This window comes from Salvia miltiorrhiza, chromosome 2 (genome assembly GCF_028751815.1).
Source record: "Salvia miltiorrhiza cultivar Shanhuang (shh) chromosome 2, IMPLAD_Smil_shh, whole genome shotgun sequence".
In the NCBI taxonomy this organism is placed as follows: domain Eukaryota; kingdom Viridiplantae; phylum Streptophyta; class Magnoliopsida; order Lamiales; family Lamiaceae; genus Salvia; species Salvia miltiorrhiza.
In genome coordinates, this window is record NC_080388.1 from 56,281,632 (window position 1) to 56,353,720 (window position 72,089).

Consider the following 72,089-nt stretch of genomic DNA (forward strand, 5'->3'; position numbering starts at 1 on the left):
CATCGCTAGCAAAGGCATTGTTATGTCTTAGCATGCTAAGAGTGTTTGAGAAATCCAATCCAGTGTGTTGGTACTGAAAATTTGATTTTCAGTTGTAAGGTTTGCTGTGCATCTGTAAGCACAAGCCCAGAGTGTTTGTCAGTGTGATCAACTGACCATGGATGTAGGAATTTGTTCCGAACCACGTAAAAATTCCTTTGTCTTTTATCGCTTTCAGTTATTTACTTTCTTATCTGCGCACAAACTCTTTGTTAACTGAAACTGATTAATTGCAAAGTGAAATCAAAATCATGACAACGTCTTAATCACAAAGGTTATTTCAAGAGAAAGGTTTTCTGCTGCCAGTGTTATTAGTCTAACTGATCAATCTTCGGATAGTCCGTAAGATTTATAACACTCCTCTGTTTTACAACAAGACTGAAGCCTCACACATATCAGTTAAAGCCTTGCGCTTAACTGATATCTCTTTACTGAAGAGAGATTCAGTATCAATCTTCAACTTTTGCAACTAAAGTTTTCTTTAACTCTTTCATCAGTCAAAAGGTTGTGTTTGTTTTAAAAATAGCCTATAGGTGTATTCCCCCCTTGTAAACCTATCTTGACCTTCTGGGACCTAACACTTTTAATTGATAAGATTAATTGTTGACTTAAAAAATGGTTAATTATTAAAAAATTAGTAACTTTTATCCAATTTTATTTTCTATAATAATAACACCACTTTTGAATTGATTGCAAACACGTTACTATTAAAAAATACGGCTTTAAAGATAAAAAAAATTGGTCGTTAAAACTAAAAAAACAATCGTTAAAACGATTAATGATTAAATAAACAACCGATTTGATTGATTGTTATTTGCATGGAAGTTCTGAAAATTAACGATCAAAAATTCGCTTGTTATAATTAACTACCAAAAATTCTATCGTTATAAATATTGATTTTGGTCGTACTTTTTTGCCATTTTATTTTTATTTTTAACGCTCAAAATTTTATTTTTTTAGACCGAAAATTCAGTCGTTAAAAAAAATTAAAAATCATTAAAAATGGTAACAACCTAACTTTTTGCCCCACGAGTATATTTTCAACTTATTTTGAACTCGCAGTTGGTCACCATTCCTGGAAGTAGGGCTATAAATGAACAGAGCTACTCGCAAGCTATTATAGATTCGGCTCGAAAAAAGCTCATTCAGAGCTCGATTCTATAATAAACGAGCCGAGCTCGAGCCTGATTTCGAGCTCAAAATTTTTATCGAGCTCAGTGCTCGGCTCGTTGTGCTAGCGAACATATTCGAATTCGATTGTTTGCGAGCCTGTTCATGAACCTTCAGCCGAGCCTTCAATCGAGTTAGTACACGAGCCTTAAACGAGTCGAACTCGAGCTCGACTAACATATTAATTAAGAAGATTTTCTTAAATTTATAACAAATTCGAACTTGAACATCATATATACGAACATCTAACGAGCCGAGCTCAAGCTCGAATTCGACATTATCGAGCATCACCTGAGCCGAACTCGAGCTTGGTAAGTGGGTAACGAGCCAAGCTCGATCATCAAGATAAAAGCTCGAATCGAACTCGAACACCGGAATATTTAAACGAGCCGAGCTCGAGCCTTCTAGTATTCGGCTCGTTTACAGCCCTACCTGAAAGTTCTCTAAGTCAAGCACAATTAACCTTAGAGTTTCTTTTAATTAGTCACCAGTATAGAGGATGCATATTATGATATAATTAGCACTTATTGATTCATTTAAACTCTCCTTCAATATACAGTCTCATTCATGCATACCCTTAGAATATGTCGAGAAAGATATCTAAGATTTACAGTGTCGACGAAAGATAAATGACATAAACAACGATCAATTTTAAAATAAAAAAATAATATTATCGTTCAAAAAAATTTAAGAAATTCTTATAGATTTTAAAATAAGAAATAAAAAATTAAAAATTAAAAATTTAAAAATTTCTTATAGATTTTAATATAAGAAAAAATAATTTAAAATAAAAAATTAAATTACTAAAAAATAATATTAACGATCGATTTAAAAAATATTAAAAAAATTAATATTAACTATCGAATAAAATAATAATATTAACGATCGAATTTCCAATCGTTAGGGCCGTTAATTTAACGATTGAAATTTTCGGTAGTTAATTCCAGTCATGTGTTTTTTTACTTAGTGTGTTCAGTCCATTAATTTAACGATATGACATTATTTTGAGCTCAACAGTCAATGCTTATATGACAAAAGTATTTTATTAATTATTACATCTCAATTATTGTTGGTTAACTTAAGGAAATCAATAAGTTGGAGGCAAGATTAAAGAAAATTCTGGTCAAAGGTCGTGTCCCTGTCCTAATTAATCTCGAAATCAAACAGTGACTTTGGTATATATACCAAAATCAAAGGAACAACTGCGAAAGACGAAGACGACTCCAATTAAAATCCAAAGCCGCCAATCATTCAACGCGTATATCCCTGCATGCATGTCAATTGACACTTATTTTCTTTTATTTCATTTGATCTTGCGTAGACGTTATAATAGTACTTAATTTTAATATTTAATATGTTTATATTGCAAGACTACAATTAATCTCTCATGCATGAACGGGAGTTATAATGACTACTAGTAAATAATTATGGATAATAGCAATTTTAAGGGAAATTAAAAAAATTTGTGTGCGTGTGTTAGTCTAGTGATAGGAGGTTAATGTTCAAGACCTCAGGTCTTGGATTCGAGTTTTCAGCCGCGCGATCTTTAAATTTATTTATTTATTTATGTAATTTATAAAAAAAAAATCAACTTAATGGTGCATTCTCTTTGATGGGAAATGGTGGAGAAATATATTTTCTCCAATGTTTCATTCTTTTAACATATTCTGTATATATGACGAATAATTTTTTCGGACAAGATTGAAAAAAAATTCGAGCAGCCTATTTTCATTTCAATTCATGATAATATTATCATCGGCAATGGTGTGATAATATTTTCCTGTGTTTTCCTCCTAAAAGAACATAAAATAAAAAAAGATGAATGCGATGAAGATTTCTCATTTTTTTTCTTATTTTCTCACACTAAATTTACAATAAAAAAAAGACACCCAAACTCATTAACTAGGTCATCTTCCTGACATAAGAGCATCCGCAGCGCTGGGTGCGATGGCCGGATCGAACCCGGCCTATCGCACCCAGCGCCGTTGCCGCACCCGGGAGCGAAGGGAGGGGGCGTTCGAACGCACTCGGCAATAGTGGGAGCGAAGGAGGGGCGTGTTTTACACGTGCCCCATTTCCGAAAAAAAAAAAATTTAAACGGTCATTTGACCGTTGAAGGCAACGGTCTTCTCGGCCGATTTTTTTTTTTCCTTTTTCACCCATATATATCCCCTTCCCTCAATCACAAACACTACATCCACCAATTCTCTTCAACTCCTAAAAAAAATGTCTTCATCCACCAATTCTTCCAACAATAATTCTTCCTCAAATTCTTCATCCGACGAAGAAGTTCATGTTGATCCCGCACAATTTCCTCCTCTTCCCGATCCTACTCAAGCCCCCGATTTATTTTTTATGAGATGTGCTGTGAATTTTATGACAGTGGCAAGTTCATATCGTTTCGATCCACCTCCACCACGCCCGACGAAAAAGCGGGCAGTGGTTCGTCGTGACCGTGAAGGTGGAGCCGAGCGCCTCCATCGCGATTATTTCGCCGTCGAGCCTGTTTATGGGCCACAATTCTTTCGCCGTCGATTTCGCATGAGCCGGGAGTTGTTTCTACGCATTGTCAATGCGCTAGAAGTCGATCCTTACTTCCAACAACGTTCGGATGCTGTTGGCCGCTTAAGCTTCTCTCCGATCCAGAAGTGCACTGCCGCTGTTCGACAATTGGCATACGGAACTTCTGCTGATTGTTGTGACGAATATCTCCGTATAGGAGAGTCGACGGAGTTGGAATGCTTGAAGAAATTCTGCAAGGCCGTCGTTCGTATCTTTGGCGGCACGTATTTGAGGCGGCCAACAACTGCCGATGTGCAACGCATCACTGCAATGCACGAAGCCCGCCATGGGTTCCCGGGAATGTTGGGGAGCCTAGACTGCATGCATTGGGGATGGAAGAATTTCCCCGTGGCTTGGCACGGCGCCTACACTCGAGGGGATCAAGGCGAGCCAACAATTATATTAGAGGCCGTTGCTTCACAAGATTTGTGGATCTGGCATGCATTCTTTGGAGTCGCTGGGTCCAACAACGACATCAACGTGCTCCACCAGTCCACGCTATTCAACGATGTTTTAGCGGGGCATGAAGTGGCTGTGCACTTCCTCGCCAACAATTCTCACCACACTCGAGGATACTACTTAACAGACGGCATCTATCCGGACTGGCCGGTGTTCGTGAAGAGCTTCCAATTTCCGAACGATGAGAAGAAGCGGAGGTTCAAGGTGATGCAAGAAGCTGCAAGGAAGGATGTGGAACGAGCTTTCGGTGTTCTTCAGGCTCGGTGGGGTATAATTAAAGGACCGTCGCGTTTGTGGAAGGCGGAGCAAATGAGTTCGATCATGTTTGCATGCATCATATTGCACAACATGATCATTGAGGAAGAAGGTGGAAATGCAAGTAATTTTGACGGTGACGACGGCGAGGGACCAAGTTCTACTCTTCAAACACAATTCAATTCCGGAGCACCACCGGAGTTCACCGCCTATTTGGCACGGAATGCAAGCTTGAAGGATGCACGATTGCATGCTCGCATCCGCGACGATTTGGTTGAGCATATATGGGCACGCTTTGGTCCGGTTGACCCGTAGTTCGACGGCTTTAAATGCAAGTAAATATTTGTTGTTTTTTTAATTTTATTTGTAATGTTTCGATTTTTAGTTGAATGAATTTTATGTTGTTAAAATTGAAGTTGTTTAATTTAAATTGAAAAAAGAATAAAAGTAAAAAGAAAATGAAATTAAAATCTATTGGACCCGGGTGGGTGCAATACCATTGTTGGAGTGGGTGCAATAGAAGTGGGACCCATTCTATTGCACCCACTATGGATGCAAGCATTGTGGATGCTCTAAGTATATATACACGTAGTGAAAACGGAGAAGGAACTCGAGAAACTCGGTTTCTTCATCTCTCAACCAAAGCTACTGTGAGAAAGGCGCATGTCATTTACAATTGCGTGTAACCTTGATTCAAGATCCTCATAGTTTAATTTCTATTCCATCTGGAGACCTTTTTTTGGGCATATATTAGTATTAAGAACATAATATTTTGTGGGCATATATTAGTATTAAGAAAATAATATTTTGTGTGTAGGTGAAAAAATAAAGAGGTGAATAAAGGATAAAACTTTAGTTGTATAAGAAAATGTCTCAAGATAGGTATAATAATCATAATTATAAAGTTGAGAATTATATATTTTCTATAGCAAATTAGAAATGAATTTAATTACTTTGATTATTGAAATCATGATGTAACGAGCCGAACTCATGAGTAACAATTGAGTTTGGATTGTGCTCAACTCGTTAAAGTTTGTTAACATAAACGAGCTTCTATTTGCAAACATGTACACAATATTTGTTAACATGTTCGTGAGTGTTTTAAACGAGTTTATATGAAAATGTTCGTGAAAACTTATGAGATAATAAAGTGTATAAGAGCACCCACTGTAGGGGTGCGCAACGCGGTGCGCACCAGCCCCTCATTGCCGCACCCTCTCATCCCACACCCACCCCTCGTCCGTTCACCCTGTGCAGACCAATTTTTAGTTGGGCGCGTGTATAACACGGCCCAATCAAGAATTTTGTGCCAATTAAAAAAAAATTGAAAACTTACCGCCTGGGCCAAGCAGCAAATGCCATTTTTTTTTGAAATTATTTGTAATGTTTATTTTTGTTTTATTATAATGTTTATTTTCATTTTTTTATTAATATAATGTTTAATTTTTATTTTGATGAAATTTAAGTTAAGTTTAATGTTAATTTTAATTAAAAAAGACATTAAAATTAAATACAAAATAAAAATAAAAAATTAAGAGTTGTGTTGGCTCTTCTATAGAGGATAGGCTCTTAGATGGTGGGGACCACATTTAAGAGCCCACCTTGACTCTCTATAATGAATGCCCTAAGTTACTTTTAATAATTAAAATTAATGATATTTATCAACATTACGTTATACTATATATATGATAACAATAACACACAATTATAATACCTACGAGATATACATGTACAAACTTCACCTTAGTCATATTCCTTTTTATGAAAATAACGGCTAGTTTATAATAATAGATATTTTTGTTTTGACAATTATAGCTATGAAACATTATAAATAATAGTCCCTCCGTCCTACGAAACTTGAGCAACCGCGAAGTTTGAGCAATTTTTTTGTATGACAAAAATTTTTCTCTTTATTCACATTTTCACTTTTTACCTATCATATTTAACATGTATAAAATACTAACTCCTTACAACTCGTGTCGAAAAGAAATTGCTCCACTTTCACGGAACGGAGGGAGTAAAAAAAAAGAAAAAAAAAATGAAATAGGTATAGTCTAACCGTGTACTAAAGCTAAGATTAGAATGTATAGACGGCACATAGTAATAGAAAAGTCGGCATAATAAGATAACGACATAAATATTGAATCTTCAACTTTTTGTTGGGCATTTTTCAATAATTTCGAGCCAACACATGCACAAATCGACATAACAAGAGGGTCCTAATTTAAAATTTTCCTATGTGATGGGGACATTTTAGAAAGATTTTAGTGGTTGACTGGGTCTCCTACACTCAATAATTGCTAGTTTTTATGGAAACCGTTCAATACAGATCACATCTTTGATTCACACTTAACCTACTAATACTAGCTTTTCAAATAGCAACTTCCCTTTTACACATCACATGATTTTTATATTATATGATCAAAAATGTTTTTTATTTTAATTTTATGTTTTGGCATAATTCCGTGTTATTTTATTCAATTTAAAGAATATGTACATAAATAATATCCAAAGTCTTGTCTGTTTGGAGGCTTTTGAGATACTTAGGATCTAGTTGTTGCTTATGTCTGTATAAGTCTAATTGGATGATTATTGTTTCTATGATTAATTATCACTTACGAATGTCTGCATTGCTAGGTATATAAGTTTTGGTTTTCAAATCTTTCTCACAATAGGACTTTTTATAGTCTTGGAGATTGGATGTGCAATCCATCTCACTGTCTTAAGCTCTTGTGATCCTATCTTTTGTATGTTTGTGGTGAACTTTGTTTTTTCTGTTGGGTTGCACCCCTCGTGCTTTTTTAATATATTTTATTTACCTAAAAAAAACTCATGAATAGCTTCCTAGCCTTAGTAGTTTGACACTATATTACTATTACAAGCATTTTTAAGTGCAGAAAGTGTTGATTTAGAATTAAGCTCATGCAAATAGTTTGAGTTCAAGTCAGTTGATAAAAAAAATATGTTGATGTGCTAGCTTATGTGTTTGTGTGCTAATGATGACAGTTCAATAATACAATATTAAAAGTGATGAGGAGTGATATGTGCAGAGTAGGGAAATGATGCAAATCAGAGGAATCGGCCCCACCAGCGGAACGAGTATGGCAGAAGAAGCGCATTCGTCAGAGGAATCATCCTCACCAGAGGAATCATTCTCACCAGAGGGATCCTATTCACCAGAGACATCTCACCCACCAGAGGAATGGCTCTTGCCAGAGGAATCATGTTCGCCAGAGGAGTCACCCTCACTAGAGAAGTCATCTCCACCAGAGAAACTACATCCGGCAGAGAAGCTGTTCTCGCCAGAGGAATGCTCTTCAACAGCGGAGTCACTGGAAAGCGCGGGGAAGTCTCCCGCGTGAAGGCAAAGTTACCATTCTACCCTCAAATACGCAAGGCGCATGCACCACAGACGAATTTACCGTTTTACCCTTCATTTGTAATCTATAAATAGGACATACGTGCTCTCTTGTACTCTACGTTATCTTTCATTTTCGAATACAGCAGCAAATTCTCTCTTGTGTCATAACATTCCAGTTGTTTTCTTCGTCTTCTTCAGCTAATCAAACTAGGTATAACTTACAATTATCGTTTTAGCTTAGGTGTTGGTCCTTGATTCACAAAAAAGAATAGAGACTGAAAGCACACAAAATTTAATGCATTTCATAATAAAGCCTCCTAGACTTGATTAACAAGTGAATCCATTTAACTTCTGGATTGTTTGTTTTATAGCTGCAAGCTAGTTTGTTCAGTTGTAACCTTAATAGTACCACAGGTTTATGGTTGTGACCGGTTTCTATCTTACTTTCAGATAGCTAAACACTTCGTTGCTTACTTTCTTTTTATTTCTAACACCAACTTCTGAATATCTTGGAGAGGGGGTAAGTGTATGAAGAGTTTTTCAAATAAGAAGTAAACTGTTACATGAACACTTCTACAAACACTTTGCTTTGTAGTGGTTATTCAGTTTCTCCTTCAAATCTGAGTTGTCTTACATGAACCTTGGCTTAAAGGTTCCCCCTTAGCTGAATACAATAGAAAAATAAGCTCTCTAACAATTGAGCTATAGACTATACAACAATTAGGTCATAATCATTTCAAGGAGTTTTGATATCAAAACAAAATAGAATTTTTTGAACAAATTCATATTCTAATCTTGTAGCACCATAATAAATGCAATCAGACACATTTTTAATTAATATAGCAACGAACCTAAATAAATAAACAATATATTTAAATCAAATGTTTGTGGTTTATATGCTTTAAATATATATTTATTTTGAAAGAATGTATTATTAATTTACTGTTCAAATCACTTGTATTTCGTTTACGTTTTTTTGCTCATTAGATATAATATATAAACATAAACATATTATTAATAATACTTGTATAATTAATTAAAACATTACTTGAAGATGAGTTTGATTTGCACAATGCATCGCTATACTCATAGCCTATATCCAAATTGTTAAATCCTGAAAATAAATATATATTTAAACTTGAAAATTTAAACAATACACACACAACAAATCTACAATATTAAATTATAATTGATGATAATTGTGCTTAAAATTTAGGGTGAAGATTGAATTAAACGATAATAGTATATAAATAGAAAGCAAAGTCATCGGGCAAGAAATAATTTTTGGCATCAACACTAGTAATTCATTTGTAAGGATCGATGTCATATACAATGGAAAGACAATATAATACATAGTTATATTTTATTTGGTTATGAACAAAAAATTACTTGACTTTTCGAAGAGAAACAGGAAATTGTGCGTCAGATCAGGTCAGCTCAACTGCATCTGCATTACAAGTAGAAAAGTAGTTTCTTTGAAATGCCTCAAAATTAATCATCAAATAAAGAACACCTTTTTTTTGGTCGACATGTTTTCTCTCTTTTTCCCTCGAAAAGATGTAGTCTCATATTCCATTTTTATTTGTGACGAAAATTCATAGTACTCATTTTTCTTGTTAAATGTGTATTAATGTCTATCTTCCTTTCCCTAAAAAATGTCTATCTTCCTTAATAATCCTGTATTTAATGTTTCCGAAATCATAGTCACTTTTCTTGTTAGACCTATATTAATGTTTATTATCTTTAATTTATGAATCTCGATCTTTTTTTTAGTCAATTAATAAAGGTATAGTAGAAAAGTTTAAGGGGTTATTGCCGGAAAATTCATGTAGTTTGTCAATTTTCTGGCTTATAACATGACTTTATAATTTGACCAGAAAATACATCAATTTTCAATTTAATCGCAATTATAACATGACTTTATAGTCTGACAAGAAAATTCACAAAGTTTCAATTTATTGTCAATTATAACATGACCTTATTTAGATTATTTTTCATCATAGATGTATTAATATTTATTGTTTTTATATTAAATTGTTATGTATAAAATATTGTTAATTAATTGATTAATTTTTATAAAAATAAAGTTAGATGATTAATTATTTCATAATATATATATATATATATCAAGATATTATATTTATGGTTTAAAAATACATACACACACATATATATATATATCTACATTTTCAACACACAAATGCACATATATATATATATATATTTGATTTTAATATTCTATTAATATATTACATATATAATAAGTATTTATTTATTTAAATTATGAAATTATAAAATATTAGGACCAATAAATAATTTAGGCACATATATAATAGAAACTATGTTAAAAAGTAAATAATATTATATATTATTTACATATAGATGTATATTTATCAAATATATATGTATGTATATATATATATAGTATATTGTGAGATGAAAAGAAAATTAAAAATATTTGATGTATTAAACTTTGATATTATTATACTAAATTAATTACAAGGTCATGTTATAATTGAGAATAAATTGAAACTTGGTGTATTTTGTTGTCAGACTATAAAGTCATGTTATAATTGCGATTAAATTGAAAATTGATGTATTTTCTAGTCAAATTATAAAGTCATGTTATAAACCATAAAATTGACAAACTACATATATTTTCCGGCAATAACCCCAAAGTTTAATGTGATTTTAGTTTTCCGTGTACATTCACTTTATTTTCTTTAATATGTGTGAATTAATCCAACTCAAAGAAAAAATGTGTGAATTAGTTGATCATTTTAACAAGGATTAGTTAATAACTATTTTATGTATGTTTCATGATTTATTTTTGGATTTCGATTAATAATTTAAATTAGAGTTCAGTATTATACAACTATATTTTATGTAATATTTGATTTTTAGTGGAAAAAAAGAACATGTTGCGTTAAAATGGAATTGATATGGATATATCTATTCAGTCCATAATAGATTGGGCTTATCAGTAAATAAATTGAGTTGTTGGGCCTAAAGATGTATATTGGCTCGAAAGATTTAATGGACCATAGCCGAAATGAATTTGTTATGGTTAAAATCCGCCATAGCAGGACTAATTTGGAATAGCCACCTCCAAAATTACTTGTAGTTCCTTGCCTGGTGCAACAATTTTCAAATATAAATTAGATATTGGAATAGTTGTAGTTAGGGATGTTAATCGGGCCAGCCCACCAGATTTTCGGGCTAGCTCTATCGGGTTCCGGGTTAATCGGGGTGCGGGCTAATCGGGTTGAAGATTTTTTAGGGTTGTAAATCTTCAACCCTAACCCTAAACGTTCGGGTTTCGGGCTAGCCCATTGGGCTAATCAAGTTAAAGGTATAAAAATAAAATTATCATTTGTATTCTATTATTTTTAATGATCTAATGTATAATGTATAAAATATACATAGATATTAAAGATATAAATTATAGCAAAGCATGAAATGCAAAAATATAATATATTCAAGATTACATAACATATAAAATAAGTTTTTTAGACTATATAAAATAAGTTAATAACAATAAAATGTTCAACTTTGTTAAAAAAATAAAAATAGAATATTCAACAATAATTTGAAATTAAAGAAAAAAAGCATCTAAAAAAATCTCAAACCCTAAAAGCCTAAACTCTAATATATTTTAAAATTCAATTAAAAAAAAAAAAACCTGTAGCCCAACGGGCTGGCCCGCTTCAACCCGCCAGCCCAAACGGGCTACCCCAATTAGCCCGATTTATAATCGGGTTGTGATTTTTCAACCCCAACCCTCTAATTTTGTCGGATTATTCGGGTCGGCCCACGGATTTCGGGCTGGATTGACATCCCTAGTTGTAGTACTAAGAAATATTATAATTTGGTTCCAATGTTCCATTATCAAGATAATTTTACATATAAAGTTAGTACAGAAGACCAACTATTACAAGATAATAAGAGTTTTACGTATATATCAGGGTAAGATAGTCTAATTAACTAATATATTTTTATAATATTTTAATAGTATCTAATAAATTAATATATTCTTCTAAAGATATGATATATAATTTACATAATTATCCTTAAAAATAAATATAGAGATATAATAGGCGATCTATATTTTGTACTCAAGACACATTTTATATTAGTACTAGTATTTTCCCTCGTGCGATGCACGAAAATAATTTTGTATATATATTATAAATAGTAAATCAATTATAATAGTTATAAATATTTGAAAAATTACAAGTGCAAATACTTTTTATAATTAAAATATTTGTAGAATATATGTAGAGTATTTTCATATAAATGTTAAACCAAACATTAAAATAATAAAAATTAATTGTAAGCTAATAAACATACCACCTAGATTTTGCATACCGGAAAAGTTTATTTCCCCATCGACTGTTATACAAAAATTACATTTAATTGCATGTTAGAAAAAAAGTGCAACTGATTTCGATATTTATGTCGAAGAACAAATTACTCTCCTACGAATCCTCCAATGTTGAATCAACATTTCCGTCGATATAATTTATTTCTTTAAAATTGAGTGGACAAATTGTGCATCTAACATTACTATGTATAGTGTATCCAACTAACCATCATTACATTTTTTTGAATATAATATGTATATCAGTTAATGCACCAGTTAGCGTCTAAAACTTGCAAATTAATTACTCATTTCCCATTAATTTTCAAGATTAGTGTTAAAAATGGATTAATTTTCAGTTAATGTTCTAAATTAGATCGTCAATTTCTAATATGAATTATGTGATAGTTTTCACCATAAAAAATATTATATCTAAAGCATTTTCATTGAATATACATTATATATATATATATATATATATATCAATATATAAGTGAATTACGGTAATACAAGTGCCCATCTTTTTTATAGTAAAATACTTCTTCGAATATACCATCTAATTTTTCTACCTAATTATCTATAGCATGTGCATTATTTAGAGTATCAATTTGAATTTATAATTTGTGAATATGGATATACATATAAAATCAAATAAAAGACCATTCAAATTTAGTTTTGATAATTGCTCGTTAGTTAATTTGTTTAGTGGTAGTTTATTTGTTCAGTGGATAAAACGTGGATTGTATAATTATATTTGAATAGTGTTTTCTAATTAATTAATATATTTTGTTGAATTAGTGTGAACGTGTGAGATGAATTAGTGGGTGTTAATAATTTCTTTTTAACCTTCATATTAATAGTATTATCAAAATTGCCATTCAAATCAATTTCAAATTGATTTGAAATTAATTTCTAATTGAAAACTGCTGTTTTAATATAGTATAGATATATGGATGGATCAATTGCTATATTGTTAAAATGTGATAATAAGACATTTAGGGTAAAATTATTTATTTTAATGTATAATAATAGCATTATATTATTACTTATATTTGGATTTTTTCTAAAAATATTTAATGATTGTTTTTCAAACGATACATAAATATTACTCCAAATCTATATAATACTATATAAGAACGCTTACGGATTGTCGAAAATAGTAACTTCATTTTTCCTGTTTTTTCACCTTTTCATTTTTAAATATTAATTATAGTAGGTAATATATTAAATATTCAATCATTAATTGCCTCTAAAAAAACTATATTATTGCTTGATTATTTTATCTTTGATTGCATTTTTAATGATATTATTAGTATCTCCATAAATTAAGTTAATTAGATGGCATGATTAGTTCAATTGACAAATTTCTAAAAATAATACCTTTAACTTTCCTAGTGTCCACTATTCCTTTATTAGAAATTAAATATGAAAATGCTACAATTTATTTTTTGGTATTTTTACATTCAATAATAGTTAATAACATAAGTTAGAATAACATAAATCACTACATCAAATTAATTTTAACAATGTAGGGGTGGCACCGAACCGGTTAACCGGAACCGGTTAAGGACTATCTTCCTAACCGGTAACCGAATCGGTTTTAATCGGTTAATCGGTCAGAACCGATTAATTCATTGTTTCTCAATTTGGTCGAATTAACCGAATTTAACCGATTTTTATTTAAAAAAATTCAACTTTGTAGAATGTGTGCAATAAGATTTGAACTTTTGACCTTTGAAAGAAAGAATGAGGTCTTATCCATTGCACCAATTCATAATTTGTGATAATTTAGAACCAAATTTTTTTTACAGACACATGTAATTTATATTTAAAAAAAAAGAACAATGATAATAAATTAATTCCCAACCTAGGCAACAATTAACGACACTTAAAGTAAACTACTAACTCACATTATAGCCAAAAACAACAATAACAAGTCAATTACTTTCAATCCATAAAAAAATCTAATAAAATTAGTCTGAACTCCACCAACAAGGCAACAAACATAACATAATATAAACTAACAAGTTTAAAGTTCAACACCAACAACAAAAAAATTGATTCACGGTAAGACACTTCGACTTGTCTGACTAGAAACATCTCCACTACTTTCTCCACGAACTCCATGTCCTCCACTCATTCCAAGTTGTGTCAAAACTGTTAATTTTTTAAAATAAAAATAAAAAGAATAATTAGCATATTTGTAAATTGTAATGATTTGAATTTTATAGTTTATAAGACATTAAAGTACTCAACCGATTCAAACTCCTTCTCTAACTCAGTCTCAGACACATCTTCTTCATTTTGGAGAAATTTATCCGACGAACTAGATTTGAGCCAATCCTCAGCGCATATCAAAGCCTCCACCATTTTAACAGTCAACGAGCTTCTAGATTTAGATAAAACACGACTACCCGTGCTAAATGCAGCCTCAGAAGCAACGCTCGATATAGGGATAGCCATGATGTCCCTCACCATCTCGGATAGAATAGGGAAGCGCGGGCTATTTTTGGACCATCACTGTAGGATATCAAACTGATCACCCTCAATAGCTTTGTGCTTGTATTTCTTTTCAGCAAAGTACACAGTAATCTCTGACATCTTCACTATCATAAGAAATAACATCAACATGACTTCGAGCACCACTAACTTGAGGTTCAATTTGAACTGAAGTAGGTGTATTCGCAAGTGCTTCATCAGTTGAAGCAAGTTGTTTCTTGTAATACTCAAACAACTCATTCAATGAGTTGCGCACCCTCCCCCAACAATTCAATTGCTCGTTGCGGAGCATAAACTTTCTTCAAGCACTTTTCCACATGTGTTATCTTCTGTCTCGGATCCAACAATGCAGCAATGTAGAACAACTTGTTCATTCTTGGGTTCATCTCATCAGTTTCCAACCAATACTTTCCTTGAACCAATGTGACTCTTCAGTCTGAAGAGGTGCACCCTTCTGGTTCGAAGAGGTGTCTCTTCAATCCGAAGTGGTGCACTAGTTCAGTTCGGAACAGTCGCCACGCTGTCACCTCCATTCCATGTCACTGCCACGAGTCCTCCTAGTCACTGTCCACATCACCCGAGCCACCGTTTCATTTACCAAAACTAAAGGCTCCTCAAGGCTCTTCGCGACGATGCGAACGAGCAAAGTGCGACGTGCACGTGCTCGGCCTCGGCCTCGGTCGTAGGAATTTGAGCTTTAGGCTAAGTCCAAACCCACTTGGGTACACCATAAGGTCTACCATAGAGGAGCACACTTAATTGCTTTTTCATGGTAGAGAATACTTTATAAATAGCTTACAACTCTCTTGGTTTTTCAATGTGGGATAGCAATTAGCACACCACATTTCCATTTACAAATGGCTATCTTTGGGCATTAATTACTCATTCAATTCTTACACTACAAGAAAACACGCAATTAACGACCGAAATTTTCGGTCGTTAATTTTGCGGCCTTAACGACCGATTTACGACCGTCTCACGACCGATTTTATTTTTTATTATTTTTTTATTTTTTAATGACCGAAAATTCGGTCGCTAATTATTTTTTTAATATTTTAATATTTTATTTTTCTTTACGACCGAATTTTCGGTCGTAAAAATTGTTTTTTTATATTTTAATTATTTTTTAAAGTTTAACGACCGAAAATTCGGTCATTAATATATATATTTTTTTAAAAAATAATGTTTTTTAATATTTTTTAAATAAAAAAATATATTTTTTAATTAATTTTTTTAAAGACCGAATTTTTCGGTCGTTAAAATTAATTTTATTTATTTTTTATTTTTTATTTTTTATTTATTTTTATTTATATTAATTTATTTATTTTATTTATTAACGACCGAATAATCGGTCGTTAATATTAATTTTTCAATTTTTAAAATTTTAAAATTTAGTTTTTATTTTTATTTATTTTTATTTTTATTTTTTTGATTATATATATATATAAATATTTAATTATTTTTTATTAATTTTCTATTTAATTATTATTTTTAAATTATAGAGAATATTTTAAAAATAATTGTTATTTTCATAATATTATTCTAAAAAAATAGATAATATTGATTATTAATAAAAATGTGATATTATTTGCAAATAATAATAAATTATTAGATTTATTATATTTATATTATAATAAATTATTAGACTTATTAGATTTTCTAAATTATTAGATTCATTATTTTTCAAAATATTAACAATTTTATTATTTTTCAAATATATTAATTTTATTAATATTGATTATTTGATTTAATATTGATTTTGTTGTATATTTAATTGTTATTTTTCATACTCATATTTTCTTTTCTTTTTTTTAATTACGATAATATTAATTTTTTATTATTTTAAATTCGATCGTATATTTACCTTCAATGTTTCGCCGGCACCACAAATCTTAGTTATTATCTCGACATATTATAAGGTTATAAATGATTAATGATATTTTATATTGAATTAGAGTTTAAATGAATTAATAGGTACTATATATATCAATAATACGAGTGTTCTGTACTGGTAACTACTCGAAAGGAACTTGAAGGTTAAGCTCTCTTGACTTAGAGCACAAGTAAGATGGGTGACCTATTGGGAAGTTCGTCAAATGGTATGCAATTAAGGTCAAAATACATTAGAAATACACTAAAAATACTTGTGGGATACAAAGATTTAAAAAAATATATATTTATATTTTTTATTTTATTTTTCTCTTTTTAACGACCGAAATTTCGGTCGTTAAATTTAACGACCGAAAAAACGGTCGTTAAAACTCGGACGACGATGCGAACAACGACCGAAAAAAACGGTCGTTAAATCGGTCGTTAAAAATATTAACGACCAATTTTTGGGTTTTAACGACCGAAATTTCGGTCGTTAGAGCCGCATTTTCTTGTAGTGTTAATAGATTTGAACAAGTAAATATACCAAATTAATCTACTTAACATGTAGATTCCAAAAATATCATTTAATTCCATTAATTATCAAAGTAATTATGGCATTAATTAGCCAATTATTCCAACAAAAACTTAAAAAAATACCCATACTTACCATTTTACCCTTCAAACACCTCCCTTTAAAAAAAATCTTTTACCCCCTGCCCTGCCCACTCCCCAACCCCCCACCCCCAAGCCAAAAAAAATAAAATTGGTGGGTGATCGGGGGGAGGGGGGGGTCGAGGGTCTGGGGGTGGGCAGAGGGGAGAGTAAAAGAAATTTTTTTTTTGGCTTGGGGGTGGGTGGGGGGGTCGGGGAGGGGAGAGTAAAAAAAATTGGGCTTGGGGTTCGGGGGTGAACAGGGCAAGTGGGAGTAAAAGAAAAAAAAGTAATTTTTTTTAAATTTTAGTCTTGGAGGTAGTTTAGTCATTTAATATAAAAAATGAGTAATTTTTAAAAATTTATTTGAGTGAGTAAATTTTAAGTTTATTAAAAGAAAATAACTACTTTCATATATTGACACTTTTTTTAGGGGAATTTAAGTGATACTCCTCGTAAATGAGCCTTGTTTTTTGAGTGAGGAGGTATAATAATAGGAAGAAAGTAGCAATTAATAATATTTTGTTATGCTTTATAAAAAAAAAATGTTATGTAAAGGCATATATGTAACGTACGGACTTATCTGGCCAGCTATATATATAAACAGCTGAGCTGTGAGAGGCAACATTTGAATCGAAAAACAAGGCTCCTTTTTATCCCCATGCACAGAAGAGCAGCATGAGATGAGAATGAGAAAACAGAAATTCTTTTGTTTTGCCCGTGAACTACCTACTGGATTTTGACCATCTTCTTATACGTACGTACCACATCCTATAAATTAATTCTATATAATGTTTTTGCAAACTCACATATTAATTGTAAAATACATTTAGGGGGACTTTTCGTTGTGTCATAAATTAGCTTGATAAATCAAATAATTGAGTATTTGATACTCCACAGATTGGATATATTATTAGCTAGATAAATTTTAAATTAAACAACTTCAATTCCTTCCATTAAATGCATGATAGGTCTTTTTAGGGAATTAAAACACACTAGTTTTGCATGATATATAATATGATTTTATGACAATTTTAGCCCAATAAATTATTTATACGTTATTCAACCACAATAAATCAAATTAATTTGGGATAATCCGAAAGTGAAATGCATATATATAATCACTTTTAGGCTAATATACAAATTCAGACTATTGAGTATATATGACTGTGATAGTTTTTGCAAATAAATTTAAAATTAATCTCATCATTTTCAAGTTATAACTTTCTAAATTTTCATGGATATTTTAATCTTTTCAAGGTTTTCTTATACTCCCTCCGTCCCACGAAGCTTGACACGTAATATTTCTTTTTGGGTCGTCCCACAAATCTTGACACATTTCTAAATAAGATAATAATTATTACCTTCTCTCTCCTACTTTATCACTTTTATACTTTATTAACTACACACTTAAAACACAAATCTACAACTCCTTAATTTTCGTGCCGAAACCAAACGTTATATTATCACTTTTATATTTTATTAACTACACACTTAAAACACTAATCTACAACTCCTTAATTCTCGTATCGAAACCAAACGTGTCAAGATTCGTGGGACGGAGGGAGTAGTACTTTGCATGCATGTCTATTCATTAAAAGAAAATATACGTATATATATTTTGTCACACCATTACTAAATCCTTGATGATAAAATTATATCTATATACATTTGAGCCCTAACATAAAACATGAGACGCAATATTGTTTGTAGAGGCATATGGATACAATTTTCACGTTTGAGGATATCTTGGGATCAACTTTCCTTGGATAAAAAAGCAACCTGTCTAGAAATCAAGCTGTACTTTTTCTTAAATTTTTTCCTTATACCAGCTGTTTTAATCTTATCTGCATCGATATCGCATTTTCTTACCAAACTGCAATCACAGCAAAACTATGTCACCACCTTCTTATAAATAGGAGTAACTATTATGTCACAATCCATCACATAAACATTAAAATGGGGTCTAAGACGACTTGGACTGCTGAGGAAAACAAGCGGTTTGAAAATGCAGTGGCCGAGTACGACAAGGAGACGTCGCCGGGAAAGTGGCAGAATATCGCGGCGGCCGTTGGTGGCGGGAAGACGGTGGAGGATATCAAGTGCCACTACCAGAAGCTTGTCGAAGACATCCAACAGATAGAGGCTGGGAATGTGCCGCTGCCTAACTATAAGGAATATTAGGAAAATTCAATAAATATTTATCAGGAACAAAGGTGCCTAAAAGATAATGTTGTTTTCTTTTTCTTCATAAAATCTTCATATACTGAAATTATTTGTTGATTTTGTTTGCAGGATGAAATTTCTTAATTAGCAATCAATTTCAAGTATCTATGGAAAATAATGTTGCTCGCGGCCGGTTATTAACTTTTATGTAATTTCCTGTTTTTAGATTATTCTCAATGAAAGATACTCCTATGATTTACTTTTTGTTTGAGACTAAGCTGTTTTATTTTTCGTTTGATGGTTTGTTTATTATAACTAGATAACGGATTCACTGAAAATGGCGGTCAGAAATGAATAAATTTGAAATGATAGATATTTAAATTTTATGGCTGATATGAAGTTATTCAAATTTATCGTGTAAAAGAAAAATAACGAATAAGTCAGTATAAATTTAAGAATAATTTAATATAAATATACAAATAAACCGTTTATAATGCATGAGTACCCATTTAAACTCGAATTCGAATCCTCGAATGAGCGAAAATTTTCACCATATTAAATGAATATGCGAGCCCAAAGTTTTTTTAGGCCCATAACTTTGACTGTTTTGCAAATGTAGTACAAATTTTTTCGGGCTTATAACTGTACGACAAATTTTCAAAAATTGAACATAAGTAGGACAAATTGAGCCCGAAAAATCAATTTGTCCTGCAATTGCAAGGCCAAAATTTTTTATCCTACATTTGCAAAATGACCAAAGTTACGGTCCTAAAAAAGAGAGAGAGAATAAAGAATTTTTTAAAAAATTTAATCTTTAAATAAATATAATTTTAATTTTTTTCAAGGTTTATTTATAAACTATATTTTTTATTTTTTTTATCTTTTAATTATTTTATTTTATTTCTTTCTAAAATTGTAAAATTCGACTAATTATAAAATATGTAATATGCATATCAAATTAAATATCACAATAAGAGCTTTAATTTGACATATTTTATGTAAATATTTGATTTGAATTGTAAAAGTTATATTTATTTAAAGATTAAAAATTTTAAAAAATTCTATATTCTCTCTCGTTTTTTAGGGCCGTAACTTTTGTCATTTTGCAAATGTAGGACAAAAATTTTTGGGCTTGCAATTGCAGGATAAATTGATTTTTCGGGCTCAATTTGTCCTAGTTATGCTCAATTTTTGAAAATTTGTCCTACAATTGCAAGCCCAAAAAAATTTGTCCTACATTTGCAAAACAGTCAAAGTTATGGTCCTAAAAAAACATTGGTCTCTGAATATGCTATATATAAGAAACTTATTCATAAATTTATACTCCCTCCGTCTCACAAAAACATGAACATTTTACTATTTTGGGGTCTCACAAAAACATGAAGATTTTGCCATTTTAGGGTGACTCACAAAAACATGAAACATAAATCAAAACATGAACATGAACAATAGGCTTCAAAAGTCCTTAGCCAGTTTTCGAGTTTCGATGTTAGATGGATGTAAATCTCAACTTTAAACTTGTTCAAAAAAATCAAAAGATTGAAACATTATTTGTAAGACCTGAGTTGAAATTGACGACGATTTTAGGTGGACAACTTCACAAGAATGGATCGAACGTGCCTTGGCGTTTGGAAGATCTTTGAGCTGTAGTAAGGTGATGTGCAAAACTGGCCTAGAAGAGTACGTAGGGTTTTCAAGGAGAAAAATAGAGAGAAATGTGAGTGAGTTATGCATGAATATGAGTGGTGTATTTATAGAGTGAGATTAATATTGATGCACGAGGCTCTAAATATTTCATCCATCCATTGTAAGGTAAGGATAATTTAGTGTTTTTAAGTGGGACACTACAAAAAAACGCGTTTTTACCGGCGAAAACTACCGGCGGCTATTTTGCCGTCGGTAGCTAACGGCGGCACGGCGGCGGCAGTCCAGGCGACCCGAACTTTCGAATTTACCGGCCATCTAACGACGGCAAATTCCCCGCCGTTAGCTAGCGGCGGCGACGCCGCCGTTAATATTAAAATACGCATTAAATAATTTATTTTATAGAATTAACGGCGGCAAAGTTGCCGCCGCTAGCTAGCGGCGGCATTTGCCGTCGGTAACCGTTTAAATATAGGGCAGCGGGTTCCTTCTTTTTTCAGTTTCTGCGCCGCACACACACACGAAAATCCACCCCCCCTCCCCTGCCTGCTGCTGCTTCCGCTGCTGCTTCGCCGCCGCCGCCGACCGCCGCCGCCCTAGCAGGTATCTCTCTCTCTCTCTCTCTCTCTCTAGATCTCTATATATATATATATATATATATATATATATATATATCTCATTAATTTTAATTATATATATATAATTATATAATTTTCACTTATATTATTTATTGTAGTTCGACGACCTCGTTTCACCGCCTTCTTCACGACACCCACCGGAAACCACCACCGTACGCTCTCTTATTTATTTATTTATTTATTTAATTATGAATTTATTTATGTATTTAATTATATATTAATTAAATAGATTTATTTGATATATATAGTTAATTAATTTATAATTGATTTTGTTTATAACTAAATTATATGAAGCATGATTAATTTTAAATTATATTAATCTATTTAATATATGTTGTTAGTTTAATTTTAAATTATGAAGCATGATTAATTTTAAATTATGAAGCATGATTAATTTTAAATTATGAAGCATGATTAATTTTAAATTATATTAATTTTAATCAATTAGTTTAAGAATTGTTTGTTAGAATAATTTATATATGTTGGATAATTTTGTTAAATTAAATGTTATGTGCTATGTGTTTATGAAATGTTTTATATTATTATATATATATATATATATATATATATATATATATTGTGGGATAGATTTAATCAATTTCTTAAGGATCTTCTCCCTTTGGGATAGAAATTGATTATTTCTTAAGGATCTTCTCCCTACAAATGATTGTTTTTAATTTAATTACCATGATTTTTATTGCTTTTATTTGTATTGTATTATTGCTTCGACATTGGGGGGCCGGGTAGACCTAGTATAGGCTTAGTAAATTAGGACCACTATGGTCACTATAGTTGCTGGTAGAGTCGAGCACTTGGTAGTTAGGATAGTGGGGTTATGCTGTCGAAATTTTGTTAGATTTCAAGTAATTTATTATATTTTATTTGTTTTTTTCAATTAGAATTTGCAAGAATGAGTGATAATCGTACGTGGATGTACGCGAGATACAATGATCGTACCGCATTTGAAACGGGGCTTGAGTTTTTCCTTGAGTGGGCGTTCAATCAAACGGCGTACACAGATGGACAAGGTAACATTAGGTGCCCGTGTAAGAAGTGCAAGAATCAAGCGTATTTAGATGTACCTACGGTCAGAGAACATGTTAGTAGGCGTGGATTTGTCCTGAATTACAAAGTTTGGGTTTGTCACGGGGAAGCACCGCTGTCTATGCCGAGAGAACATGCTATAATGAATGAGGATGATGGATTATACAATAACTACGAAAGGATGGTGCATGACCATGCTGGACCTAGTAATTATCAAGATCCTCCAAATCTGGAGCAGCCGCCCAATAATGACGCTCAACAGATTTATAACATGTTGGATGCAGCGGATACTCCATTGTACGCAGGATGTGACACGTACACACAATTAAGTTGGATGACTCAATTCATGAGCATAAAGACTGAAAGCCACATGTCAGAGAGGACTTACAATCAGATGTCTTCGATGATGAAAGCTGCTTTACCAGAGGGTAACAATTGTCCAGAAGACTTCTATAGCACGAAAAGAAATCTACGTGGTTTGGGTTTGCCAGTAGAGAAGATCGATTGCTGTGTTAATAACTGCATGTTGTATTGGGGGGAAACTAGTGAGCTACATAGTTGTATGTTCTGTGACCAATCACGATATAAGGACAGCTTGCGTGCATCTGGGAGTCGCAGAAAGAAACAAGTGCCCGCCAAACAGATGCACTATTTTCCCTTGACGCCCCGATTGCAGAGATTGTTTGCATCTCCTGCAACTGCTGAACATATGCGGTGGCATGCGACCTCCACAGACGATGGGACAATGCGCCACCCGGCCGACTCTCCGGCATGGAAACATTTGAATTCAGTCTTTCCTGGATTCGCCGATGAGATCAGAAATGTGAGATTGGGCCTCTCTACAGATGGTTTTGCCCCATTTGCACAATCAGGGCGTCAATATTCTTCTTGGCCAGTTATTGTCACGCCGTATAACCTGCCTCCGTGGTTGTGCATGAAAGAACAATTCATGTTCCTCACAGTCCTCGTGCCTGGCCCATCAAACCCAAAGATGAAGTTGGACGTATTCTTACAGCCATTGATACACGAGTTAAAATCTCTGTGGGAGGTTGGTGTGAACACTTACGACATATCGTTGAAGCAAAATTTCCAGATGCGAGCAGCTCTGATATGGACTATCAGTGATTTTCCAGCGTACGCTATGTTGTCTGGGTGGGGTACAGCTGGGAAATTGGCATGTCCACATTGCATGGAGAATACAGAAGCATTCACTTTGCCGATGAGTGGAAAACAATCGTGGTTTGATAATCATCGGAAGTTCTTACCTCCTAACCATGTGTTTAGGAGAAACAAAACTTCATTCTTGAGGAATAAGACATGCAATGTTGGTCCACCAGAACAAAGATCAGGAATACAAATCTTGAATCAAATCGAGGGGTTAGGCTTCGTGAAGGTTACCGAAGACTTCGATGGCAGGAACGCTCAACTCGCCAAATATCAAGATGTAGGGTGGAAAAAGAAAAGCATATTTTGGGATCTACCCTATTGGAGACATCTTTTGATTCGACATAATCTGGATGTCATGCACATTGAGAAAAATGTGTTTGATAACGTGTTTAATACTGTCCTGAATGTGAAGGGGAAGACAAAAGATACAGAAAAATCTAGAGAAGAATTGAACACCTTCTGCAAGCGGAAAGAGTTGAAGAAAGTGGATGGAACTCGAGGGTATCCGAAAGCATGTTATACGCTTGACAGGGAAGAGAAGAAGATCTTACTTCAATGGATCAAGAGTCTTAAGTTTCCCGATGGGTACGTGTCAAATATTAGTAGATGCGTTGACATGAACGCCCTGAAGATGCACAACATGAAAAGTCACGACTGTCACGTGTTCATGCAAATCCTTCTGCCTGTTGCATTTAAAGAACTTCTTCCTAAGAATGTTTGGGAGGCAATTACAGAGTTAAGTTTCTTCTTCAGAGAATTAACATCCCGCAACGTGGCCATATATGACATGAGAATACTGAGTGAGAAGATAACTGTTACTCTTTGCAAACTTGAGCGTATCTTCCCTCCTAGTTTATTTGATTCAATGGAGCACCTACCAGTTCATTTGGCAGATGAGGCACGATTGGCTGGTCCAGTGCAATATCGGTGGATGTATCCTTTTGAAAGATATTTGAGGACATTAAAAAATCATATAAAAAACAAAGCCAAGGTTGAGACGTCCATCGCCAATGCATACTTACTTGCAGAAATGTCAACCTTCTCTTCGTTTTACTTTGAAGATCAAATATCTACAAAGTGGACAACTTTGCCTCGCAATATTGAGATGCCCGTTGCTGAAAATGATGATCCTCTTTGTCTCGCCATATTCAAACCTATTGGGCGTTCACTTGGCCGAGGGACGAAGAGATACATGGATGAGCGCGAATGGCTTGCTGCACACATGTATATTTTGAGCAATTGTGCAGAGGTTGCAGAGACATATAGCAAGTGAGTATTCTCGTTCAATTTACGTATAAGAAGTGTTCATCATATATAGGTGTTAACATATTTATTTGATTCTTTGTATCCAAGGATCTTCAAGGAGGAAAAACGATATGCAAATCCTTACATGACTGATGCAGAGTTTGAAGTCGCGTTTCACAACGAGTTTATTGTGTGGTTTAACCATTACGTAAGAGACGATAAATTTATGTTAAATATACATTTACTTACTCTAAAATTGGCTAGCAAACTTAAATGATATTTGTGTGAAACAGGTTTGTCGTCCTTGTAACGACGAGTTGAACCCTTATATTAGGTCGCTTGCAGCTGGACCATTAAGGGAGATTGAAACATACTCCGGCTATTTCGTGAATGGCTACAGGTTTCACACAACTGATCATGATAGAGAGAGTGCGACTGTGAACAGTGGCGTTTGCATAAAAGGCTCGGTCTATGGTAGTGATAGAGATGTGCTAGACTTTTATGGGCGTCTGCAAGAGGTTTGCGTGCTGGAGTATCCGGGGTATCCAATTAAGCAGACAGTCTTGTTCAACTGTGAATGGTTTGACTTGTCGGCTCAGGGAACTTCTATTGATACAGACTTCAAGTTAGTTTCACTGAACCACACACGAAGATATAAGAAGTATGATCCCTTTGTTTTGTCGAGTCAAGTAGTTCAAGTGTTTTACTGTCCCTATCCCAGTACGAACCAATCAAAGAAAAATTGGTGGTCAGCATGCAAAGTCAACGCAAGATCAAAGGTTGAAGTGTCTACTGCAGCATCTACATCAACATTAGATCAACCATTTCAAGAAGAAGTGGTTACTATTATGCCTACTCACACAAGTGTAGGCATTGAACAACCACTTCTCCTTCATCCCCTCGGTGGAGTCGTTGAGATTGAAGATGACGATGAAGCAGAAGACGATGATTCCCCGTTGACATCTAACGATAGTGATGATGATAGTAGTGATGCTTATGAATAAATGTAAATGCACAGATGACGTTGAATTTGATTGCAAATTTGTTATGTTTGTTAGTTACTGTTAATGTTATGTTTCGCTATATATTTGTTAATTTAATTGTATGCAACAGGCATCATGTCTACCTCTCGAGGTTTCTTGGGATTTGGGGGGCGATCTGGCGTTAATGCGCCAGAAGCTACAGCAGATACATCTGATGGGTCTGGGACGCATATTTCTGGGACTCCCGAGACTCCCCATGCTTCTAGTAGTTCACGGGCTAGAAGACCTAGGGGCCCTACAGCTGCCGCTATCAGAGAGAGAGAGGTTAAGGCACCTGATGGGAGGACGGTATTTCAGAGGCATCCAACGACTGGGTAAGTATTTTAGTTAAAATTACTGTTTCTCGTACACCATGATTAAGTGACAAAATTACTTGTACACAGTGTTTTGTTGGAGCCCACTGGCCTGTCCAAAGCTTGCACGAGCACATTTAAGATGTTTGAAAACCCAGGCGGGTACACATGGAAGTTGACGCCCCCGGCGATGAAGGATAAATTTTTTGATGAATTACAGGTACAATTAAATTTATAATACATATAAATATATCATATTAAATTGTTAAAATGTTTGATATTAAATTAATTCTCTTTTTTTCAACAGAAAGAGTTTATGTGGCAGCCCGATGATGAGCGTGACGTGAGGAAAATGTGGTAGACAAAAGCCCGCAAAAGGTACTCCGACATGATGAGCGACTACAAGACAGATCTCAAGCAGTGTATCCGCCAAGGGAGAGAGATGTCTAGGCCCGTCTGGATGACTCCCGATTTTTGGACTGGACTCCGGGATTACTGGCATCAGCCCGAGGTTGAGGCTGTTTCAAATCGAGCACGTGCCAACCGGATGTCTGAGCCCGATGGGGAGGGTACAGGGATCAGTAGGCATGTGGGCGGGTCCCAGTCGACTCGTATCCTGCAGCAGTATATGGTATGTAATTAACAAATAATTAAGTATATAAATTAAATTAATATATTGACTAATATAACTTATTTATCTTATATAAATGCATCTACAGAGCTTGGATCCTGGTACTCCCCAGGATGCACCGAACTATGCCACCTTCCTCCGCCTCCACACGTACGCCGACGGAAGTTATACGTCGGAGAGAGATGCTAGAATTGACGTAAGTGTTTAAGTTTATTCAAATATTTAGTGAATGTATTTATTTTCTAACAATTATGCATTGTTATGTATGTATTAGGCCGAGGTTCATCGACTGGCCGCTGCCACAGGACGACAGGAGCGGCTAGACGAGGTGTATTTGGAGGTGGTGCAAATTGATAGGTCACGGATCTACGGCGTCGGGAGTGCCGGGCAGAGTCAGGCTAGTAGGGGGTCTATCCGCAGCACGGGCAGTTCTGCGGTGTCTCAGCAGCTTTATGAGACACGGATCTCCACGCTGGAGGAGCGATTGGCGGCAGAGCAAGCACAACGCCAACAGATAGAGGACCGCATGGCTCAATTGGAGGCGTTTATGAGGATGTATAATGCTCAGCCACCTCCAGGGCCTGATGCCGATGATGATGATGATGATGCTTAGAATTATTAAAACTATATATTTATGTTTTCAAACAAAATTACATTTGCACTTTCTTTTCAAATTTATGTTTTATTGAACTATATATTTCAAGTGCTTTAATTATTAAAACTATATATGTTTTATATATTTATGGCAATGATGATGATGATTGCATTTAACATAAACAAATAAATTCAAATCACATTATAATAACCAAATTAAAACACTTTTGGTGTATTAATGTTAAAAAAAAAATAATAATAATTAATTAATTATTAAATATTAATTAAATATTTTACCGACGATAAAAATAAGGACCGAAACGAACTCGCTCACTAATTAACAACATATTTCAGGTATTATCTCCACATATTCAAAGATTATAATTATATGAGTGAGTATATAGCATTTAAATGAATTAATAGATGTAGATATATCAATAATACGAGTGTTCTGTACTGGTGATCACTCGAAAAGAATTTCAAAGTTAAGCGTGCTTGACACAGAGCACAAGCAAGATGGGTGACCCACTGGGAAGTCGGGTCGCCGACTGGGAAGTTCGTCTAAAGTATGCAATACCGTATAAATACGGAAATAAATTGTGGATATACAATATACAATAAAATAAATAAATAAATAAATAAATAAATAAATAAAATAAAATAAAATAAAATAAAATAAAAAAATAAAATAAAAAACATTACCGTGGGCAAAACGCCGTCGGTAATTACCGACGGCAATTTGCCCTCGGTAAATACCCGGCCATCCTCCGGCATGACCCACCGGCCGGCGGTATCTTGTTACCGACGGCGTTTCGCCGCCGCTATTTAGCGGCGGTAATCGCCGTCGCTAGTTTTCCGGCAAGGTCAGCCGGACTCCGGTGGCTCTCTACCGACGGCAAAATAGCCCTCGGTAACTAGCGGCGGTGTATGCCGCCGCTAATTCTCCGGCTAGGCTCCGCCGTTTAACGGCGACAATTCCGGCGGCATCGCCGCCGTTAACTGCCGACGGCGGATGTTCGCCGCCGTTATTGTCGTTGCCGACGAACCTTTTAGCGGCGGGAGCTTGCCGCCGTTATCGCCGCCGGTAACACTATTTACCGGCGGCCGTCTTTTGTTACCGACGGCATTTAGCCGTCGGTAATCAACGCTTTTTTTGTAGTGGGACACTCTTTTACCTGGTATTGTAACAAATACCGTCATTTCTATTGAAAGCAGATAAGAACAATCATACATATATATTTTAGGAGAAACATGAGTGGATACTTTTGAAATACTAGGCGAGGTTCTTCTGATTCTAGTGATCTTTTGGACTGATTTTCAAGTTTATCTTATACGATCCCTTCGTTCTTATAAAATGTATCTAATTTATCATTTTCATTTGTCCACCTAAAATATATCGAATCTATTTTTGATAATTTTTTCACTCACAATAAAATGGGACCCTTACTCAACTCACAACACATTCAACTACTTTATTAAAATTCATGTCATTTGAAAAAGGATGGATGGAGATGCTTCTGAGAGCAACTACATTGGTTGAGTCGATACTTGACTCATCAATGCTTTGGGACCACTTATGAGTCAAGTGTTGCATTGGCTTGACTCATCATGCATGTTGACTCATGTGAATTAATTTTAGATTTTTTATTTAATTTAAATGACACAAATTTAAATAAGATAATTCCTTAAATTAAAATTACATTAATTTAAATTATTAAAATTTACATAATTTTAAATTACTTAAATTTAAATTAGTAATAGAACCCAAACTGTAGCCCATTAATATAAAAATTGAAAAATAAAAAAAATTATATTAATTTAAAAAATTGAAAATTAAAACACTTAAAAAACTGAAAATTAAAATAATTAAAAAATTAATCATAATGAGTAAAATTGGATCATTTTAAAATTTAACAAAACTCAACTATAGGCCATTCTTATTTTTGTCTTCTTCTTAACAAAAGTCCAACTATCATTTTAAAATTTAATAAGATGGATCATTTTATTAACTCTAGCATATTTTTGTGTCTTCGAGCGCCGCTTCATATTTTTTCTGTCTTCTTCTTTTTCTTTTCATTCTTCAATGGCAGCAGCGAAATCAAGTATGAATTTTTTATTTTTATTTTCGGCGCTTGTCATACATGCGCCCCCATTTCGGCCGAAGGAACCTAGCTCGTTGAGATGAGTTGAGAATCGAGTCGCCCAATCAAGTCAGCCGATGTGGATATTCTGAGAAGTCCTGAGGGCGCCAAGTCCCATTATTCTTTCCGATACTTAACAATCTTATCTTATTTATCATAGGAAAATTAAATTTGTCAATGTGGCACTGTAGAATTCAAGCATTTTGAAATTTCTCGATTTTCCTCCAGTCTCATTTTTTTCACAAGTCACAACTCTTATGACGCATTAATTTATAATCAAACTCCAACTTGAAAAAAACCTATATAAATACTTGTGTATAGAATATCATTCTATATATATTTCCAGCATCAATTTAATTTGACCAATTAACTTTTAGTTGGACTTGGCCAAATAAATAATTATATTTTTATTAAAAGATAATCTAATTCATACTAGTAATATTTTAGCAAATCTTATTTATAATAGGAAAATCAAACTTGCCAATGTGACATTCTAGAATTCAAGCATCTTGAAATCTCTCTATTTTCTTCATTCTCATATATATATATATATATATATATATAGGGAGAGGTTCAAATAAGAACCACTAATTAAAATTAGAACGGAGAACCATTTTAAGCCATTCGATCATCAAGATATACGGTGGATGCATCATCTTGGTGGATGAATGCAGATCCTGGGTTCGAATCCTGAAGGCAGCAAAACATTTATTTTTTTCGGATGCATTAAATTTAACAATGAATGCATTAATTTATATAGTAGATGCATTAATTTTAATGGTTCTTATGTTCTCACGATAATTATGGTTCTCACTATAACCGCACCCTATATATATATATATATATATATATATATATATATATATATATATATATATATATATATATATATATAGGGTGTGGTTATAATGAGAACCGCACATATCGTGAGAACATAAGAACCATTAAAATCAATGCATCTGCTATATAAATTAATGCATTCGCTATTAAATTTAATGCATCCGAAAATAATAAAAATTTTGCTCCCTTCAGGATTCGAACCCAGGATCTGCATTCATCCACCAAGATGATGCATCCACCGTAGATCTTGATGATCGAATGGCTTAAAATGGTTCTCCGTTCTAATTTTATTTAGTGGTTCTTATTTGAACCTCTCCGTATATATATATATATATATATATATATATATATATATATATATATATATGGTGCGGTTATAGTGAGAACCACACTTATCGTGAGAACATAAGAACCATTAAAATCAATGCATCTACTATATAAATTAATGCATTCGCTATTAAGTTTAATGCATCCGAAAATAATAAATTTTTTGCTCCCTTCAGGATTCGAACCCAGGATCTGCATTCATCCACCAAGATGATGCATCCACCGTAGATCTTGATGATCGAATGGTTTAAAATGGTTCTCTGTTCTAATTTTATTTAGTGGTTCTTATTTGAACCTCTCCCTATATATATATATATATATATATATATATATAGGGTGGGGATCTATAAGGAATCCCCTTAGTCTAAAGATTAAGGAATTAATCTTAATCATAGAATCTGAACAGATTAATGGTCAGGATTACACCTAATTAATTATTAATCTACCTTTTTTTCTGAATAACCTAATAAATATTTAAAAAAAAAACGAATGGGGGTGTATTAGTCAATTTGTCTATTCAGAAAACTGTCATTCCTAAATTAACGTCAGTAATTTAGGAATTTACTCTCCCTCTACCCACTTCTTTCGCACACCAACCCACCATTTCTGAAAACCCTACACCAGACGGCGATTCATCTCCAATTGCAACGGCTGGCTTGGATTTGGCAGGCGATATCACAGTGTAAGTTTTTAGGGTTTAATTTATATGATTTGGCCTGCAATATTGTGGCTTTGGTTCATCTGAATATACGCAGCTTTATTCACTTTGGCAGGCGATTCCTCTCCAACTACAACAGCGGCGCTTGGAATTGGTCGACGACTATTCAGTTATCCGGCGGCGAAGCATTGGATTTGGCCGTCTGAAACCGTGTAAGTTGTTCTTGTTAGGTTTTAGTGTTTGATTTGTTCTTGTTGGTTGGTGAATAACGTTTGGCGGCTGCGAAAATCAACGATCGAATAACGATTTTAGTGTTTGATTTGTTCTATTCAGCCCACATCAAGAATTGGGAACCGGTCTCTGCCTAAATCTCTCGCAAATGTTGCACTGACTTTCAAATCACTTTCTTTCTCATCTCAATTGCAGACATTCTCCCTCAAGTAAGCTAATTTTTCCCTTTTCTTTTATGTTTGATTGTTTTTACTAATGGGCTCCTTAATTTTCCCATTTATTCGTTTGAATCTGATCAGTTTCTTTGGGTAATGTTTGAATGTCTTGTTTCAAATTTGATCAGAAAATAAAGCCTCCTTTAATAAATTATTTATTCGCATGATGCACCAGAAAATTATTCATAAATTTCCTACATATGAATGGTCAAAGAATTGCCTTTTGCTGCATTTCCAACTTTTAAACTTTTAATACATCTTGTGCTACACATAGAAAACTAGTGAAATGACCTCATCTTTTGTCACTTTCTTAGCATTTTCTGATTTTTTTTATCAGCTGCACTGCATGCACTTAAAAAGCTTCCTGTCAAGCCATGTTTTATATTGCCACATAAGGGGAATTTCCTACGTATATTCTTTAACTTTTTTAGTTTATTCAAATAGATTTGATCTTTATTCATTAGATTATTCTGTGTTTGAAGAAGATAATAATTCTTGTTGTTTTTTAGTGGCACTGCTAAGCTGAAGTTGAATTATGTTTTCAGATAATAATTTAGCAAAACCACAATCCTTAGTGATTATTTCCTTAATCTTAGCTAAATTACTTGAACCCCCAAATTTCTAGGTCTCGCCGATTCGTTCGATTTGTGGCTGAATTTCAATTGTACGCCGATATCTAGCCGAAAAACGAAGAGCTTTTGGACAATTTTCTCATGGGCTTGCGAAGGCGTGCAAATCCAGTGTTCTGATTTGCTTATTTTCAAGTTCTCATAGGTTGAATTTGTATTTTTATTCGAAATCTTATAGTGACATATTCACTATACTGTATTCATTGAGTATTAGTTAATTTATTCAGTTTTTTGTTTTACTTATTCGGTTTATAACAATGTGGTATTTGATGAATTTTCAATATTATTCACTATAATTTTAGTGAATTATGCTTATAGCTTATGTGATGTTTTCGTCCATATTTACACATTTGTAGGCGATTGATTCCTTATTCACATAAATATGATGTTTATTCGGTAAATTTTGAACAATATTCAGATACAATTTATTCATGAAAAATGCTACTTTATTCAACAAAATAGTTACCTTATTCACAATTTATGAGTATCATATAAATTATTCAGCAAACTATTATCCTTATTCGCATAATTATGATTTTTATCACTACAAAAAAACGCCGATTTAGCGGCGAAAATTACCGGCGGCGGCACCGTCGCCGGTGATTACCGGCGGCTCACCGACGGCGGAACGGACGACCCGTGTTTGTCAAAATAGCAGCGGCATTACCGACGGCAATATTGCCGCCGGTGATTACCGGCGGCGGCGCCGCCGGTACCAATAAAATGAATTAATTTATATACGTAAATAGGTTACCGGCGGCGATGCCGCCGCTATTTACCGGCGGCGTGGGGCCGCCGGTGAGGTCCGGCATTAGAAACACCGTCGTCCGGCCACAGTTGCCGGCGGCGTTACGGCCGCCGCTAATCACCGGCGGTATGTGCCGCCGGTAATCTGCTAAAAAAAATTATTTCTTTTTTTCCCTTGTGTTCATTTTGTTTTTGTTATTTTTTTCGTTTTCAGCATTGAGAATTCACTCATCAATCATCACTAATCCAAGATTCTTAGTAAGAATCTTATAATTATAACTTAAGAATGTTAATTTGATTAGTGATTCACTCATCAATCATCCCTAATCCAAGATTATTACTAAGAATTCAAGCTTCTTAGTAAGAATCTTATAATTATAACTTAAGAATGCTAATTTGATTAGTGATTCACTCATCAATCATCACTAATCCAAGATTATTACTAAGAATTCAAGATTCTTAGTAAGAATCTTATAATTATAACTTAAGAATGCTAATTTGATTAGTGATTCACTCATCAATCATCACTAATCCAAGATTATTACTAAGAATTCAAGATTCTTAGTAAGAATCTTATAATTATAACTTAAGAATGTTAATTTGATTAGTGATTCACTCATCAATCATCGCTAATCCAAGATTATTACTAACAATTCAAGATTCTTAGTAAGAATCTTATAATTATAACTTAAGAATGTTAATTTGATTAGTGATTCACTCATCAATCATCGCTAATCCAAGATTATTACTAAGAATTCAAGATTCTTAGTAAGAATCTTATAATTATAACTTAAGATTGTTAATTTGATTAGTGATTCACTCATCAATCATCGCTAATCCAAGATTATTACTAAGAATTCAAGACTCTTAGTAAGAATCTTATAATTATAACTTAAGAATGCTAATTTGATTAGTGATTCACTCATCAATCATCCCTAATCCAAGATTATTACTAAGAATTCAAGATTAATTCTTAGTAAGAATCTTATAATTATAACTTAAGAATGTTAATTTGATTATTGATTCACTCATCAATCATCGCTAATCCAAGATTATTACTAAGAATTCAAGATTCTTAGTAAGAATCTTATAATTATAACTTAAGAATGTTAATTTGATTAGTAATTCACTCATCAATCATCAATAATCCAAGATTATTACTAAGAATTCAAGATTATTAGTAAGAATCTTATAATTATAACTTAAGAATGTTAATTTGATTAGTGATTCACTCATCAATCATCGCTAATCCAAGATTATTACTAAGAATTCAAGATTCTTAGTAAGAATCTTATAATTATAACTTAAGAATGTTAATTTGATTAGTGATTCACTCATCAATCATCGCTAATCCAAGATTATTACTAAGAATTCAAGATTCTTAGTAAGAATCTTATAATTATAACTTAAGAATGTTAATTTGATTAGTGATTCACTCATCAATCATCGCTAATCCAAGATTATTACTAAGAATTCAAGATTCTTAGTAAGAATCTTATAATTATAACTTAAGAATGTTAATTTGATTAGTGATTCACTCATCAATCATCGCTAATCCAAGATTATTACTAAGAATTCAAGATTCTTAGTAAGAATCTTATAATTATAACTTAAGAATGTTAATTTGATTAGTGATTCACTCATCAATCATCGTTAATCCAAGATTATTACTAAGAATTCAAGATTCTTAGTAAGAATCTTATAATTATAACTTAAGAATGTTAATTTGATTATTGATTCACTCATCAATCATCGCTAATCCAAGATTGTTACTAAGAATTCAAGATTCTTAGTAAGAATCTTATAATTATAACTTAAGAATGTTAATTTGATTAGTGATTCACTCATCAATCATCACTAATCCAAGATTATTACTAAGAATTCAAGATTCTTAGTAAGAATCTTATAATTATAACTTAAGAATGTTAATTTGATTAGTGATTCACTCATCAATCATCGCTAATCCAAGATTATTACTAAGAATTCAAGATTCTTAGTAAGAATCTTATAATTATAACTTATAATTCAAAAATACATTAAAACTATCAAATTAAAATACTTATGATTAATAAACTATATTGATAAAAAAAATTAATTTTTTTTTTAAAAAAAATTAAAAAATAAATTAAAAAATAAATATTTATTTGCCATAAAAATACGGGCGGCACGTGACTGGTCCGTAATTAACAACATTACTTGGATATAATCTCCTCATATTCAAATGTTATGAATATATGATATATATTGTATTTTGAAATAGCCTTTAAATGATTTAATAGGCAATAGATATATCAATTATACGAGTGTTCTCTACTGGAGACAATTGAAAAGGAACTTCAAGGTTAAGCGTGCTTGACTTAGAGCACAACTAAGATGGGTGACCCACTGGGAAGTTCGCCTAAGGTTTGAAATATTGTATAAATACGAAAATATTAGTGGAGATTAATAAATAAATAAATAAAATAAATAAATAAATAAATAAATAAATAATTGAAATAATTATATAATTTAAATAATTATTTCATTACCGGCGGCTATGTGCCGCCGCCGGTGTGGTGGTGGTGATCACCGACGGCAATGCTACCGCCGCTGGTTACCGGTGGCATATAGCCGCCGCTGATTACCGGCGGCAATGACCGCCGGTAAACGTTCGGGAAACCACCTGAGCTTCCCGAGAAACTCCACCGGCGGTAGGGCCGCCGCCAATCGCCGGCGGCTGAGCTTCGCCGCCGGGATTCACATCTCCGACGAGATGAATACCGGCGGCAGGGTGCCGCCGGTAATGCCGCCGGTAATTGAATCGCCGGCGGCCGTCCCTTTTTTACCGGCGGGAAATGCCGCCGGTAATCACTTATTTTTTTGTAGTGTATTCAGTACGTCATGAACAATATTCGAATACGATATATTCATGAATAGCGTTACTTTATTCAACAAAATATAATTCTTATTTGGGTACGTTTTGAACAATATTCAAATACAATATCAAATATATAATACGGTTAAGGAATTCTGCGCTCTCCTTAATCCGGGGTCCTAGGTGGCATATCTAAGAATTCACCATTCAGAATCCCTGCAATTCTAGAGCTTCTAGCTTAATATCATTCATCCTACGTGGCAAATTAATTCCACATATACTATTTTATTTTTATTTTACATTTAATTTTCAAACTATCTATAAATCAAATTAAAAATAGATCTCACGAAAACCATCAGTAATGGCTCCCACCTCCCACCCCCACCGCAATTCGCTTCAACTCACGCCGCCGCCGTGACAGCCGCGATTTGCCGGCCACGCGATCTGCCACCTCCATCCTCCCCCTCCCCCGCGATTCGCCCCGCCTGCCCCAGCCCGCGAAATGCCACCTCCCACTTTGATTCGCCGCTGCAACTCCCACCGCCACTGCCGCCATGACAGCCGCGATTCACCGCGCCGGTCACCGTTCGCGATCTGCCGTGATTCTTCCTATCCAGCCATGGTAAGTATTATATTTGTTTCCTTATTTAATAACGCGTTTGACTACCGTAAGTATAGAATGATTATGGTGAGCTTTATAAAGAATAAATTTTGGAAAGAAAATCGCAAAAAAAAAAAAAATGGAAAGAAGTTTAACAATGAAAACTTATAACCTAGATTTTTAGCTATAAATTCTTTAGTTAAATTGATTTAGGCCGCATCGTATTTTTACAGCCAATGCTAGGTATCTTTCTTCTTCTTTTGTTGTGTTTCTTCTTCTTCTTCTTTCTTTATGGTATTGGTAATATGTTCTTTTTGGCTATGAATTTGTGGGTCGTAAATGATTTTAGAGTTCTTATTTGTGTCCTTTACAGTTTGGTTTGTATTCTTTATATAGTGTATCCTATTTTGAAGATTTTCTTTCTTTCTCTATTAATCGATTTGTTTTAAAAAGTTAGCCTTTCTTCTCTGTGTAGCTATTTGAAATCTTGAACATGGTATTTACCCATAATTTATGTGGTTTTGTTGTATGGTTTCAGGAGAGATTGAGCTTGGAATTTAAGTGAGTCTAGAACCTTCGATCTTGGAATTTCAATTTGAAATACAAAAATAGAAAGTGTTTTCTTCCAACTAGGTTATGTCTCTGTTAAGTGGGACTAGATTTGTGGCTAACATAATTTTGCATTCTTAACCATGATATTATTGTTACTTATGGTTGATATGCTATATTGCCATTTGTTTATTGGATTTGTTTTCTTATTTTGTTTGTTTTATGATACATCTGGAATATGCTTATAACAATAAAAGAAAATTATGATACTGAAATATTAAGTATTTTACATAGTGAATAATGTTTTTATTAGAAATATGAGTGAATTAAAATTAGTTTACTTCAATGTCAATCCCTCCATTCATTTTTTGACGTTTAGAAACTTAACAAGTTTTCCAGTTGCACTGATTAAAACTGGGTTGAGCATTTTATCCCATACTGATATCTAATGTGCAATTGGTTATGCCTTGAAACTGTTAATATCAATGTGTGTTGGAAATTTAGTTTTTTTTTTTTTCAATACATCTAATCTAAACTTTTTTGTAGATGATGAAACCCAAATATAGTGCTGGTGTTTGTCTGTGTGATAACATTATGTAAATCATCATTAAATATGTCAATAAATGTATAAAAATCTTAGATATAAGATTACAGTAATACATTTTCAATAAATATTTTTAAGGGGTTGCTTTGTTTTGACTTTTAAACCAAGGGACTCTCATAAAAGAGGAAGTTGAGATTTTTGAAACGTTTCTGGAAAATTCTCAATTGTGAAGTTTACTATATAATTTCACTATGTTAATATTATAGATGCATGGATATTAAGATTTAATAGTGAGGTCTTCTATGATCCATCACATTGTTGTTTATTTAGATATACTATAGATTTATTGGGGCTACAAATTTATTGGTGAAATCACAGAGAAGCACAACGCAGTTATCCGATCTCTGAGCAGATTAAACCTTGATATGATTATCAGTGATTCAAAGAACAAGAGGACCAAACAAATTATTTAAATGTACATAATATGCAGCCAACTTGAATCCCCTCTCCACAATCAGCGATCTACTCAATTTCATGCTGGCTTTCGATTAAAGAATCGACATGGATGGTAATGGAGTGCGCAAGCTTAATTCGAAAATATGGGAAACAACACCAATGGAGTTCGAGAAACTGGTGGATTCGATGAGAAAGAGCTGCTGGTGACCCTGTAAGAAGGCTTGAGCATGTACTTCTTGTGATCGTTGATCTGTTGAAGGAGCACAAGCAAGAGAATCTCGGGCACGAATGTGGCATGTCGCGACAAGGACTGAGAGACGGGGCGAGAAGGTTGATTGGGGACACTTGCTTGATCCATTTGCTTGATCAGTCGAGCATGCTCCAACTTTTTAGTTTAGGCACAAATTCATTATAAGTTCTATGTTTAAGGGATGCTTTAATCATGAACATGAAGAGTTAACTTCATGCTTCTGTTTGTCATTTAATACATCACACAAGCTAATTACTTAAATCTGCAGGTGCTTTATTTGATTGAGCCAATTGATGAAGTTGCAATCCAAAATTTAGAAATAGGAAAAGAGAAAAAAATTGTTGACATAAGCAAGGAGGATCTGGAATTCAATTTTGAACAATTCCCTACGAATTCTCATATTAGCTAGCTCTATCTCTCCTTTTAAAGTCGAGGTGGGTATCAGGGCATGAGATTTGATAAGGCGACACTTTCTATTATTATGTCAAGTTGATAAATTTAATTCAATTAATATAATGAAGTTTTCTACATGTTGTGAGGTAATTTTGAATATTGTTTTTCTATTTTATTTTTTATGTTATGCTATAGGGATAATCGACTTTCTATGATTAATATTGAAATGATTTTACTATTAAATTTTAAAAATATTGTTCATTTTTATGAATTTTTTTGCAGGTAAAATAGGTGGAATAAAAAGGGTGAATGAATGTCTTTTATAAAAACCTTTTTTATTTTAATTTTACATGTATGTAGACATTTTTTATTAGTATAATAGTTTGACATGACATGTTAATATTTTTTTTATAATGATCTCCGTAATTTATAAATATATTATGAAACAATTTCTACATTTTTTTTTATAAATAATAACATCAAATAATTCCCATCGAAATTCCACGGGTTACAGACTAATATTTTTTTTAGTTGTTCCAATGGGATTTGTTATTTATCTTCTTCTTTTTTGTCACACAATTCTTACAGTATAATACATTATTTTTCAAGTTCATTTCGTATTTTTTGTATATATGTTTTGCTAAGTCATGTTAGGGTACACTTTAGTTTGATATATAACGTCGACTTATGTCATGTTAACACTTATTTTATTGAATAATATTTATCATTTATAAATATATTATGAAATAATGTGCACTTTTTTTTTTATAAATTATAACATCAAATAATTCCCGTCGAATTTCGACGGGTTACACACTAGTAATTATTTATTATCACACAAAGAACCAAATTAATATGTACAGGTTTTGAAATAATGAAAAAAATAAAATGCTACATGAATTACTAATTTTATTTGAGCGATTAACAGTTAAATTATGAATAATTAATTACTGGACTAATAAAAATATAAATTAGGTGATATTAATTTATTCACATAATATTAATTTGTGAATACACATTAAAATAATTTGAACAAATAAAAAATTTCGGATCACTAAGGATTGTGGTTTTGCTAAGATTAAGGAAATAATCAAATCTTGCCATATTATTTAAAGATATTTTCGGATCACTTAAATATGTTATGACAAATCTATCCTTTTAGTGAGTTATTAATTCAGATTATTAAGAAAGTCAAGAGCCGTTGGATTGGCAGATTTAAAGGGCCGAGATTCATTCCTTATTCTTCTTACATTTAGCTTTCTTTTTTGATCCCTTCCCTATATATATATATATATATATATATATATATTGATTTTAATCAAAGTCCATCTTGACTAAAGCATATATAATCTCAATGGTCCGGGTCGTAAAAGACATCGAGCTCTTTAGCCACACTTAACGTGAACCCCTTGTCTTTCAAATTGTCCATGCGGACAAATTGAAAATGGATGCAGATGAATTGACTTTGCACATGAAACTCGTTGAGGAAGTAAATAATCGTCGATGATGGAACTAATTTTTTTAATGTAATTTTATTTTAATTATTTTAATATTTTTTTATTATTGTATTTTATTTTAATATTAATAATATTGAAATTTTAAATTTAATAAAATATTCAATTTTATATACAAGATATTATTTTAAATGAAGTGGAAATAAAATTTTAGAAACCATTTTAAAGACCATTAGTAGGAAGTGGTTGCTTTTAAATGGATTCCACCCTCTAAAAAGCCCCAAAAGGACTCTTGAGATATGGATGCTATGCGAATTTCTCGTGACAAAAGCAATTCACCAATATCTAAGAATATATTTGGTCATTCACCCAAATTTGGACATAAAATTAATATTTTTATCATTATCACTTAACTAAATAGGCATTTTTATTTAGGAGTTATGACAAAAAAAAATACACGAATTTGGAAAAATTTATAATTTCCACATAAACTTTTAATTAAGCTAAAAAATATATGAATTGATTTTTTTGTTACAGTTTTCACTTAAGTTTGACTTTCGACGAAATTAGAGCTTAGTTGACAGTTGAAATTGAGTCAAATATATTAATTTTTGCGTTCTTAGACCCCCGAGCTTCAAAGTACTTCTCATCATCATAAGTTAGACCAATATCAGGTGAACTTTCGACTGCCAACTAAGTCCTAATTTCGCCGAAAGTCAAATTCGGGTGAAAATTGCACTTAAAATATAAATTTATGTATTATTTTACTTAATTAAAAGTTCAGATAAAAAATACTCTCTCAGTTCCGGTTATCTTGAGACTTTTTTTTTACATGGAAATTAAGAAAGTAGTGTTTTGTGTGTAGGTGAAAAAGTGAAAAATGTTAATAAATGGTAAAACTTTTGTAAAATAAAAGCATCTTTAGCCCTGACGTGAAGCGTCAGCTCAAGCTGGCACCATGAGATGGGTGACGGGCTGGAGTGCCGTCTTGGCTCGATCACGGCACGGTCCATCATGCCGAGGCATGAAGAGGGGGGTGGGCGTTCGTACACGCGCCATTAATAATAATAATAAGAAGAAATTTTCTTTTTTGAAATTCGACCGTTTGAGATGTTTTTTTCTTTACCGTTGGCTGCGAACGGTCCTTTTCCTTTTTTCTTTTTAAATTATTTTATTTCCCCATAAATACTTATTTCTCATTCTTTTCCACATTCAACACATCTCTCTCTACATTCTCAAGCATTTCTCTTCTCAATTTCTTCTCAAAAAAATTATCTCAAGTAATGGAGAAATGTTGAATGTAATTTTTGTTTTTGTTTATATAATTTTTATTTTATTTTATTTAATGAAATGTTAAATATTTAATTTTAAATGAAATGTTGAATTTCAAAATAGAAGTGTAAAAATTGGATAAAATGAAAAAAAAAAATTATAGTGCCGCTTATAGCGCCAATGCAATGGAGATGGGTGGCGCTAAGGTGAAGCCACCAATTAGCGCCACCTCTAAGTGCCAAGGACCATAAATGCTTTAAGGAAATGTCTCAAGATAAGTGAGATGCAAAAAAAAATATCTGAAAATAAATGAGACAAATGGAGTACAATTTTTTTTGATGTTAGTGTATTTTTATGCCATAACCTCTTTTGTTTATTAGCACTAAATACATTTGTACATAGAACCCTAAGATTACGTGTCATTGTTCGTGGCCTAAAATATGTGTACCCTTTCAACATGTGTTTTTTTCTTTATCGATTTCGAGAACGGCATATGTGTTACGTGTAGTATGTACCAACGTTTTATTCTAGAACTGTGAAAGTCTTTACCTTTTCTTTTAATCTTATTTTTGGAAGGAAACTTTCGAAATTGATAAATGACGATCCGAATTCTTTTCTTTGATAAATATGGAGATAAATTAAAGACGATCCAATTCTCTCCTCTCATATTGAAAAACAGTAGCAAATGTAGCATCTAGACATGTATATATCTATAGTCCATATATATAGGCAAACAGTTCATCCCATCTACTTATAAATTTTACCAGATCAAACTACACATTTACATCAGTTTTCGAGCAACAAAAGAAACCGAAAAAGGGCAAAAAAAATAGAATTCCTCCCCGCATGAATTCGAGACCCAGCTGCAATCAATCAGCGTCCAATTCCATCACACAATTTGTAGTATTATTCCACTCACAAAAGTCCATTAAACTCCTCTCTCTCCCCCCCTCTCTCTCTCACTCTCTCTATCTCTCTCCTCCTCCGCCTCGCAATTCTCTCTCATCAAATTTTTGAATCTAAGAGCCTATGGCCGGAGGGGGAGAGGGCGCCGCGGCTGCGCAAGCGAGCGGCGCCACCGTCGGTGTCCGGATCCACCCGGCGCGGCGGCTGCCGGACTTCCTGCAGAGTGTGAACTTGAAGTACGTGAAGCTGGGCTACCATTACTTGATCTCTCATTTGATAACGCTGTGTCTGGTCCCAATCATGGTCATCATCATCATTGAGGCGTCGCAGATGAATCCCGATGACGTGCGGCAGCTGTGGCTGCATCTGCAATACAATCTCGTCTCGGTCATCACCTGCTCCGCCTTCCTCGTCTTCGGATCCACCGTCTACATCATGACCCGCCCCCGACCCGTTTACCTCGTCGACTACTCCTGCTACCGCGCGCCGGACAGCCTCAAGGCGCCCTACGACCGCTTCATGAAGCATTCTCGATTAACCGGCGATTTCGACGAATCGTCGCTCGAATTCCAGCGGAAGATCCTCGAGAGGTCGGGCCTCGGCGACGAGACCTACGTGCCGGAGGCGATGCATTCCATCCCGCCGCAGCCGTCGATGCAGGCGGCGCGGGAGGAGGCGGAGGAGGTCATGTACGGCGCGCTCGACAAATTGTTCGCCAACACTAGTGTCAAGCCCAAGGAAATTGGGGTTTTGGTTGTCAATTGCAGCCTGTTCAATCCAACGCCGTCGTTGTCTGCTATGATTGTGAACAAGTACAAATTGAGGGGGAATATCAAGAGCTTCAATCTTGGGGGAATGGGGTGCAGCGCTGGCGTGATTGCCATCGATTTGGCCAAGGATATGCTGCAGGTCCACCGGAATACCTACGCCATCGTGGTCAGCACCGAGAACATCACGCAGAATTGGTATTTCGGTAACAAGAAATCGATGCTGATCCCGAATTGCTTGTTCAGAGTGGGAGGCGCGGCGGTGCTGCTCTCGAATAAGTCCAAGGATCGGCGGAGGGCCAAGTACAAGCTCGTTCACGTGGTGAGGACGCATAAAGGCGCTGATGATAAGGCGTTTCGCTGTGTCTATCAAGAGCAGGATGATGTTGGCAAGATTGGGGTTTCCTTGTCGAAAGACCTCATGGCCATTGCCGGTGGTGCCCTCAAGACGAACATCACCACATTGGGGCCTCTGGTGCTGCCTATAAGCGAGCAGCTGCTGTTCTTTGCCACGTTGGTGATCAAGAAGCTGTTGAAGAAGAACGTGAAGCCTTACATCCCGGATTTCAAGCTGGCGTTTGATCATTTCTGCATACACGCGGGAGGGAGAGCTGTGATTGATGAGCTTGAGAGGAACCTGCAGCTGCTGCCTGTCCATGTTGAAGCCTCGAGGATGACTCTCCATCGCTTTGGGAACACTTCCTCGAGCTCCATTTGGTACGAGCTCGCCTACATTGAGGCCAAGGGAAGGATGCGCCGTGGACACAGAGTGTGGCAGATTGCTTTTGGGAGTGGTTTCAAGTGTAATAGCGCTGTTTGGCAGGCGCTGCGTAGCGTCAGGCCCTCTAAAAACGGGCCTTGGGACGACTGCATCGACAGGTACCCTGTGAAGGTAGTTTCTTAGCAGATTAGAGCATCTATTTGACTCTTTACATACATTGTCGATCTATTACTCTTTTGTACTCTGTTTCTCTTCTTGTGATAATTTGGGCTTGTTATTGATGGTGATAATTAGGGAAGAATAACTTGATCACATATGTTGTCGAATGTAGCTCTTTGAGATTATATCAATTCAAAGCTACTCCATTTTTGTAATTTCTTGATCTGATCTGCTTGAATGTTTCATCATTCAATTGCAACTGAGGCATCAAGTTGAGTTTTGATTAGTCCAGGGAGACTATCATTGTGATGATCTGTTTCCAATTCTTGATTTGTGAAACGTCACTTGTTTTCAATCCACATTGCTTGGTGTATGTGTAAGCGGGCAATATCAGCCCGTTGACAAGAGGTGATGTATATATCTCAGGGGACATGGCTTAACTTTGTAGCTGGCACCCAGTAAGTAATATTATGGTTGAGGGAATGTACATTGGCCGGAATGTGGCTGTCTTGGCATGTGAGGCCTTGGATTCGACAATCATTCATGTGGCGTTTGTTTTTAACTTGTGGAGTTGGGGGGGCCGCCTTCCCTTCATTTTTGCCTCTTCACTCTTCTGGACAGATATTATTCTCTCTCCTAATCCCTTCTTTCATTGATTTTATCATTTTCATTTTTTAATTTGATGAGTGTTTGACAAATTTGTGCTCAAGCCACTAGTGATCTCATCTGATTGAGAAAACCAATCTCCACTCCAGATTTTAATATCTATTTGTGTATTGTTTATCTTGATTGATTGCGAATACCGCTCAAGGCATCAATCTCCAGGTACTTAACCTTTTTTTATGTGGCAAATTATTTTTCTTCATTGATTGCGAAAACCGGTGAAGGGACCAATCTCTAGATATTTAACCTTATAATATCTTTGTGGATTATTATTTTTTGATTAATTGCGAATACCAGCGAAGGAACCCATCTCCAAAGTCCAAATAGTAATCATAGCCGTATACATAAGTATATCTTAAATTCAGGAATTCTTTTTTGAAATCTCGTAATCCGTTAAGTTCAACTGGGACCCACTACAATATACAATTAATTGTTTTTAAGAAATCACAAAATTATCATTCAAATCAATTTTAAATTGCGTGCAAATCATTGATTCGCTTTTCAACATATGTACATTTTCTCATTTGTTGACGGAGGGATTTGTTTTGATTTATCACGTAACAAGAAGTTTACTTTCAATGATTAGTTTTAATAGATAAAAATAATAAAATTAATTTTTATTTATTTTATTAAATTAAAATTTTGAGATATTTTAAGATGTTTGATTATTTTTATCATTTAAGTTAATTTTATTTGAGTTTTATTCCATCAAAAAAATGGTATTAGAGTAATTATACTCTTAAAGATAAAAATACTCAATCATTCATTTTATTAATCATACAAAGTAACGCCTCTAAAATTATATGGCAGCCACCATAGAGCTTACCTTTAATCAAAATAAAAGTATATGGCATCCACCACAGAGCTTACCTTTAATCAAAATTTGGTGATTTATTGCTTGCTATTTCTGCAGTGTTTTACTAGTTCTTTTGGCGTCTTGTACCGATGCTGAATTACATGTTTTCTCTGTTTGCAGTTCATATTTCGTGTTTGGGAACAATATTTTCCAATTTGCGTGATCGATTTTTCCACTAAGAGCTCGTAGAAAAAGTAAGAGTTAATGACATCAGAGTAGGACCTATGGGTTAAAAAATTAAAAAACAAAAAATCATTGCAGTGATTTTGGACGTAAATAATTTATACTACAGCTCAATAAAGAACAAGGAGACATCGTAACAATAAAACAATTTTTTAACTAGTGTCTGTTAGCACACTTTTTAAATTACTATAAATTATGTATTAATAATAATCTCATCTAATTTATTATAACATAATCATATCACTATAATCTATTATAATATTTTAAAAAATATTGCGTATTATAATTTGTCACTCAATATAAACTACAATCATTGGTTGATAAAATCACTATTGCTACAATAATCTCATTTCACTAGGTTTTCTTTATAATAATAATAATAATAATAATAATAATAATAATAATAAGTTAATTTGATGGGATATTTACTTAATCATCATCATCATCATCATCATCATTATTATTATTATTATTATTATTATTATCATCATCATCATTATTATTATTATTATTATTATTATTATTATTATTATTATTATTATTATTATTATTATTATTATTATTATTATTATTATTCCTTCAATTTTCTATTACTTATTATCATTCAAAAAGATACAATTAAATTAACCATCCAATTATTTGGCATCCACCTAATCGGTGTTCGTCACGAGTACAATTTGACTAACAATCATGTATATGTATGTAGTGCAAAAGAAAGGTAGATGATTTGCTAAATATAATCGAGCGTCACAAATCACAATAATGATTTTATGAGTGGAATTGGTTCGCTTAATTGAAGGAAACAATATTTTATTATTGTGCAAAGATTATATGCAATTCATTCCTTAATTATTGTTGGGGGTGATTACGTAAATTGTAAATTCAACTAAAATGGAATTAATTCTATAATTCATAAAAATATATAAAATGACGTAAATATCCAATTATGTGCGCACATATTATGTGCGTTTATCATTTCCCAAAAAAATAATTACTTTAAAATAAATCTCCATCCATTCCTTAAAAGTGTTTAACTTTTTTATATTTTTATCACAAGTCTTACTTTTTATATCCACTTAATCAATTTATACATAATTCTGCCACACATAAGTGAGGTGCACTCTTAAAAGACGAAGACAGTATAATATTTTGATTGATTTGATGATGCCTGCCATGTTTAAATTTTTTTCCAATGTACACTAAAGTTTCATTTTTGGCTATTTTACTAAAATTGATTTTTGATGTTGCACGTCACGTCTAAAATATCATATTCCTTTCGCCCTTCAAATAACTTTCAAGGATAGAGAAACACGAGTTTTAAGACAAAGTTATTGAATATATTAAAAATAGTGAAAAAATATTATACTATTATTATTAATAAATAATAATGAAATAGTGTCTTAAAATGAATAAAAAGCTATTTGAGAGACGGATTAATATAATTTCACATGATATTTGTAAACTCCACAGGCAATCATTCGCTTGTCATTTGGACCCAAAAGCATACATCCCCACCAAGAAAGGTTGTCATAAATTTTCAACCATTTAAAGAAAGCATATTAAAATTGTTGCAGTAGTATATAAGTTATTGCATATATACTCTCTACTCTTGGGCCAATAGCAAACAAGTTAGCTTACAATTGAAACTAGCCTTCATTAAACACGGATAGTTTGGATTCTCAATAACAAAATAGCAATCAAGTATATCTCACAAGATATATTACAAATGCACCTCTTAATTATGTATTTTATTGATCCCTCTTATATAAAAAAAATGTATTTTATTGAAAAGAACATTAAATATTCAGCATACAAACTTGAAGATAGATTTTATTATAAAATGCATCTCGCAAATAAACATGGTAATTAAGTAGCACAAAAAGGGCTCTGATACTGAAATACAAGTGCATAAATAGAATAGAGTCTCATCTGAAGGAGTTCTGGATTTCCTCTAACGTTTTGCCCTTTGTTTCCGGCACCCAAATCGCCACAAATGTCACCGTGGCGACACACATGGACGCGTAAAATGTGAAAGTTCCTGTAAAGATGCCCACATTTTATCAGATCAAAAGAATCGCGATGCTGCTAATGGTTAACTGTGCATCTATGTTTGACTATCTTTGATAATAAGCCACCCTGATTGTTTGAGTTTGGAAAAGTATAGAACTAGAAAAGGTGTGAATATAAATACGAACCTCCGCTGCTCCAATCTAGTAGCAATGGTGCTGTCATGGTAACGACCCACGAAACGAACCAGTTTAACAAAGTCGCCACACTTCCAGCTAGGCCTTTGATTTTAGGTGGAAGAATCTGAGACACCAAATATATCAATCAAGAAACATAAAACTGACTAACTTAACTAAATTGGTATCAGATGCCAACCTTAGAAATCAAACCTTTGATCTTCATTTTAAACATTCAACTTTCAATTTTGTCACCACAAAAAAAGAGGTGGGAACAAAACACATGGAATTTCCAAGCTGTTTGTTTGTATGGCATATTTTTTATATAAAAACACAACATCTCATAACATGGAGAATTGGGAGAAAATAAGACAGTACCTCGGACATTATAAGCCAGGGAATGGGCCCCATTCCAAGTGAAAAAGCAATAATCATGCACTACAGCAAAGAGGTCAGTTGAACAAACTGAAACTTACAATCTACAAAGATGAAAATTCAATGAATTATAGGTAACTTGTATATCGAGAAGAAGGCATACCACAACACCTACAACTGAGAGGATCCCCAATAAGCCATATAGTGAAGAATCATGTGCTACGGCACCCTTGAATATGCATGGATTGCAAATATCAGGAGAATATTACAAGATTTGTAAAACCAGTTCCCTAACTATACATAAAATATTAACATATTATTTCTACCTTAAGAAAGAATGCGACAGCAACAACTAGGAGACTGAGAGCCATCCCAGAAGAGGATATCTGAAACAAATATAAACATTTTTAGGTGATCCAACTAATCGTAGACCAAATATACAAATTTTATTGAACTTACAAGTAAAAGAACCCTGCGTCCGGTTTTGTCCACCAACCATGTTGAAACTCCAGTAGCAATGACCTAAACATAGGCATCAGTTTATATTTTCAAAAGGATTGGTGCCCAAGAAGAAGAAGAAGACCAATCTTAACCTGAATAATGCCGACTCCTACTGTAGCAGCATTGCTTGACGAGATTCCTGGTTTATACAAGGTAAACATGTGAAATTCCTTCAACTGAAACTAAAAATAAAAGTATAGTAAACTAGATATATGAATTGAAAGTGAGTCTGGAAAAAGATAATCCCCATGTCCAGGAACAATGCATCATTAAGTCACTCAATGCAAGTCATAAACAACAACTAGATCATGGTCAGCCTAACGAGCACTCCACTTGCTAAAAATCGAGATATTGAAATGCATACAATACTTAAAATCTGAACTATTACTATCTTTGACTCAGTAGATAAATGATAGACATTCCAGCGCAGAAACCTATTTAGAATTCAATAGATAAAGAGCATTATCTTCATTTTTTTGCTGTGGGAAGAGGATGTTTGTTCACCTACCAGCTGACTCAAATATAGTAGTGGAGTAGAAGATAACACCATTTGTTCCAGATAGCTGTTGGAAGACAAGTAATCCAATTCCTATCTGAAGGAGAAACAGACAATAAAGATGAGCATAATAGATTTGCCATTCTAAGAGTAGAAGGGGTGACATACAAAGGCATACTAGATGCCTTGTGAAGGATTACACACCATCAGAGGTAGCCAATATCGTCTCACTTTGAGATCTGCAAACCGGATAGCTGTTCTTCGGCTTGTTGAAGCCACGGACCTCTGCAACACAAAATTGTGATATGATATCTAACACCGTTAAGAAATCTACCAGAACTATTGCAGGTAAGACATCATGTCCTCTTCCTCGGGCATTATAGATTAATGGAAGAAGACAAACCTTGATTTCATTTACTTCAACTGAAATATCAGTGTCAAAACCACGAAGTACTTGCAGAGAAGCTTCAAAGTCATCAGTCATGCCCATTTTTGCCTAATGTTTGCATTTGAAGAAGTACATTAGTAAGTCATGTGTGTTTTAAAGCTCAGGGAGGAAAATAAGGAAATCTTTGTAATCTCACCAACCACCGAGGAGATTCTGGGATGAAAAAGAGGCCAGGTATCAATATGAGGCAGGGTAATATTCCTGTGAATTGAAAGAAAGATTAGTGAGTCCCAAATAGCCTTGGCTTAAACAATGGACCAACAAAGGTTTTCAAAAGTGCATCTTAACGATTGGCACAAAAGTTTTGCTCTAATGAATGCATCAATAATTTATTGCCTGGCAAATTACATGAATTAGGATTAACTAAAATGTTTGAGATGATGACCATGACATAAAAATTATAATGAGAATTTGAGAAAATCAACTATATAAAGGGCCAAGTTCCATGGAAAATCACCTAGAACTGCAAGAACTCTCCAATTCACGAATAGTCCCAAAAGATACGATAGCAAGATCCCAATTGTCACAGAGAGCTACAACATGAAATTAGGTTCAGTTGCTTCATAGTAAAATAAGTTCACGCAAAAGATGAAATTGTAAGCTTAGTAGACCTGGTTCACTGAACCTAATCCTCCTCTGAGATTTTGAGGTGCTATCTCTGCTATATATACAGGCACCTACAACAAAATAGAAAATGGATAAAAGGAAATAAGCGTATTATAATTTCTTCCACTGCTAAATTAAAAACATGACTGCATATTTCATACCGTGTAAGAGATTATACCCACACCAAATCCTTCCAAAAGTCTTCCCATGTAGAGAAAAGAAAAGTCCTAATGTAATTGGGGAAAGGTTGATAAGAAATAAAGCATTGAGGGAAAGGAGAAGTAATTGTCACAAAAACATAAGAGAGACTTACCTTGGCAAATGATATTGCTAGCCAGCCTATGATATTAGGTATGGCAGCTATCATTAAAGACTGCACGTTAACAATGTCAACCAAAATTCAAGATATTAGTACAAAAACTTAGACGCTCATGCTCAAGTACATAACTAAGGCCGGAAGAACTCATACCCCCTTTCTTCCAATGTACTCAGCAATTTGACCGCTAGCTATTGCTCCAACCATAGCTCCCACGTTTGATAAAGAACCAAATAAGGAGAACTGTTGCAATTATTTCAATCACTCTACGAAATTCATAAACATTGATACAATCACGATAGGAAGATAGACTGCCACTAACCTGTGAGACTGTAAGGTTAAGATCTCTGGTGATATCATTTTGTGTTGGTGAGGAATAACCACACTACATAACCAAGAATGGACACTGATTTAGAGCCTCTACAGTAGTTTCATATTTACAAACAGATACTGGAACAGAAGTTTAAATGATTCCTAGTTCAAAGACTCTCTCCATGAACTAAAAAAAGGATATGCCGATAAAAAGCAATCTAAAACTCTAGCACTATGCAATACCAACTTACATAGTCAGGGAATATATCACATCCATGACATTTCCAATATTTCTACTACAGTTTTAGTTGTTCATTATTGAGTCCTAAATCTATCCTTTGCATATTAAAGGGTGTTTGGCTGAGCTTATAAGCTTCTCAAAACAGCTTATAAGTTGTTTAGGAGCTTATAATCTCCTTCAAAGTGTTTGGCAAAATAAGCTCCCAAACAACTTATAAGCTCCCCAAAAAATAAGTTCCTCTAACCCCACTTATTTTTTTATAATCTCATATGCAACAATCATTTTACAAATATTTTTCAACTATAATTTATTATTTTCATTATATATCATTCAAGTTCATTTTTCTTCGATTTTCTCTCTCTAAAAAAATATTCTCTCTCTAACAAAAAATTATCTCTCTAGCTTATAAGCTCAATTATCCAAACACTTTAACAACTTATAAGCTCTTAAAAATTACATCTTATAAGCTCTTGAAACATCTTATAAGCTCCAAGAGCTTATAAGCTCTTTAAAATAAGCTTAGCCAAACACCCTCTTAAGTCTCAGCTGCAAAATGTAGAGAGGGATGCAATATCAAGAAATTCCACTTGATTCTCATACAAGATACCCTATTTAATCTCCAAAATATGACACACTGTAAACACACAACAGCGGCAATGACACAGTTTCAATCAATTAAGGTGGTCCAAGGTTCAGCACCCATTGAAATCAAAATAAAGCATAACTACACAATCACCACCAAGTAGAATTCCACTGCAACATCCTAACAACTTTTCAGTCAAACAATCATTGAACAAACAATTCGAAACGCGATAATGAGAAGAAAGTTGGAGAGAAGCAAGTGTAGTACAGTGAAGCCAAACTGGATAGGGCCCAAGGCGACGATGAAGACGCAAGCCAAGACTGAGATAGAGCTGTCCCTTATGACTTGAGAAGATCCCATCAAACTAGACTGCCTCGAACCCATTCGATACCAACTCCCAGTATGCAGAAATGGCTTCCGCAGATCGCCCCTCCCATCTTCCACTTCATCCCGGAAACTCATCACTCCCTCTCAAGAAAATGGAACCCCACTTCCAAAAAATTAATCTTTCACAGCTCAATCGACTTCTATGATGAGTTGCGGTTGATTTCGAATCAAACAAAACAGCTTCAATTGAAGAAAATGGAAACCCACTGGAACAAACTGAGTTCCGGAAGGTTCTGAATGAAGAAAGGGTTGGTTTGTGGCAGATGATTTGGAGACGACAGCGTGTCTGAAAGGAGTCGTGTCAGCTTCTAGCGGTAAACGTGATTGTATATATACGATGGCGGGCGGCCCTCTTTTTTTCTGTGTAAGCTATGCAGCCACTCAACTGACAAGTCTTTTCATTATTTTGCCAGCATCCATCAATTTTTCTGCGTATTAATTGATGAGAAAACGAACTCGCTATACAAAACGGATAAGCAAGTAGACGAGACGAGCAAACAAACAACTAAGTAATAAGGAGCGATGATTAACTAAAAGAAAAGGTTGGAGGATGAAGTTAAATATGTTGATAAGATATCGTAAGTCGAGGATTCGAGTTACATCAAAAAATTTGAGTGTGCTTTTCTTTGATCGTAACAATTTATTTCTAAAAAAATCTTTTAAAAAGTTTAATTCTAATTTTCTGACGCCTATTATATTCCACCCACAATTTTATAGGTTCGATGTGGTCGACTCGTGGTATTAGATCTTTTAAATAGTACAACCTCCGTCAATGAAATATTGTCATAATGGAAGGAGATACGAGTTTTAAAAGAAATTATGTTGTTTATTTATTGAGTGGAGAAAAAGACCCATAAATAAAAAAATAAAAAAAAGTTAATTAAATTAGTGAATGGAGAATGTGATCTATGAATTCACAATTTATTATTAAAAATAAACTAAGATAATTTTTTATGGACAAATTAAAATGACAGATTAGAACAATATTTCGTTGACGGAAGAAGTATAATTTATTTATATATTTTATATAATTGGAAAGCTATTGCATAAAAGTATAGAAATTTACCCAACAAAACCTAGTGAAAATAGCGCTACAAAATCCCTCCCACGGCCACGGCAATAGAAAAAAAATAAAATAACAAAACCAGTAAAGGTGAAACGAATTATTTTTATCAATCCGTTCGTGTATTTATTTCTATAAAGACCGAATGTTAGATTAGATTAATCTGATTGGTTTCATTGATTGAAAAGCAACAGACCCTCAGGCTTCAAATAGTACTTTTTCCTTCGAATATAGTAAGTACCAGAAAGGAGTACAATGATTGGGAGGTAAACACATTTTATTTATGACAGAAAGTTACAAATTCAACATATATCCTATCTATCATTTTCTAGCGAAAACTACGAATTTGGACCATACGTTTTGTATACACATAATTTTCCAAGTTTAACATTAATTAATTTTGTCACTAAAATTATTCAGCATATCCTCTGCCCCACACAGTTTATTGTGTCATAAGATATTGTACTACTCCCTCCCTCCGTCCCTGAAATAAGTTTATCTTTGGGGACGGCACGGATTTTAAGGAAAAGTGGTAAAATGTATTGATAGTGGAGAAAAATGTGTTATAATTATTATTGACAATGGTGAAAATGTGATAAAGTGTTATAATTAGTATTGAAAGTGATGAAAAAGTGAAAAGTAAGAATAAATAAAGTATTATTAGTGGTGGGGTAATTGTCCAAAAATGAAAGAAAGAAAGAGAAACTTATTTGTGGAACGTCCCAAAAAGAAAAAATATGAACTTATTGCAGGGACAGATGGAGTATTATATAAGCTCTAATTAATATTATTATTAGTATTAGAATTTAAATAATTATACTCCTAATTTTGGATTAACTAATCTTAATGATAAATTATAAATTCAAAATTTTAAAAATAAACACATAAAAATAATTATAAACTTGTGAACCATGTGAGTGGTTTAAAAGTTGATGATCCTATAATTGAACCTATCAGATCTACAGTGAGGATTTTCTATTATCTACCTTTGTTCCCATGATTATCAGAAGGTCAGAAAGCTAGAGAGAGTTTTATAGTGGAAAAGTAGAGAGAAAGCGAGAGCGTCCATTTTATTTCGAGGTCGTGGATATTTATAGATATTACAACTGAGGGTAAAATAGTAATTTTACAAGATCATCCATTTCGTGCGCTAACTACCTAGCTGACTAGGCCTATCACTGATATGTGCTTTGTCGGGCCCTTGTCTCTAAATACAGAGCTACCTTGGAAGTCCTTCTTCTGGCCTTCTCATCTGGAATTCCTGTCTGTCAACTCTTCTCTGGAAAGGTTGTCTGGAGTCTTCTTTTCTGCTTGATCTTCTCGAATTCGGCTATTTAGATCTGGAGTAGTTCATTCTGGCTCAATATAGTCTGCTCCTCGGTATTACTTTGATTTGCCAAGCCAAGCCACGTGTCATGATTCTAGGGGCTCACATATTTTACCCCTCATCAATTAATCTTAATGATCAATTATAAATCTATTAAAAAATCTATATAAATATTTATATATACATTGATATGATAAATATAAAAATTATTATTGTTATCACAATTATGATTTCGTAATTAAAATTTTCAATTGTTATTTAAATGTTTCATCTTATCATGAGTTTAAATATATTTTATGATAACAACTAAGATTTAGTAATTAACTTTTTAGTATTACTAAATATATTTGGTATTACATACTAAATATATTTTAGTATTATATATAATTATTTTTTTTGTAAAAAATTAGGCAAATGAATACTTAACTAATTTGAACCACTCCCAACCCTATGAAATATTAAGGGCATATATAAAATGTAACAAGAAGAAATAAAACATCCAATTAATTTGAGTATATATTCAAAACAAAACACACATCTTAGCATAGAGTACTTGCTCATAAACATAGTAGCCGTATTGAGTTTGATGCCTGGTCCCGTTCTGTATGAACAACGAAGCTTGTTCATTTTATTTAGGAAAGCCTCTTGTTCCCTATTTTTTGAAATATTAATAATAGCTACTCCCTCCGTCTTCGAATTAAATACCTATCTGGTGTTCGATACAAAAATTAAGAAAAGCTGAAAAATATATTGTGAGTGAAATAAAAAGATAGTTGATTAAAATGATAAAAGTGTTTTGTAATGGGTCTACTAGAGATAAAGTGTAATAAATATAAAATATAAAAGTGATAAAGGCGTTGTGAAGTGAACCCATTAGTGGTAAAGAATAGTAAAATTAAAAAGTGAAGGAGGATATAAATGTCCATAAAACAGTGTAGGTACTTAATTCATGAACAAAAATTTAGAGACAAATGGGTACTTAATTCGTGGAGGGATGGAGTATTTGTTGGCAAATTTTTACTTGAAGCGAAATGTTAATATCGTATATATATTTAGCAATTTTTTTCATTTGAATCTTTATTTTATAATCTGTAGAGTCTGAGTCGGGCCTAGGCTGGACTTCTAGTTGTACTGGGCCTTGTTGGGCCCCAATAAGTTTGGCTGGCTAACTTACAAGTTACAACTTTAATGAGGACTATTATTTTTGTCAGCCCGAAATATATAATGGAACGAGGAATCTTAAAAACCAATATGGCCTGACTTTTGCCAAAATTTCTTAAAATCACATTCAAGCATATGAATATGATCCCCCTTTTTTTGGTATGAGTCTATAGAAGTATATTACCAAAAAGAGGTATTATGAGCATGACATAGCTATTTCGACAAATTTGGATGTCGTGTCATAGGAATTCTAGCTTGTTCTCGATTCAGCATGTGGGAGTTTCGGCGACGACAACAACGGTGGATAGCAGAGGGATTAGGTTAACGTAAAAAGAGTGTTTATTTTGTGCCTACGTTTGCTTAAGTAGAATGATAAATTTAATATTTGCCGTAAAAATGCTTTATCTTCTGATGAGAATTGCAGATCATACAATAATACACATTGATTAATGGTTCAAATTGAGTTTTAGATAATGGGGAAGGAATTTTTTATCTGAGCCCCTACGTACATGTGTGCCTTTCGTTTGATCTCTTTTGAATCAATTTGATCATATCTTATAGTATTAATTAAAATTTGGCTGTTGATAGTTAGTGATGAGTTTAGAAATGTACGTGGGATATTCTGTGATCAACATAGTACATAACGATGCAAACATGCATGTACAAACACCAGCTATGCCATGTTTTTAATCTCAAAGCTTCGGATATTCATCGAATATTTCTCAGTCACACTCACCATTTCTGTATCGATCTGCACGGCGGATACCGTTACAGTCCCAATCCTTGCTAGCGTTGTTTTGTTTCTCCCATTACATATTATATTTATAAATATATCCACGTACAAGCTTAATTATCTACTAAATCACACACACACACACAACAATATCAAGATTAATCATGAATTATGAAAACTATGATCCGAGTTTCCCCGAGCAGCCCGTGGTGGATCTCTACCTCCCAATATGGGCCCACCTCCCGGCGTTCCGCCACAAGCCCGCCTTCGTTTGGGCCGAAGACGCCTCCGCCCTAACCTACGAGCACCTCAACTCTTCTGTCAACTCCATTTCCTCCAACTTATCACTTTCTTTGCATAAGGGCGACACCGTCGTCATACTCTGCGAGCCGGGCCTCGAGCTCGTCCAGATCATCTTTGCTTGCCAGCGGGCCGGCCTTATCGCCGTCCCCGTCACCCCTCCCCGTCTCTCTTTACCAAACCACCACCACCACCTCATAAGGGTTCTCTCCCAAACGAAGCCTAGCGCCGCCATAGCCTCGCGCAGCTACATCCGCTACTCCTCCTGCACCCTCTCGAAGCTCACATGGATTGCGACGGAGGATCTGACGGCTCCGAGCGAGCATTGCGACATGCGGAGATACGAGGGGTGCAGAGCGGATGATGCGTACTTGATCCAGTACACCTCCGGCGCCACCGCCATTCCGAAGCCGGTGATCGTAACAGCCGGCGCCGCCGCGCACAACGTCCGCGCGGCGAGGAGATCCTACGACCTCCACCCCAACAGCGTGATCGCGTCGTGGCTGCCTCAGTACCACGACTGCGGGTTGATGTTTCTTTTGCTGACAATCGTATCCGGCGCCACGTGCGTGCTGGCCTCGCCCACCGCCTTCGTGGCCCGCCCCAGGCTCTGGCTCGAGATGATCACCGACTATAAGGCCACCTGCACCCCCGTCCCCTCCTTCGCGCTGCCGCTCGTCGTCAGGCGCGGCGGGGGGAGCTCGCGCCTCAGCCTCGCCACCTTAAAGAACCTCATCATCATCAACGAGCCCATCAAGAAGCCCTCCATCGACGAATTCGTTCAAGCTTTCACTCCCTTCGGCCTTCAATCATCGAGCATCTCCCCGTCTTACGGGCTGGCGGAGAATTGCACATTTGTGTCCACGGCGTGGAGGAGCGGCGGCGGCGGCGATCATTTCCCGATTCACAAGAATCTGCTGCCTAGCGCGAAGCTGCCGACTTCGAGAGAGGAAATGCTGGAGGAAGACATAGAAATGTTGGTGGTGAATGAGGAAACTCATGAGGCCGTGGACGATGGGATCGAAGGCGAGATATGGATTTCTTCTCCGGGGACTGCGGTCGGGTACCTCGACCACCCGACGCTGACGCGGGAGGTGTTCAACGGCCGGCTACGGGGCAGGGTGGGCGGCTGCTACGTCCGGACAGGAGATAGGGGAGTGGTCGCCGGAAAAGAGAGGTATCTGTACGTGATGGGGCGGTGCGCGGACGTCATCAAGAGCGTGGGGATAGACATACACCCGCATTATGTGGAGGCGGCGGCGCACGGCAGCTGCCCGAGGCTGCTGAGGGCGGGCTGCGTAGCGGCGTTCGAGCATCAGGGCGTCGTGACGGTGGTGGCGGAGCTGCTCAAGCCGGTCTTGGAATCGAATGTTTTGGTGAGAATATGTGAAGGAATCCGTAAGGCGGTTTGGGAGGAGGAGAGGGTGGAAGTGGGAGCGGTGGTCCTTGCCGAGAGGCGGAGTGTGGCGAAGACTACGTCGGGGAAGATACAGCGATGGGCGGCAAAGTATGCGTTTGAAAGAGATGAGTTGAAGGAAGTAGTGAGAATGAAGTTTGGTGATGATGGCTGCAACTCTACGGTGTTTGGACAGAGAAAGAGAGAGAGTGAGGAGGAGAGAGAAGGGATCCATGTAGCTGCAGCAAGAGACAATGGAAATCGTCTTTCGTTACAATCATCGTTGTAAGGAATATACGAGTTGTATGATAAGTTACTTCTCTTATGTTTTGGGTGTCTAGTTTTTACACGAGTCATATATATAAATTTAAAAATATACAATATATATGTAGAATAAGATCCTCTCCAAAAAATATTGTTTCATCATTTATTTTTTATTTATATTTTAATAACTTCATTTTTAGATTACTAAGCTAATGTTATTGAGATGAGATCCACTGTCCCATTCCAATGTTATTCTATAAGACATATATATAAATTTAAAAATATACAATATATATGTAGAATAAGATCCTCTCCAAAAAATATTGTTTCATCATTTATTTTTTATTTATATTTTAATAACTTCATTTTTAGATTACTAAGCTAATGTTATTAGATTACAAAGCTAATGTTATTGAGATGAGATCCACTGTCCCATTCCAATGTTATTCTATAAGAAAAAAAAAACTTATTAGTCAAATATAATAAAAATATGAAAGAAGATGAGAAAGGAAATTATGATGACACACATGGCAGGAATGAGATTCAGTGTATCATACTTTATGTCTCACTTTGTGTTCTACTTTTAATTTTATTTAATTTTTTTTATATATATATTTTTTCCATTTCAACTTTATATGCTTTAATTTAATTATGTGATTATTAATTAGAGTTTATTTCATCAATTTAGGGTATATAATTATTAGTCAAAGAAGAGTAACGGGAGAGAGGGCTGCAAAGGGTGTATGGGAATATGGGCTTTGAGTGTTGGGCCAACAATATTTAACTTTGAGACGGAGATGAGAGAAACGGTGAGCTGTTTCATATATCGGTTCACAGATAGTAATATATTTACACCATAGTTTTGTGGTGTTGGGGAGCAATCATAATTCACTAATAATGTATGAATATATATCAATTAACCCTTATTTCTATCTAGTACTTTAGTTAAGTAAAAACTCATTTTTTTAGAGCATTTATTTTACGTTATTGATAAAATATATGATTGATTATTTTTATTTTCAATACTAGAATTTCTATGATCTCACTCTCTCAATGAAATATAAATCAAGCAAAATTAATTTAAATGATCAAAATTATAGAGAATCTTGATAAATCTCAAAGTTTCAATTCATCATTAATAAATAGAGGAGTTAGCTTACTATTTTTATTTATTTAGGTAAATCTTCAAATTTAAATGCCTCTTAAAGCAAGGAAGACCCAAAATCAAAATTTAAGTGTCCGTTATCTTTTGTTAGTAGTTCACTTCTTAAATTGATTTATAGTTTACTACGGTATTTATTTTTCTAATTATAAGTCCTAAACTTAATTAATTAGTAGCATGGTAAAACCATTATTTAAAAATAATTAAAAATCAAAGATCTTATTAATATTATAAGCCCCAAGTCAAAAAAAAAATATAGTATAAGCCCGAAATTTATTTTAGGGTAATTATATTCACAGCCCCCATTTTACTCACTATAGCCCCCATATAAAATAATAATAATAATAATAAATAATTATAAAATTACAATTTTATCCTTATTATTCATAGCCTTTAATTAAGTAAGAATTAATCTCTATTTTTATATAGCCCCCAATTTTTTTAGATTATTTTCATAGCTAAAAATCACCACGAAACACATTTAGTCAATATTATTATTGAATCTTCTTCAACGAAGAAGAAATATATTATCTGGAATGAATTTCTACGATACGGTAATTAAGATCAGAAAAAACATGGAGGTACATATGTTGAAATGATAAAATCCTCTTTTTCAACAAGACTCCAACCATGTCTGATGAGGAGTAATATATGCAGAGCAGAGAAGTGGTATAAGCCAGAGGAGCGAGCTTCATCAGAGAAACGGGTTTCCGCAGAGAAGTCAGAGGGATGGGCCTTGTCAGAGAAACGGTCTGCACCAGAGAAGCCATTCTCGTCAGAGAAATGGTCTTCCCAGAGGAATCACCAAAAGAGCGGGAAAGTCTCCCGCTTGAGGGCAAATTTACTATTCTGCCCCCGACCACGCAAGACGCATGCTCCAGCAATGAAATTACCTTTTTACCCTTAACGTATAATCTATAAATAGCCATGAGCTTGTACCTTGTATTTTCACGCTTACTTCACTCGCAATACTACAACAATCGAATTCTCGTGCTCTCAACTTTGCTTTTCTCACTCGCTTTTCCAAACAACACTAGGTATAATTTGTAACTTAGCAATAATGTACCGATTAAATCCGTATCCGTTCAATTATAATTCACCAATGTCAAATAATCATAATATAACTCTTCCTACTCCCTCCTCACCTGATGAGAACAGGATATGATTTTTATCCTATTATTATTTGATCGATAACTTACACCATTGGCATAAAAATTAGAAGAAGCAAGATTTTGAATGAGCATAAACTTCTATGGCCTGTCATACAAATTTTTGAACAAGAAATCATAGAGAGCACCAGTGGCGGAGCCATAAATTTACATTGTAGGGGGCTAAATTTGTATGAGGTTTCGGGGATTATCCCAAACCAAATTCTATTATAATCTATATTTTTTAGAATATTATATTTAGAAAATAAAATTTTGTAAGTTTTTTATATTATATAAAATAGCTCTAACAAAAATAATAGCATTAAAATGAAGATGAAATTATTTTATAGCTGGTGCCTTATCAAATGAATAATCAAGATTTTGACAAAAAAAAATTTATCTAATGAACACTATTATCTCTTTAAAGTTTTCACCAAAATACCTAGATATTTTTTCTTTCAAATTTTCTATTAGTGTAGAAAGAGTTTTTGGAACTTTTAATTACTTTTTATAGATCAATATTTCACAACATATTTTTTGAGACGTTAATTGGTTGTAAATCCACAAACTATTAGTGAATTTTGGTATTTTTTTCAATTCTATAATTAACTATAAAGTTATAGATCAATATTTCACAACATATTTTTTGAGACGTTAATTGTCTGTAAATCCACAAACTATTGCTGAATTTTGGTATTTTTATATTTAAATTAATTACCTTTAAATAAAGAAGTATGCAATTATCTACACAAATTATTAAAATTAAAATTGAAAATCTATTAATTGATACTAAATTAAGTTGATTAATTGATTTAAATATAGAAACTATTTAAACAAATTAATTTAATATATATATATATATATATATATATATAGGGTGTGGTTATAATGAGAACCACACTTATCGTGAGAACATAAGAACCATTAAAATCAATGCATCTGCTATATAAATTAATGCATTCGCTATTAAATTTAATGTATCCGAAAATAATAAAAATTTTGCTCCCTTCAGGATTCGAACCCAAGATCTGCATTCATCCACCAAGATGATGCATCCACCGTAGATCTTGATGATCGAATGGCTTAAAATGGTTCTCCGTTCTAATTTTATTTAGTAGTTCTTATTTGAACCTCTCCCTATATATATATATATATATAGGGAGAGGTTCAAATAAGAACCACTAATAAAATAAGAACAGAGAACCATTTTAAGCCATTCGATCATCAAGATCTACGGTGGATGCATCATCTTGGTGGATGGATGCAGATGCTGGGTTCGAATCCTGAAGGGAGCAAAAAAATTATTTTTTTTGGATGCATTAAAGCGGATGCATTAATTTGTATAGCAGATGCAGTAATTTTATTGGTTCTTATGTTCTCACGATAATTGTGGTTCTCACTATAACCGCACCCTATATATATATATATATATATATATATATATATATATATATATATATATATATAGGGGGGGCCGCTCCAATGAGACCCCCTAATTTTAGTGAGATCTAGGGCACGATCTGGTGCGTTTATTTTATCAATCTTATGGCTGATATTGTATCTGGAGGGTGATTTTTTTCCGCAGGGTTCGAATCCTGGAGGGAGCATAATATTTTAAATTTTGTTATTCATCAGTATATACTGCATTGTTCATCAGTATATACGGCCCTGTTCATCAGTATATATGTCTTATTCATTACAAATTTTTTAAATTTTATTTTTCATCAGTATATACATCTTGTTCATTAGATATACGTTTTGTTCATTAGTATTATATGTCTTATTCATTGTCCTAGTGTTTCACGAAAAATAGGGGGTCTCACTGGAGCGCGCCCATATATATATATATGAAAGTTTGAGAGTGGGCTTCAGCCCACCCTAGCCTCCATGTGGATCCGCCGCTGGAGAGCACCCCATTTTCCAGAACAATTGTCAAGTTCACCAATCCGGTAATATTCTTGCATCTGATAAAAAGGGGAATAGCAAAAATACAGCGCATCAAAATACTTGGTGCACGACAGTCGCTTCTTTGGCGGGGCATCTTCATTTTCTGAGCTCATCGTCGTTCTATGTCAAAAGTACGTGCTGGCCACTGCTGTTGTGAAGGCCGGACGGAGACGCCGGCAAGCGGCGGCGAGCGAGATGCGAAAAAGTCAAGAGAATGAGAAACAGGAGGACGGAGGAGAATGGGGGTTATACAAAAGTAGGATTTGATTTAAATTTAATTTGTGCTATGAATAATAGGATAAAATAGTAATTTTATAATAATAATAATTATTATTTTATATGAGAGGCTATAGAGAGTAAAATGGTGGCTATGAATAAAATTACCCTTTATTTTATATTTTATATGAACCACCATTGTTTAATATAGTTAAAGGCCAACAGAAAAGCCCATTTCTAAATTATGATCAGCCCAAAAGCTAAAATCTAGCCCAATTATTCATTGGTCCAATGCTTTTAAATTTTAATCACACTGCTCTCTCTCTCTTTTGGCCCACAAGTCACCACAGTCTCTGCCATGCCGCCGTTGCCGCTGCACATCGCAGCCGAGCTCCTCGCCGTTGAAAACCTGAACTTCAAAACAAGATTCGGACCGTGTCAATTGTAATACTATCAAGGCATCCGCCAAGTCCATTCTGAAGCCGAAATTGAACCTGAGACATTTTCTTATAAATTTTAAATAATTCATACTTTGATAGACATTTTTCATAATTTGAAATGTTTGTGATAAAATGAGAATAGTTTATGATTTAAAAAAATACTTACATTATTAATTATACTTCCATGTGATATTCGGCATCAGAAAATGAACTTGAGATCTTTTGTTCATTTTTTGAATTAAAGTTCATAATTTTAAAAAACATTTTTTGTAGTTCAGGTTATATTTAATAAAATGATAATTATTTGAGATTTAAAGTACCGATGAAACATATTATTCCCTGTGTTCTATTTGAAATGACCCAAAATTATACTCCTTCCGTCCACTAATTTATGGCCTACTTGCCTTTTTGATCCGTCCACCAATTTATGTCCTATCTATTTTGGGTAAGTTCATATTCATATTTTAATCAAAATTGTGGGTCCCTTTAATAAATTGTGGCTTAATTGCATTGACTTTAACAAATTGTGGTTCACTTTCTCCATTCAACTAATAAAAATATATTTTTTCTTAAAACTCGTGTTTTGCCTCCTAGGCCATAAATTAGTGGACGGAGGGAGTAAGAATTAATTTTGGCAAATGTATATCTTTAATTTAGCAAAGTGTGTATTTGTCACCGTTAACTCATATACTATAATAAAGTCCAAATAAGTGAAAAAGGTAGGTATTTAAATAGTAGGTAGGATTAATTAAAAAAAAGAGTCCAAGTTGGGAAGAAGTTGCACATGTTTGAAAATGTTTGTTTGTCCTACTAAAATAAAAAGAAATGGAAATGTTTAGCAGGTTGAGCAAGTAATCTTGGGCGGACCCGTGAATAGTTAAAGAGAGTAAATAGAAAAAAATAGATTCCAAAGGCAGGCTAGTGTTGAATTCCAATTGGGTAGAAGTTGTACTAGTCTTCCATTACCAAGTTCCGAGTATACATAATACTCCATGTAGAGAGAGAGAGAGAGATTGATGACACAAAGGTAAAGACATTGCTTGGGGGAAGGCATGGGAGCCTCTGCCACACTTTGCAGACCACACTATATACATTCAGACAACCATCCGCACACTATTGCCCCATCTTTTTCCTCAATCACAAACTCTAATTCCATTAATACCAAACTCATATACATACATGCTATCTGCTGCTGCCTCTCTCTCCTATATAAATTAAAACATAAATCAAAATATATACTTACAATCAAACGCTTTGGGATGGCCAGTATCACGTGTTCTAGATTCTAATTTATCCACTCTTTTATAGCTAGGGGTGTAATCTTAGGTGAAGCGAGTCCAACCGAATAGTGGTATGTTTAATTTTAATTTGTTTAGTATCGAGTCAAATCCCTAATTTTATTTATCGAATATTTCGAGGCTTGCGAACTTAATCGAACCTATACGAACTTTCTAAATTTATATTTATATTCAAAATATTGATTATTTTCTTTAAAAAAAATTATTTCATCCAAAATAATAAATACTATATTAATTATTTTCTTACAAGAAGTAGAGATAATTAGAGATTTAATACAATTATTATTAATTTTAATAAATAAATATAAGTTGCACCTACTAATAATTTATATTTTTCAACCTGACTCACTTATCGAACGTGTTCACGAGTTAGAGCATCAGTAACGCACCTACTCGAGTGCCTACTCGAGTAGAGCGTTGCACTCGAGTAGGGCGTTGCAGGGGTGGGTTACTCGAGTGCTACTCGAGTCTTCGAGTATGCACGATGGGGGGAGACTTAGGCAATTAAAATGAAAAACATAAAAATCAAAACTAATGTTATCAAGCAGGCTATCAAGTAACCCCAATGCAGCACTACTTACTCAATGTGGTCCTCCACTATCAAGTAAGCTATCAAGTAGGCTATCAAGTAAGCCCATTGCGGATGCTCTTAACGAGCCAAATACTACCAAGCTCAAGTTTGATTTGTTTATTTATCGAACTTCTCTAAATGAACTTGAACAAGCTTTTTTCAAGTCGAGCTCCGAATAGTTCGCGAGCGGCTTGATTCGTTTACAGTCCTATTTATAGGTAAGAGTATGTCATATTTAATTTTTTAAAAAATATATACGGTTATCTCTCTCATGTGGTTTGCAGGTTGTTGTACAAAGGTGGAGGTTTACTTAAAAGCGTATCAAAAGTACTCAACCCTCCGTTCCGCAAACTTGAGCAATACTATTTCTTTTTTATTGTCCAAAAAGTGTGAGCAGTTTTCTTATATGACAAAATTTTTTCTCTTTATTGACCTTTTTATTTTTTTTACCCATCACATTTAACACATAAAATACAAACTCCTTAAAATTTGTGCCGAAAAGAATTTGCTCAAGCTTCGCGGGACGGAGGGAGTAATTATTTTTCGTGTCGAAAAGAATTTGCTCAAACTTTGCAGAGGGAGTAATTAATTATTTTAGGTACCAACAATATAAAAGATGTATGTCCCTCAAGTTAATTAATTTGACTAGGTGTAAAAATTGAGTGTGATCGTATGCAGAAACATATATTGATTAGGCGTGTAAAAATTGAGTGTGATCATATAGAATTAAAGGTTAAAATTATCAGTAATTCAAAACAAAATTTGGAGTTTGACATTCTTGTGAGTATAATATTTTAAAATTTGGCAGTTTATTTCATTTTTTATAATTCAAATTAACACTTGTATTTTTTAAGAAAGTACAATTAATTATACATTACTATTTACATGCATGCTTTATTATCACTCCATTATTATATTTCGTGCATTATTTTAAAATGGGTTACAGTTTTGAAAACTTCCAAAATGCATGTGTCTAAGATGATGATCTATTGGATCAGGTTTTTACTCTTGACGATGATATGATGCTAAGAAAGAATACTTCTAACCTAGCTAATTGAAGGAAATTAATTAGTCTTAAGAATATCGTTAAATATAGTTACTTGTCACCAATTAATTACACTACTTTTGTGGTTTTATTTTTGAACAATATATGTTTCATGTTTGTAATTTATATCATGTATCTTCTTGATTACTCATGTATGTAAATTGATTTTATTGAATTATAAAAAAAAAATTGTATCTCAAAAGTATAAACATTAATTGTTAGTTATACAAAACTATACAAGACATTATATGTAGGCAGAAGTTCCTAAAAATTACTTCATCCGTCTCAGCTTTTAGCATCCATTTAAGAGTAGCACGAGTTTTAATAAAGTGATTTTGTGTGTTGTGAGTGTAATAAAGATCCCACATTTTCTTTGAGAGTAGCACGCAATAAGTTACTCCTTCCCCTCTGTGACTCCGTCCACTAATTCACGACTTAGGGAAGAAAATACGAATTTTAAGAAAAAATATACTCCCCCCGTCCCATTAAAGTTGGCTACATTTTCATTTTGGGTGTCCCACTAAAGTTGACCACTTTCTAAAAATGGCAAAAAATTAACTTAATTAAAGCCACTATTTATTTTAGTTAAGTTCCAATTAGTTCATTTAATTAAAATTTTCTAATTAAATCTAAATCATCTTTATTTAAAAACACACACACAAAACACACACTAACACACGCACACAGCCACCCCACCTCCCCCAGCGCCCCACCCCTTCTCTCTTCTTCTCCGGCGGGTGCCACCCCCATGGTCGCCGCCGCCTCCTCTCGCCCCTCCGGCCGCCGTCGCCGTCGTCGTGGTCTTCGCCGCGACCACCGCCGACCCTTTCCCTCTCCCTGGCCTCTGCTCTCTCCCTCTCGCCCCACCTCTGACCTCCATGTCCCTCGTCTCAACTATCTCCCTCTCGCCACCCCCATGGCCGCCGGCGCCTAGATCTGAGGTGGTGTGGTTGACGGCGGCAAGGCGTAGATCAGTTGATGTCACCAGAAATAGGAAGAGAGTAGGGGCCGCGAATGGAGGATCTAGGGCTCGGCGGCGGTGGTCTTCTTCCTAAGAAAATCTCTCATATCTTCTTCTACCTAAGAAAATCTCTCAGATCTTTCTTTGAAAATCGTTTCTTGGATCTATGGCGTGAATTTCGTGAGCGATTCTGGCTCTGTTCTTCCCCTCAAGAACAATTTCTTGAAGAATTTCTTGGAGAAATCTGGTTTGGGCAAGATCTTGTTTTTTATTTCTGGCTATGCGATTCTCTTTGAGAAATTTGATTTGAGTGTCTGATTTGCGATTTGATGGAGGGGCGAGGGGCGATTGTCGCTGCCGCCGCCGGCACTGCCGGCGTCGATCAGAAAATGAAACAGATGCAGAGACGCATTGAGAAGAAGACATATTTAATTAAATACTTTAATTTTGATGGGCCCCACTCAATTAAAACATAACACTCCATTTCTTAATCTCCGTGCCGAAACAAATGTAGCCAACTTTAGCGGGACGGAGGTAGTATTGTTTATTAGTTGAGTGGAGAAAGTGGCCCATAAAGTATACTCCCTCCGTCCCTGAAATGGCTTCCTCTTTGGGGACGGCACGAGTTTTAATAAAAAGTTGTAAAGTGTATTGATAAAGGAGAAAAAGTGATATAATTATTATTGGAAGTTGTGAAAAGTGTTATAATTAGTATTGAGAGTGGTGAAAAGTGAAAAGTAAGAATAAATAAAGTATTATTAGTGGTGGGGTAGGTTTCCAAAAATGGAAAGAAAGAAAGAGGAAGTTATTTGGAGGACGTCCCAAAATGGAAAAAAATGAAGTTATTTTAGGGACGGATGGAGTATTAATTATTAGTTGAGTGGAGTATTAGGACCCATGAATTAAAAAATGTATAAATGGTTACTAAAAATGGGTAGAACATGAATTAGTGGACGGACCGAAAAGGAAAATAGGACATGAATTGGTAGACGGAGCAAGTATGATCTTTTAAAAGTTGAAATTAATGAAAAAGAACTGTTTTTTTTTTCATGTTCTATAATATCTCTCTCCCCACATCCACGTTTTTTTTCTTTGTTTTCTTTTCTATTTTGATTTTATTTCACTTTCAATATTTTTATTTGTGTTTCTTTTTATGTGTATATGATTTTTTTTCCATTGCAATTAGCAAAGTATATTGATTCATTTTAGAATTTTAGAACTTTTTAATATTGTATTGAATAGTTAGTTATATATATTAAAAGTAAAATTGCATATGTGATTTAAATTATCTATTTAAAAAAATAATTTTTTATTTATTATAGATACCTTTTCTCATTTCTTTTTTTTTTTTAAATCTGTTGCAGCGGCAGATTTCCTGATGCGATGGATCTCTTATGTATTTTTAAGAAGTAAGTAAAATTAAGGGTAAATATCATGAAAACTCTTGAATTATACCCAATTTATTAAAAATACTTTGAAACTTTTGAAATGTTTTCTAAACCCACAAATTATCAGATTTTTATCAAATATATTCTGCATCTATTTTTCGGTTACCAGAAACATGATTTGGCTCGCCGGATGCCACAATGTAATTTATATTCTATTTTTTTTAAAATGGCATGAAAAAAATAACTTCGTTTTCGTACTATATTCTACCGTGTTTATCTCTAATTCTAGGTTATTAGCGTGAATTTTAAACACGATAGGAGTGAATTTTGAATTTCAGAGTGAATTTTTTTTAAATGATATGGTACGAAACGGCGTCGTTTTTGTCATTGTATTTTTAAAAAAGAATATAAATTACATTGTGGCATCCGGCGAGCCAGATCATGTATTTGGTGACCGGAAAATAGATGCAGAATATATTTAATAATAATCTGATAGTTTGAGAATTTAGAGAACATTTTAAAATTTTTAAAGTATTTTTAATAAAGTGAATATACTTAAGGAGTTTTATGATATTTACTCTAAAATTAATTGATACTCCATGAATTAGAAACCATATTGTGCGGAATACGTGGGATATACATGCACGTATAAAGTAGAAGAAAAAAAGAAAGTAAATGTGATCCGTACTTATCCCAAATCAGCGTTTTAGGTTTAATGGGAGCGCTTCTTTTAGGAAAAAGAGAAGATGGGATTATGTGGGTGTGGGTGTGGGTGTGGGTGTGGGTGGATAATTAATGTTGGTGTTGAAAAACAAAAAGCCTGCGCAGGAGGTCAAATCCGCCTCAGTCACTCACTCACTCACTCACCCCATACATTATTCACCTAGCTCATTTTTTTTATTTCCATTTTGCCACCTCAACAAAATCCTCTATTTCCAAAACCACAATATACTATGAATCTCAATTTCCTCATCTTTAATTCACAATAGAAAATAATTTATGATATCAATAATACACTATGTTCATTGTTCAATATCCAAATTATTGACTTTTAACGAAAATATTTCAATTTATACAAAATTAACAAAATAGTCTCATAATTCAATTTCTTATCATTAAAAGATATATGCGGCTCTCATCGAATGGTGATGTGAATTTTAACATAAATATGAGCTTGCATCAAAATAATATGGCTCGTTTCCCAATGTAATTTTTTTGTTTTTACAAAATAAATATTCCCTACGTACCAACGAAAGCGGTGTGTATTCTTTTTTGAGCCGTCCCAATGAAAATGATGCATTTCATTTTTTGATAACAATTTTACACTACAAATAATGGACCCACACACTTTTACACTACAATCTTATTTCTCTTAAATACCGTGCTAAAAAGAAGCGCACCGCTTTTGTTGGGACGGAGAGAGTAATTTCTAACGTGCTATGTCATCTTTTTGTGATTTGATGATTAAATTGTGAAATACTATGTTTTACTCCCTCCGTCCCATGAAACATGATCCAATTTTCTTTTTGGTTTGTTCCACGAAGCTTGAACTGTTACTAAAAATGACAAAAAAATTATTATTTATTCACATTTTCACTTTTTCACCTACCACACTTAACACACAAAATATCAATTTTTTTAATTCCTGAGCCGAAAATAACTAGATCATGTTTCATGGGACGAAGGGAGTATTAATTTTGTGATAGTTCTAATATTTAATTGTAATTATATAATCAAAATTCAAACGTATGTAAATAAGATGAAAAACGACTATAATTAAGTATATTCGTTTGCTTTTTATCCCTTTAAATGGAGGGATAAAAAAAATTTATACCTTTAAATGTCTCTTTTTTTATTCCACATTTTATACAAAAGAGAAGTTCACTATTTTTCATTTTTTATTTTCACTTTAAGGAGTGATAATATCAGCACATTAAAATAGAGGGATAATATTATCCCTCTTTGAAGTAAAAATAAGAAAGAAAAAACAATAAACTTTTCTTTTCTATAAAATGTGAAATAAAAAATATATATTTAAAAATATAAATTTTTATTATCCCCCATTTTCTGGTCGATGACAGTACACGCACCCTACTAAGAATAGCATGAATATTAGTAGTAAATCGTAATTATTGGTAGTAAAATGCGAGATGAAATGGAATGAATGTAAAAAAATTGGGGTGGTGTGCAATAATGAAGGTTGGGATGGGACCAAGTGGCAGGGCGTGGGAGAGGACGAACATGACATTGTCGGTTGTTTTTTGTGCTCAGATCGATTGTTAACCTCAGCAGTTGTTTCCCACTCATCTCTTCTCTCACCTCCCTCTCTCTCTCCTCCCCCTCCTTAGCTTCATCACAAGCAACCAACCTGTCTCTTGTTGGATACTTAGTTGGCTGTTGGAACCACTGCAACACACACCCCACTGCCACTAGTAATAATTCTTCCGTTTTTCCTATCAATTTTCACACCCCTTTTTTTTGTGAGCTAATCTGTCTTCCTTGAGCTCTCTTTAGTTGAGGTTTAAGAGTAGACGTACAACCGGCTTAGGGCACTCCTCCAGATGCTGTGTTTCTCTCTCTAACACTGATTAGGTGTTGGCTAATTTAGCAATAAATGGATTTGGAAGGCAAGGTTGTTGCGATTTGCAGTACAAGTGTGAATAATTCGAGTATGCAGATCATTAATCCCAAATTTAGAGTTAGTTAAGCTAGTATCTTGATCGTTTTATCCAAGAAAGAATTTAGTTTTAGTAATTTAGTTTTAGTATTTCTAGGGTTTGATCAAGAATGTCGTTACCTGGCGAAGACAAGGAAATGAGGGTACAAGGATACTCCCTCGAGAACCCGCCTGATAAATCGCGGGGCTCCGACCCGTATTCGGGCGGATCCAAGCACAAACCCGGCTCCAACAATCACCCGCGGGTGAGCTACCGCGAGTGCCTCAAGAACCACGCCGCCAACATCGGCGGCAACGTCACCGACGGCTGCGGCGAGTTCATGCCCAGCGGCGACGAGGGCAGCCTGGAGGCGCTCAAGTGCGCCGCCTGCAGCTGCCACCGCAACTTCCACCGCCGGGAGCACCACGGCGAGTCTCCCGCCACCGCCGCCATGG

The 72,089-nt window shown here is 34.1% G+C and overlaps 6 protein-coding genes and 2 long non-coding RNA genes across 8 annotated transcripts in view; 7 read left to right on the forward strand and 1 right to left on the reverse strand.

The window, feature by feature from the left end:
• The first annotated feature begins 3,585 nt into the window (after window positions 1–3,585).
• Window positions 3,586–4,800, forward strand: LOC131009776 (uncharacterized). The gene is made up of 2 exons (XM_057937184.1): window positions 3,586–4,498; window positions 4,598–4,800. Exons 1-2 carry the CDS (start codon window positions 3,586–3,588, stop codon window positions 4,798–4,800), a joined length of 1,116 nt encoding a protein of 371 aa, XP_057793167.1.
• Window positions 4,801–24,891: 20,091 nt separating this feature from the next.
• Window positions 24,892–26,136, forward strand: LOC131009777 (uncharacterized). Its single transcript, XM_057937185.1, has 3 exons — window positions 24,892–25,156; window positions 25,241–25,340; window positions 25,426–26,136. Exons 1-3 carry the CDS (start codon window positions 24,918–24,920, stop codon window positions 26,134–26,136), a joined length of 1,050 nt encoding a protein of 349 aa, XP_057793168.1. The 5' UTR covers window positions 24,892–24,917.
• Window positions 26,137–31,481: 5,345 nt separating this feature from the next.
• LOC131010476 (uncharacterized) lies at window positions 31,482–33,003 on the forward strand. Its single transcript, XR_009096564.1, has 4 exons — window positions 31,482–31,683; window positions 31,775–31,871; window positions 31,993–32,099; window positions 32,731–33,003. It is a non-coding gene; the product is annotated as an uncharacterized LOC131010476 (long non-coding RNA).
• A 3,477-nt stretch (window positions 33,004–36,480) lies between these two features.
• On the forward strand, window positions 36,481–38,996 carry LOC131010479 (uncharacterized). The gene is made up of 2 exons (XR_009096565.1): window positions 36,481–36,957; window positions 37,475–38,996. It is a non-coding gene; the product is annotated as an uncharacterized LOC131010479 (long non-coding RNA).
• A 3,437-nt stretch (window positions 38,997–42,433) lies between these two features.
• Window positions 42,434–44,622, forward strand: LOC131010477 (3-ketoacyl-CoA synthase 4-like). Its single transcript, XM_057938017.1, has one exon. The coding sequence runs from the start codon at window positions 42,884–42,886 to the stop codon at window positions 44,429–44,431; it is 1,548 nt and encodes a 515-aa protein (XP_057794000.1). The 5' UTR covers window positions 42,434–42,883; the 3' UTR covers window positions 44,432–44,622.
• A 3,254-nt stretch (window positions 44,623–47,876) lies between these two features.
• LOC131010478 (sugar transporter ERD6-like 6) lies at window positions 47,877–53,236 on the reverse strand. Its single transcript, XM_057938018.1, has 18 exons — window positions 52,438–53,236; window positions 51,357–51,419; window positions 51,188–51,277; window positions 51,032–51,091; window positions 50,880–50,945; window positions 50,724–50,789; window positions 50,570–50,645; window positions 50,249–50,313; window positions 50,068–50,160; window positions 49,869–49,949; window positions 49,677–49,761; window positions 49,261–49,307; window positions 49,127–49,189; window positions 48,994–49,053; window positions 48,831–48,896; window positions 48,671–48,730; window positions 48,305–48,419; window positions 47,877–48,147 (listed from the first exon to the last, which is right to left on the reverse strand). Exons 1-18 carry the CDS (start codon window positions 52,630–52,632, stop codon window positions 48,035–48,037), a joined length of 1,464 nt encoding a protein of 487 aa, XP_057794001.1. The 5' UTR covers window positions 52,633–53,236; the 3' UTR covers window positions 47,877–48,034.
• A 3,769-nt stretch (window positions 53,237–57,005) lies between these two features.
• On the forward strand, window positions 57,006–58,826 carry LOC131009778 (uncharacterized). The gene has a single exon (XM_057937186.1). The coding sequence runs from the start codon at window positions 57,006–57,008 to the stop codon at window positions 58,824–58,826; it is 1,821 nt and encodes a 606-aa protein (XP_057793169.1).
• Window positions 58,827–71,222: 12,396 nt separating this feature from the next.
• Window positions 71,223–72,089, forward strand: part of LOC131010480 (zinc-finger homeodomain protein 5-like) — a 1,462-nt gene continuing 595 nt past the window's right edge. Inside the window, exon 1 of the mRNA XM_057938019.1 lies at window positions 71,223–72,089. This exon is cut by the window's right edge and continues 595 nt beyond it. Coding sequence (XP_057794002.1) covers window positions 71,765–72,089 — 325 coding nt within the window. The 5' untranslated portion in view covers window positions 71,223–71,764.

Coding starts and splice junctions, on each gene's coding strand:
- LOC131010478 (XM_057938018.1), bottom strand. CDS start 52,632: ATGAGTTTCCGGGATGAAGTGGAAGATGGGAGGGGCGATCTGCGGAAG. Junction 50,161..50,248: donor CAGAATCTCCTCGGTGGTTG/GTGAGATTACAA, acceptor TGCAAACATTAG/GCAAAAATGGGCATGACTGA. Junction 48,420..48,670: donor CCTGGCTTATAATGTCCGAG/GTACTGTCTTAT, acceptor TTGGTGTCTCAG/ATTCTTCCACCTAAAATCAA.
- LOC131009776 (XM_057937184.1), top strand. CDS start 3,586: ATGACAGTGGCAAGTTCATATCGTTTCGATCCACCTCCACCACGCCCG. Junction 4,499..4,597: donor TGTTCTTCAGGCTCGGTGGG/GTATAATTAAAG, acceptor TTGAGGAAGAAG/GTGGAAATGCAAGTAATTTT.
- LOC131010477 (XM_057938017.1), top strand. CDS start 42,884: ATGGCCGGAGGGGGAGAGGGCGCCGCGGCTGCGCAAGCGAGCGGCGCC.
- LOC131009778 (XM_057937186.1), top strand. CDS start 57,006: ATGAATTATGAAAACTATGATCCGAGTTTCCCCGAGCAGCCCGTGGTG.
- LOC131009777 (XM_057937185.1), top strand. CDS start 24,918: ATGTCAACCTTCTCTTCGTTTTACTTTGAAGATCAAATATCTACAAAG. Junction 25,157..25,240: donor GTTGCAGAGACATATAGCAA/GTGAGTATTCTC, acceptor TTTGTATCCAAG/GATCTTCAAGGAGGAAAAAC. Junction 25,341..25,425: donor TTGTGTGGTTTAACCATTAC/GTAAGAGACGAT, acceptor TGTGTGAAACAG/GTTTGTCGTCCTTGTAACGA.